This window comes from Glandiceps talaboti, chromosome 6, assembly GCF_964340395.1.
Source record: "Glandiceps talaboti chromosome 6, keGlaTala1.1, whole genome shotgun sequence".
Lineage (NCBI taxonomy): Eukaryota > Metazoa > Hemichordata > Enteropneusta > Spengelidae > Glandiceps > Glandiceps talaboti.
Window position 1 is genome coordinate 12,048,280 of NC_135554.1, and position 58,183 is coordinate 12,106,462.

At 36.9% G+C, this 58,183-nt stretch overlaps 6 protein-coding genes across 8 annotated transcripts in view; 1 reads left to right on the plus strand and 5 right to left on the minus strand.

Moving 5' to 3' along the window:
• Positions 1–6,069, plus strand: part of LOC144436847 (nucleoside hydrolase-like) — a 7,497-nt gene extending 1,428 nt beyond the window's left edge. The window contains exons 2-5 of the mRNA XM_078125708.1: positions 924–1,218; positions 1,854–1,990; positions 5,185–5,235; positions 5,791–6,069. Coding sequence (XP_077981834.1) covers positions 924–1,218; positions 1,854–1,990; positions 5,185–5,235; positions 5,791–6,069 — 762 coding nt within the window. The remainder of the gene's footprint in view (positions 1–923; positions 1,219–1,853; positions 1,991–5,184; positions 5,236–5,790) is intronic.
• An 8,042-nt stretch (positions 6,070–14,111) lies between these two features.
• Positions 14,112–23,492, minus strand: LOC144436639 (monocarboxylate transporter 12-B-like). 3 transcript variants are annotated; one of them, XM_078125472.1, is made up of 8 exons: positions 23,380–23,492; positions 22,994–23,165; positions 20,076–20,261; positions 17,585–18,189; positions 16,932–17,139; positions 16,464–16,628; positions 15,359–16,012; positions 14,112–14,309 (listed from the first exon to the last, which is right to left on the minus strand). In XM_078125472.1, exons 1-7 carry the CDS (start codon positions 23,386–23,388, stop codon positions 15,777–15,779), a joined length of 1,581 nt encoding a protein of 526 aa, XP_077981598.1. In that variant the 5' UTR covers positions 23,389–23,492; the 3' UTR covers positions 14,112–14,309; positions 15,359–15,776. The 3 variants fall into 3 exon arrangements, with proteins under 3 accessions (XP_077981598.1, XP_077981599.1, XP_077981600.1); XM_078125473.1 differs by having other exon boundaries at positions 22,994–23,159; positions 23,380–23,490; XM_078125474.1 differs by lacking the exon at positions 20,076–20,261.
• A 1,364-nt stretch (positions 23,493–24,856) lies between these two features.
• On the minus strand, positions 24,857–27,909 carry LOC144436848 (monocarboxylate transporter 14-like). Its single transcript, XM_078125709.1, has 4 exons — positions 27,400–27,909; positions 26,703–26,910; positions 25,268–25,373; positions 24,857–24,935 (listed from the first exon to the last, which is right to left on the minus strand). The coding sequence occupies exons 1-4, from the start codon at positions 27,907–27,909 to the stop codon at positions 24,857–24,859; spliced, it is 903 nt and encodes a 300-aa protein (XP_077981835.1).
• Positions 27,910–30,748: 2,839 nt separating this feature from the next.
• Positions 30,749–37,270, minus strand: LOC144436849 (monocarboxylate transporter 14-like). Its single transcript, XM_078125710.1, has 5 exons — positions 37,120–37,270; positions 32,980–33,605; positions 32,169–32,376; positions 31,316–31,480; positions 30,749–30,984 (listed from the first exon to the last, which is right to left on the minus strand). Exons 1-5 carry the CDS (start codon positions 37,268–37,270, stop codon positions 30,749–30,751), a joined length of 1,386 nt encoding a protein of 461 aa, XP_077981836.1.
• Positions 37,271–50,247: 12,977 nt separating this feature from the next.
• Positions 50,248–52,219, minus strand: LOC144436741 (monocarboxylate transporter 3-like). Its single transcript, XM_078125595.1, has 4 exons — positions 51,845–52,219; positions 51,541–51,748; positions 50,880–51,044; positions 50,248–50,579 (listed from the first exon to the last, which is right to left on the minus strand). The coding sequence occupies exons 1-4, from the start codon at positions 52,187–52,189 to the stop codon at positions 50,389–50,391; spliced, it is 909 nt and encodes a 302-aa protein (XP_077981721.1). The 5' UTR covers positions 52,190–52,219; the 3' UTR covers positions 50,248–50,388.
• LOC144436850 (monocarboxylate transporter 13-like) lies at positions 52,210–54,812 on the minus strand. The gene is made up of 4 exons (XM_078125711.1): positions 54,451–54,812; positions 53,116–53,301; positions 52,306–52,461; positions 52,210–52,235 (listed from the first exon to the last, which is right to left on the minus strand). Exons 1-4 carry the CDS (start codon positions 54,632–54,634, stop codon positions 52,210–52,212), a joined length of 552 nt encoding a protein of 183 aa, XP_077981837.1. The 5' UTR covers positions 54,635–54,812.
• Positions 54,813–58,183: the final 3,371 nt, after the last annotated feature.

Consider the following 58,183-nt stretch of genomic DNA (forward strand, 5'->3'; position numbering starts at 1 on the left):
CGTCGGACGTAAAGTTTCATTCAATCGCAGGGTCTATGATTAACTAAAGCGCAAACCAGCAAGATCACAATCTCTTGCTACATTGTGTATATTGAAATAAACACCGTACTGCGACTAGACGCAGACACGGCGGGTGCAATGTATTGACATATCTACGGTGTCCAGTGCGTGACATCACTTGGCCTCTTGATGCCACACATTGTGGCCGACTAGGACATACAAAAAAAGAGAGACGTGCTCTCACCAAGGAGTGGCTGCCATAAAAAAGAAACGTTCTCTCATCACGAAAGAGTGGCTCCCATTAACAGCGAGATGTGCTTTCACTAATGTGGGCGTTCCCAATCAAAAAGTTATGTCCCCTCTTCAACGGGCGCATGTATCATTTTGATTGGGGAACCCACTGTTTGACTGAGGACCCCTCATTTTGATACACCACGTCTTTTTTTGTCCAAGTCGGCCACATACACCTCACATATGTATTTCGTGTCTGTATGGTGGTCCTTTAGTTCGGTCAAAAATTGCAAGAAACTGTACATGTGTTCATTCCATCTTGCTATGTTATAAAATGTGGCATGTGGCATAAATATCTTATTGGTTTCTGCGTGGTTGTATGTATCAGACAGAACCAGAGAATTGTAACTTAAAATGGGCTTTATGTATTGTATGAATATAATTGACTTTTGAGATTACATTTGAAGCACCATTAGTCAAAGTAAACAACCATATCTATCATGATAGTGAACAAAAACACTTACAGTTTGCAGTCGAAAGCTCCCAGCTTATTATATTATGCTGTGTTGTATGTGTATATATATATTAAATTATAACTCAACTATATTGTTAGTTTTATCTAAAGGAGTTTGCTGATAGTTTGATGATAGTGGTAGATTGACAATGATATCGATGTTGACATTAAATTCCAGATCCCCGTATATCAAGGAGCGGAATCACCCCTTATTAGCAGAGACGACCTGAAACCAACTGATTTTCATGGCAAAGATGGTCTAGGAAATGTGCCATTCATTGAAACACCTGGCGATCAGTACGTATCAGATGGTCATGCTGTCAACAAGTTAATCGAATTGGTAAAACTACATCCAGGGGAACTGACCATCGTTGCTCTGGGACCTTTAACGAATTTGGCTTTAGCTCAAAGATTGTACCCTGATTTCAGTAAACGTGTCAAAATGATCAGTGTAATGGGAGGAAACATAGAAGGTGAGTGCATTCTTGTTGGCGCTGTATATACATGCCATACAGGATTTGTCGGATGGGTAAACCAATGAAAACGGTGGCTTGGATGTTTTATTGTACAATAAGCTTACTTATCTACGCGAGTAGTTACAAACACTCACACACACACACACACACAAACACACTCACACACACACACACACACACACACAATCATTGCGTATGTATGTATGTATGTATGTATGTATGTATGTATGTATGTATGTATGTGTGTGTGTGTGTGCGTGCGTGTATGCATGTATGTATGTATGTATGTATGTATGTATGTATGTCTAGGTAGGTAGATAGGTAGGTGGGTAGGTAGGTAGGTACAAGTACTAGTAGGGAGATGTGGCAGGTAGGTTGGTATAGGTGGGTATTTGTATATTAATATATCGTGTATCTGCGTCTCTACATATTTGTACCTTCAGTATGTGTCTGTGAGGGACAGACAGGGATGGAGAGAGAGTGGGCGACAGGCAGGGTGGAGGGAGAGAGAGAGAGAGAGAGAGAGAGAGAGAGAGAGAGAGAGAGAGAGAGAGAGAGAGAGAGAGAGAGTCTCTACATTTTTTTATTCCAAGTGACGTCATAGCTTTATTTTATTTGTGTCAACTATATAGGTGTTGGAAACATAGCAATATCAGCAGAATTTAATTTCTTTATGGATGTGGAAGCTGCTCATATAATACTGAATGATTTCCAGTGTCCGCTGTATATTTCCAGCTGGGAGCTGTGTCTTAAATCTTGTGTTGAATATGTAAGTACACTGAATGCAAGTTTTTTAAATCCATATTATTATGTGAATATATAACATTTATCTTCAGAGGTCATGGACCCAACGATGAAAAGCGACTGATTCCCACTACCCCCCTCCCCCTACACACACACACACACACATACATACATACATACATACATACATACATACATACATACATACATACATACATACATGGACTACTTGGCTAATAATGGATGTACTCTGGCTCATTCAAGTTACAAGCACAAACGCTACAAACACTACGGAAACTGTAGGTGTCAAAATGTCTACATTTCGGCCAGAAACTGGGGAACAAATGATTACATTCCGCCAGACATTGGAAATCAAAAGTCTCGGCAAAATCCGAAAATCGGCTACTCTGAAAATGCATGGAATCGGAAGTCGAACGTGTATTTAAACCAAGTCAAACCTATACATAATGCTTAAAAATGCAAGATTCAAAAGTTTTTGAGTCAGATATACATGTATTCCCTTACTATGTGAGGGGAACTGATCAGCATACCGTATGCACGTACGTATAGTAGCCCCCCTGTACTGTAAAGGTTGATACAACGGAGTATTTTAGGTATCCGTCATTACATGATTTAAGACCTGGTCGGAGGAATTGCTTTGAAAATCCAGAAAATCTGAGTAACCTCCCCGCCTGGCTTGAACATTTTCCGTACCCCCCCCCCCTCCTTGACTCAAAACATTTTCGTAATCCCTCCCCCACATACATACATACATACATACATACATACATACATACATTGTACATACATACATACATACATACATACATACATACATACATACATACATACATACATATATTGTACATACATACATACATACATACATACATACATACATACATACATACATACATACACACACACGCACACACACACACACACACACACACACACAATTGGAAATTAGGTGATATTAGTTGAATCGAAGTTTGAGGGAGCCAGGTGGGGTGGTTGCTGGAAGCCGCCACCCCCCCCACCCCCACCCCATCCTGCCCTTGGAGATTTCAGAAATCTCATGGACTAAAGAATGCTTTCTGGTGCTATTTTAACTTGTCAAGGTAGTAATAATACTACATAAAATTTGAGTTGCTCCCCCCACCTTTCACGCCTCAGATTTTTAGTAGTCCCCCTCTTTCACGCCCCAGTTTTTGCATACGTCGCAAAAAAAATGTGACGTGTATATGTCTAAAATGATGCGTCGACGCGTCACCCTTGTGTAAAGTTTGAATGAAATCAATTATTGCATGTCTGAGAAATCACGTGCGCATGGCGCACGGATACACAGACGACGACGACGACGACGACAATGATGATGATGATGATGGTGATGGTAATCATGATCACGATGATCATGATGACGTTGTTGTTGTTGTTGTTGTTGTTGTTGTTGTTGTTGTTGTTGTTGTTGCTATTGTTGTTTTCCCTAAGTGAGATGACAAACTAATTACAACTTTAATATTTGTCAACTTTATTATGGTAGGATTGGTACCTGAATTTGATAGAAACGGAAACGAAGAAAGGGCGGTTTTTGAATGATATTAGTCAGCACACCATTAATTATTATAAGTCGGAGAGGGTAAGAATCTCTATCTTATTTCACGAATTAACGATTCTGTTATTAGATAATAGAAGTATGTGTGTGTGTGTCCATCATATTTCACCTTTCCACGGTGCCAATATATCAACATGTTAAAACTGGAACTGGAACTTTTTTATGTATGTTTTGTCAGTAGGTACAATAACTTATTCTTAATTAACATCGTACACTGTGAAAAAATATTACGTCAACTGGAGGTTCACGTATTTTTTATAGCTCTATGTTTGATAAATCAAATCAAATTGATTTTTTTGGTCCGTACCCAAAAATCAGCGCCCTCAATGGTGAGCACGTTTTCAACTTGTTTTGCACTCTTACGGATAATATCAACCACTGGTTAACATGTACAATGTCTAATTTTTTGGCATTTAAACCAACTTCAGAGAATATATTGTGGTTGCCTGTCCACAAAACCATATTCCAGTTACAACTAGTATACTCTTAGCATGGTGACAGATTCAAAACCAAGCTTTCGCGCAAGATTTAAATTTGTCACTACACTTCCTATTAATAATATTGACCACTAAATAACAGCTACAATGTCTTTTTTTAAGTAATTGACCAATTTTTAGTGAATATATTATTTGGTAATTAGGCCTAATAAAAAATTGTGTGGTTTCGATAGGTAGATTTTTCTTATTTCTTCGATTTCTTTATATATTTTTCATATGCGAGTGTCAAGTTCAGGTAATCAGTTGTTTTCCAGATATGCTCTATTTGTTGATGGTTTCTTCCCATCAGATGTTCAGCCAATACAGATTGGACGAACAGTTTTATATTGTCTTTTTAAGTTGTTGTAAGTTTACTCATCCACGCTGTTTAAATTTCTTGAAGACTTCACAATTTTCGCGATTTTATTATCTTTGTCTTGAATACAAAAAGAGTTTAGGGTTGGCAGTGAAAAACTAGATGCAGTCGGTACCAAACAATTTTTTTTCTAGGCCTTAGAAGAAAAAAATGACACAGTTGCAGCTAGTGCGCGTGTTAAATAATCAATTCATATCATAACATCAGATTGGTTTGCTGTCCATAACTTGCTTTGATACACGCCACCGCCAACTTTTTACTAAGGCAATAATGTCAAAGATTATTTTCTGAGAAACAATTTTTTGTTTTGTTTTGTTACGGTACCTGTCAACAGTCGATTTTCCGGTTCCAAGATGCATTGCGCCAGAGGACTTGTTTTGTTTTGTCTTTATTACATTTGAAATAACATTTTCATCAGGAAATGATGGTAAGACATGTTCACCTCTTTGATTATGGCTGATTTTATAGAACAAAGACTGAACGCCGTCAATGCAGCGCTTGCAAACCCCTCAGCGTGTACACAATACATGGCATTGTATGGAGAGACGCGCAATGCATCTTTGAACCGGCAACATGTCTATAATATTTTATCTCATTCTAGAGTGTTAAAGAAGGTCGACTTATTCTTACGCGAGCCTATGGTAGTGCCATTTCGGATCCAAATGGTCTTTGCCCTAACGCTATAAAGCAATAGAATATGTAGAGGAATGCACACTCTGATTATATTTCAAATTGATTGTGTTTCATTCTAGCTAGGTCCTAAGTCTTTTGATCATTGCGCTATATTCCTATCAAGTTCTACAGTCAGAAAGAGTTCGATCAGTGATGGTGGAACAATTAAATATTATCCTCAACATTTTCCTTCGTTCGGCTGACAATATCAGGGACCTAAGGGACCTACTCGTCTAGCGACTCGTAATGACAAACCCTTAGGTCACCAGTATTTTCTGGCTGAATGAGGTATACATGTAAAATATAGGGATATAATACAATTATACCTCTCTTGGCATAATATATTAAATTTTTGAAACACTAATCATTAGCACCTTACTTCCATTCACGCACAAGCCATTTCTCGTGGCTCCAATTATATTCCCCGAAGAAGGCCATCTGTGTATGGCCGAAACGTCGGAAAATAAAGCTATTCTAAACCGTAGACAAACAGACTTGTTTTTTCTTTCAAACCCATTACTAATCATGAACGTTGTTTGCAACTTTCCGGCTCATTATTCGAGTACGCACAAACCAGACACGGGTTGAACGACCAGAATATATCATCCATATTTTCTGTTCAATGGCAATAACTTGGCTTGAGTATGGTATTATTGCGACATATCTTATCATTATATATTATCTAGGCACGTTGTGAAATGTCCGGTTATGACGGTTTATGGATTCTGTGCGACCCCATCGCAATGGCTGTGGCACTAGACAGTACAGTAATTAAAAGGAAGAAAGTGGCATATGCAACTGTTGAAATGCAAGGCTCTGTTACCCGTGGAATGATGGTTATTGACTGGAACAATGCACTACAGAAAAGACAACGCGTTAACTTAGTATTCGAGACTGATGTGGCGCTGTTGAAGAAAATGATGGAAGATGCATGCATGTGCGGAAAGCAAAATCCGGACAACTAGCACGGACATCATTTCGGATTCCAGGATTTGCACACTACTAGTTTTGAGGGTTACATTTTACGCATAACGGTCAAGGTCAAACCTTAGGTCAGGCTTTTATTGTGGAATCATACAGTAATATGCAAATGTGTAGTAAACAATCTAAACTGAACGAGATACAACAGAGATTTAACTTCTCAAAATTCTAGTTATGCTAATGACCATTTTGACTTAGAGAGAGAAACACAAAAGACACAACTGTAAATAAACTGTAAACCTGTCGTTGTACTGATAGCAATTTGGCATTCATAATATGTCAAACGGTCGATTTCGAGGTGACAGTGATGGGAATTTTACTTGTATTGCAAATCGTGGTGCAGTCTTGTAGATTGTATTTCGGTTTAAACTGTAATAGACTTGTACTCTTTAGTTCAACTATTTTCAGTGGGTACCGGGTGATATTCATTACTCTTATCATTTCCCATTAAGTTGCGATTTGAAGTTATCTTGTCCCGAGGTGTCTGTCAACGCCGAGAGTAATATATGCAACTTGATATTTGATCTAAGTATAAATGGAATTACGTATTTGGACTTCTGCATTTACATTTCACCAGTGTAATAGTTTTGAGTTTTGTAGGACATGATAGTATTGTGGGGTTTTTTTCTGTGTTATTTTCCCTGTCTGACTGGCAGGTGTTTGGGAAATTCAAAGACAGCAGACAAATTATTTTAATTGATTAATTGATGAAGCCTTATATGAACTAATACTTCTGGAATTATACTAAGGGAACCTTCAGTATTTACAAGGGGGAGGGCTGGAGGAATCGGGGGGGGGGGTCACATTTTGCATTACAATATTTGGGGGAGGGTCACATTTTACAATCCGTAGTGACCAAATTAAATATTTAATCATTGTTAATCTGTTTTGTGTGTTTTGAGATGTAAACGTGAGATGAGCACTCAACGAGTACTGTACATGCCAAAATACAAAAATAAAAATACACATACTGTAAGAAATTGTTTAATAACACGATGCATTTTGTTGAGTGTACCATCACCATGTCACTCACACTGTCGTTGTTAAAATATGATGATGGTGGTGGTGGTGATGGTGGTGATGATGATGATGATGATGATGATGGTGATGATGATGATGATTTAGTTTTGAACGTCATAGGGAACACGGACAGTGATACATGTACTGACGCAAGTAGTATCAGTGAGTCAGATTAGAGTGACATTGGAATGCAATTCACCAATTCCACAAAATGTTGTCCACAAACTCCTTCCTGTAGTAACATAGACATTTTCTCCGCTACTCTTGAAAAACTACCAACACACTCCTGACCAGTTGAAGGTTTCATCATTACCGTATTACAAAAAAGTCGGTTGATTGCATATTTAATATGATCTATATGTTGGTGTCAGATCACCAATTGGTTTGAAGGTACATACATGAAATTTATTTAAATGTTTCTCTCTGAATCACACAAAATACAACACCTTCGTGGTCTTTATCCCAATTATCCCATTTCCACTGTGTCACTCGTTTGATAGTTCAATAAGTTCTTCAATCAGATGTAACTGCAATTAAAATGCCTTCCGTAAGGGTTGTTGTTTCCATGCACGTATGTGCTATATCAACATATTGGATGATGACCAAAACCATTCATTCTAAAAAATGACTCAAATGAATAAAAAAAACGACATCATCATCAGGCATGTACACTTTGAATGTGGAATTTGAAGCTTACATTCATAATATATTGCCTAATTCCGAAAACTCATCAATTATGCAAACGACTTCTCAAATGTTTCACAAAGATACATTATTTAGCTATTTCGAAGATACAACCTTACCTTATGAAACTGACTAATAAATCATAATTAATTGATTGATTGATTGATTGATTGATTGATTGATTGATTGATTGATTAATTAATTAATTAATTAATCGATTGATTGATTGATTGATTGATTGATTGAGTGAGTGATTGATTGATTACGCAAATGACTGCTTACAATTAAAAACTAAATCAACAAGCTTTAACGGAAAAGTGCATTTTGTTACCGTTAATATTATGTAAAAAGAACATACGAAATTTGAAAATTGCCACAGGTGTGTCAACAGGGATGTGGTTACATTACTGTATACAAAATTATTGTGTGCACTGCTGATGCATTGGTACAGGCTTGATGCAGGCTTGACAATGGGTCTGTCTTTTCTATATGTGAACATTGCCTATATATGCGGAGTGTACACGTAGAAATATACACAGGTATGTCACAGATCTGATGTTACATGCACTTAAGACATTATTATAACCCATCTGTGAGATACAAATGACACACCCGCATACATATTTGTACCAACATGCCTCTTATTTGTATGTATATACAGTCCTGAAATCATACCGAACATTCACAGACGCATAAAGGTTTGTTTCAGTCATATAATCGCAGCAATATATAGTTAGAAAAAAATGAACACACGTATATATGCATGTGCCAAGACATCATTTTCACCTTAGTGAAGACCCAGTATTAATAACAATTATTTCACATGCTCTGCTACAGGATCTGCACATGATCTGTAACATAATCTGCACACAGTCTGTAGCCTGTGGGGGGGGGGGGGCAGGGGGGGGGAGCTGCCCCCCCCCCCTGAGATTTTAGAAGAAAAAAAAGCAAGAAAAAAAGCAACTTTTTGAATACATAGCGATGCTATTAAAATCGTTATTTACGTGACGATTCCAAGCAAGCGCGATTTAAATGGATAGTTCACTAATATAAAGTGACTGTACACTGCTGACTCCTTGCTAATATGTATCTTATATATCGCTATTGTACCCTGGCTTAACTTTGAATAAAAATGTGTCCAGTTAAAAATTGTAACTTTTTGCAGCAAATTAAAAATTCTTTGTGCGGAAAGTACAAAAGAAGTGCGCACATGCACTGTGCGGGTAACAGTAGTCTTGAAAGTCTCCTTCATTTGAAGATAGCAAGTCGCAATTATAATGTCAGCGAGTGAAACTCAAAAAAAAGACGGAAAAGGTCGTCCAACGTGAGGTCGCCTGCTATGCTGCATGCAGTGACTCTGAAGATGTGTTCGATCTCATTTACATCTTGTTCCTTATATTAAAAAGTTTCATACTGATAAAACGGTAGATCTCCTTTTGGAATATTTGGTGGCCCTGAAAAACTATTAAACTAGGTACTCAGTTTAAGATCCACTATTTGAAGATATTTCTTTCAATAATTGTGTTCGACGTTGTCTTTGGTTAAAATGTTGTTTGATATAATTATCTCATTGCACACTGACATTAGCGTTATTCCGCAATTCATTTTGAAGCAACACTTTGCTATGGAAAGAATGGCCTTGAATTTGTAAACAGAGCTGCACCTTCGACATCAAAATCCAAACTTCAATTTCAATTATAATGATAATGACATGGAGAATTCACTGAATTCACCTTGGGTTCCGACATAAATGAGCCCATAACAGTTTTGGGAGTTGGGTAAAGAAAATGGTTATTTTGTTGTGTTACTTATTTGAGAAAGCACCATCCATTTTTTTTACTTTGAATGTGACATCAACTACTTTGAAAGATACGACATTAGGCCAGAAAAAATGAAAAAGCTGTTCAACCTACCCATATATTTTTTTCTGGTGATAGGCAATATATTCTCATGCGGGCTTCGCATTTTCTTTTCAAAATTAAGGAAATTTCTTCATATTTTCTGAATAGTACATGTAACAATATACATATGAGTTTATTCCAAATAATATAATATCTTATACAGTGGTTTACTTGGCTTTGATGTTGCATACAAGCATGAATTGAGATTAAATATCCAATGTGCACTAAAAGAATTGAACAAAAGTTTACGACCATTGGGCCATCAAAAGTCTGAAAGTCTTGAAATGTTTTGCTCTTTATTCGGGAATTTTGGAACCAAATTAAACTTCAGGAGAAGTCATTTTCCATGTGCACATCCGCATGATATCTTTCTGCTTTGCCACAATTCTGGTATTTCATCATGTCTATGATTTGATAGTTTATGCTTCTAAATGGCCTCCTGCACTGTTTTTTTCTTCAATTTTTTTCACCTTTGGAGTTGTCTCCTTCCAATGCATCATTGTACCATGTGATTGTATATCGCCAAAGTAGTGTAGGTGACAGAAGGGGTGGCTAAAATAATGCTTGAGTTTCAATTGGCGGGGCTTAACATTTTTTGAGAAGAGAGGGTTAGAGGAACTACACCATTTGTTTAACCGTAAATTTTGTACATTTCCTAACTGTAGCTATGCAGACAAATTCCATGAGATAGTATCAAGATGACTGAATAAGTTCTATCCAAACTCGACCTGAAATATTTTGCTATCATTATATATGGTTTGTTTTATCCTTGTCAAGCATTGTGAAAAAATGAAATCGACCTACTTACCTAATGTGATGGGTTAGGTTACCCGTTGACAGGCATTTTTTATTTTTTGTTATTTTTGATATTTAATTGCGTATGCTAAAATATATATTATGTAAATTGCATGCACATTTATGTAAATTAGCACTTTTCTAAATTTTAAATGCAAGATTGCACCAAGACAAAGTTCTGCCCCCCCCCCCCCTTGGCAATTTGGTCAGGCTACGGCCCTGGTTACATACATGTCGTCATGTCGTGTAGTGTGCATATGGATATCTAGCTACATATATAATCAGAAATATCTCCTTACATGTATTTAGTTATTCCTGTCGCGAACAGTTCTTATTGAAGTGTCAGCTTTTGAAATTGCAGGTCCATGCATATTAGCTAGGTGACTGACCATAGTCTGGCAATAATGTTATGTGCGCATGTGCGATTTCTGTGGTCATTTCAATGACATTTGTCAATAATGCTAGACACCATGACATCGAGTGAACTCTTTTAAACAATATCGATTCTCCTCAATAACTTCATGAATAGTTGCCTACAGTGAGTGGGATTCTATCCGCTTCACATGTTTTGTCCTTCGACTTACCATAAAGGTCACACGCCACTATATATATATCCACCATTTCCTAAGCAGGGCAGTATACAATAACACAATGTAGGTTCGGTATATAATATAAGCTTACTGGCCCTGCTAGTGGGGAAAGATATGTTTGTTAGGGTTTGGCGCACAATTAATTACCTAACCTGACTATCACCTCTACATTACTTGAATGAACGTACAGTTTATGATTAATAAGATCCTTCAACTTCAAGCGATCGATGTGACACTCCAGGCGGTGGATGTGAGCTTCCAGACGGCGGGTATGGTTGGGTTTGGTCATGACGTTTGCTGGTTTTATATCCTTCTTTCTGATTGATGGACAGGCCTATTCTTATGGTGTACTCTATCCATGTATGTGTGTGTGTGTATGTATGTATGTATGTATGTATGTATGTATGTATGTATGTATGTAAGTATGTATGTATGTATTATAAAGAATGGATATAATGGAATAATGGATGGATGGATGGATGGATGTAGACAGAGACACCAATACACCAATTTCAAATGGACACAAAATACCAAAATGCCTTCTTCCTTCTCGCTACCTGCAATACAATTCTCGCTATCTGCAATACAATTCTACACATCACTCTGGAGTCAAATGGAACGAAGTCGCGCGACAACGCGTTCTTATGTCAACAACTACACTTCCGGTCGGCTATGCTAATACACAGGAATGTTTCTTTCCCATTTTCAGTTGTAGACATCTCTTGTAATTTTGCTCTGGAAAGATACTGTACATATTTAAATTTCCCATCTCTATAATTATATGAGTTTAAAACGTGCGTTTATCTTATTTGTTACAAATTAAACTGTTTGGAAGAAACATTCACGTGTATTGACATGTGTAGGTGTCGACAAATGCAAGCGCGGTCGAGAGACTGCGTTCCATTTGACTCCTTTGCGATGCATAGAATTGTATTGCAGATAGCGAGAATTGCTTAATGTCTTTGGAGCTTCCCAACCTAGTACAGGTAGGGATGAAACAGCTGATGTGAAAATTGTATTTACCACTCCGTGCAACATATGATACAATGTGTGCAAAACATAATTGATGCCAAAGATAGGTGCACATTCATGCATAGTGTGCAATACCATATTTTACTACTACATACTGATTTGAAATCGATTGTACGGTTTGAAGTCAATTTTGGCCAATCTACTTAGAAGGTGTAGGGATGGGTGGGGGTTTGAAGCCTAAGTATAATAGTGTCCAGCCAATCACAGGTGATGTGGTATATTGTGTACGAGAGAGAGAGAGCGAGAGAGAGAGAGAGAGAGAGAGAGAGAGAGAGAGAGAGAGAGAGAGAGAGAGAGATATACAGTCAGACAGACAGACAGACAGACAGACGGAGAGTGACAGACAGACAGACAGACAGCCAGACAGACAGAATGTCTGAATAATTTTATCGTTGTTTGAGCAAGGTCCGTAGTAGACGGATTGAAAGATCGCATTATTCCTTTTCAACTTACCAAGCCGAAGTAACTATATTTTACTGTCCTAACGATTCTTGGAACTATACTATATTTCATAATATGTCATGACGTTGCATACATTCCCACTGAAGACAAAATGCCCGCTACCAAAGTCAAGATGAGGTAGTGAAAGCGTATATTAGTAGTTAAGAGATTCATTAGATTGTAACATTGAAAACAGCTCTAAAACATGCAACCCGACTTAACTTGTCCAAGGCTGAGGGCGTTAGGTACTTAAATCTTTAATGGCACATGCTGGAAAACTGTCCACTATCACTCGTGGCATTGACATCTAACATTACAAGAACTCTTTTATACAGCCTTAGCTGTTCACGCGGGATTATATAATTTCGGCTACAACCTTGATCAGTCAGCATAGGATCAAACTGTTCACGTGGCGTTTGATCGCAAGCGTACAAGGTCACCAATTATACAGATGGGCTCACAGTGTCACAATCGTGGATCAAATCCTGTTTGATATATCGATAACAGTATAATAATATGAGGTTATTACCCGATATCACCTCTTCGTTCGTCGAGTGCAGTTTCCGTAACGTCACATTAGTTTACAATTGACGTGTTTTGTCCAATCAGAGAGGTATTTTCTGATGACGGTTAGGGAGCGATCAGTTTTTACGGCCGGGGGGGGGGGTTCCAGAACGAGATGGTGGAGGGTATGTTGGCGCCATATGCTTACAAATATGGGGAGGGGCATGAAAATTCCTGGTTTTTTGTTGTTGTTGTTGTTGTTGTTGTTGTTGTTGTTGTTGGTTTTTTTTTTGGGGGGGGGTGTCAATAATTGTTTTGAGAGCGCGAACAGAAGGTGTGAGTGTCTAGTTTAGGTAGTCATGTTTTTCTTCGTTTACCAAATGTGTTATTGATTTCTTCTTATGAGATGTGCAGCCTTAACAGATTGGACTTTTTCATGTCAGTTTCAACGTGCACTATTTCTGTCGAGACTTAACAAGTTTCGCTTTTTGATTATTTTTTTCTCTCGAATATCTAATTTAAAAACAATTTCATCATGCAATGAAAAATTAAGTGGGGTCGGGAACCAAACAATTTTGTGTTTAGGCCTCAAACTTGTTAATGTAATTTTTAATTGAAATCAGTCATTTGCATAATTAATTATGATTTATTAAGCAGTTTTATAAGGTTTTAGTCTTCGAAATATCTAAATGATATATATCTGAAATATTCAATAAGTCAGTTGCATAATTAATGAGTGTTGGGAATTAGGCAATATTTTATGCATGGAAACTTCAAATTCCACATTCAAAGTGCACATGTCTGATATTGCTTGATAGTGTCGGTTTCGGTTATTCATTGATTCGTTTTTATAATGAATAATTTTGGTCATATACGTGCATAAAGGATACATAATTAAACAACAACCCTTACGGAAGCATTGCGGTCAATTGAGATTGAAGGACGATGTAATGGAATTGGGATAATGACCACGAAGGAGCTTTTTTTTTATTCAGAGAGAATATTACTGAACACAAAGACACAAATCACAATATCATCACGTTATTATCGTGTTCGGTCGTTCAAGGCTGTCCCTTTTGCACCTCTTTACTATTTTCAGTCTCTTTATATTATTCATCAGTTTTTGCTGTTTTTTTTTCTTTACTTTGTAATATTCAGCTACGTGAGCCAGGAAAGCACAGGTTGCTGATGTCAGGAACATTCCGGCGATGAGATAGAAAGCAAGGTCGTAATTTCCTTTAATATCTCGTATCCATCCTGTAATAAAAAAGATAAGTTATATGCATGGTAATCGATTATCCATCGTATATCAGTGATTGTTCTGTGTGGCAGTGTAGATCTGTCGGTACACATAATTTGTGCATCACGCGACGTATTAAATACGAATTCGAATTATTGTGATTATCTGAGCATACATAAATTTCTCTACCGTGTACATATGCACCCTGCTCATTCGGCCATATTGTTTTGACAATTTTAAACGCTTGGAAATATAGTAAAACATTTTACAAAATACGAAACGCTTTCAATAAATCATCCTTAGTGTCTTTTCTACAGGTTAGAGTTGATGGATTAATTTTATAAGTTTGTACTACCAAGACGTATCGTAGTCAAGCAATTTATTACTTGGTGTTGGTGCTTTTGCCAGAAATATGAGTGAGACTATGTAATGATACAAGTTTCTGATGTCAGAAACTCACCAACAGGTGGCACAGAAAGCAATGAAGGAAGTGACATGGCTATTAAATAGAATTTATTCCCACTGTCAAAATGTTTAATACCAACTATCTGACGCATGACAATAGGGAATATTGGAATATAGCAAGCCATACATATACCAAGCACTACCACATAGACTAGCTGACCTGTCGAAAATAAAACTTTTAGAAATGTTCACTCTGTACACACACACATACACACACACACACACACACACACACACACACACACACAAGCACACACATAAATAAATAAATAAATAAATAAATAAATAAATAAATAAATAAATAAATAAATAAATAAATAAATAGATGCATGCATGCATGCATACATACATACATACATACATACATACATACATAAATACACACACATACATACATACACACATACATACATACATACATACATACATACATACATACATACATACATACATACATGCATGCATGCATGCATGCATGCAAGGAACTTTTCATGGCATCTTTACTCGTTTAGTTTAGTTGAGAGATTCTGTAGATGGTAAATTGAAACAGCTTTAGAGATGCAACCCGACTTGTCAAAGGCTTAGAGCGTTGGGTACTTACATCTTTAATGGTTCATGCTGGAAAACTGTCCATCATTAATCCTGGCTTTGACCTCTAACAGGACAACAACTCTTTTATACCTCCAGCTCACTGGGGAATATATAATTTCGGCTACAGCCTCTGTCAGCACCTGATCAAGCTATTCACATGGCAGTTGATCTCAAGCCTACTAGGTCTCCAATTATACAGCTGGGCTCATCATTGTGTCACAATAGTGGGTCAAATATTGTTTGATATATTGACAAAGGTATATGTAGTATTTACTTGTACAAGGTGATTTCTATTTTGATATTGCATTGTATGTGATATCTTGGTAGATATTTTTCAAAGGCGTGTCTGATCAGACACAATAGAAAGGCTTAGATGAGCGTATTTACAGAGAGAAGAATATTACTAAATTCGAACACGAAGACACAAATTACTCTATCATCACGTTATTATCGTGTTCGGTCGTTCCAGGCTGTCCCTCTTGCCCATCTTCACTATTTTCAGTCTCTTTATATGTAGAGTTCGTCAGTTTTTGTTGTTCTTTTTTCTTTACTTTGTACTTTTCAGCTACATGAGCCATGAAAGCACAGGTTGCTGATGACAGTAGTATTACAGCGATGAGATAGAAAGCAAGGTCGTAATTTCCTTTAATATCTCGTATCCATCCTGTAATAAAAAAGATAAGTTATATCGTATTGCAGTGGTCGTTCTGGGTGGCAGTGTAAATCTGTCGGTACACATATTTTGTGCATCACGAGAAGTAAAAACGAATTCGAATCATTTTGATTATCTGACCATACGCATACATTTCTCTACCCTGTACATATACACCACCTCAAGATAAATGCTCATTCGGCCATATTGTTTTGACAATATTAAACGCTTCCAAATATACTATAGCAACCTACAAAAAACTTCATGTTTTCAATAAATCATCTTTTTAGAGGTTAGAGGTGCCTTTTTAGAGGTTAGACGTGATGAATTAATTTTAAGTTTGTGCTACCAGGACGGTACCTGTAGTCAAGAAATGTAATATTTTATGTTGGTGCTTCTGCCAGGTATATGAATGGGAATATGTAATGATACAAGTTTGTGATGTGGCCGTTCAGAAACTCACCTACAAATGGCACAGAGAGCAATGAAGCAAGAGACATGGCTGTTAAATAGAACATATTTCCACTGTCAAAATGTTTAATACCAACTATCTGACGCATGACAATAGGGAATATTGGAATATAGCAAGCCATGCATATACCAAGCAGTACCACATAGACTAGCTGACCTGTCGAAAAAGCGATAATAAAACTTTTAGAAATGTTTATTCTGTACACACACACACACACACACACACACACACACACACATACATACAAATAAATAAATACATACATACATACATACATACCTTAATACATACATACATACATACATACATACATACATACATACATACACACGCATGCATACATACATACATACATACATACATACATACATACATACATACATACATACATACATATATTTTCTTTTGCCATAGAAGGATATAATTATTTTTGTTGATGTGTAATTGAGAGCATATCACCTATATACGTTGTAGTGTGTATGCTAATGATAGTCACAACTCCAGCCGCTGCAATGCTACCACCATACAGAATAGTTGGCTTGATCTTGTGTGCAAAACTGCCAAAAAGACCCCAGATTATCCGTCCAAGGAATTGAGTGATTCCCATTAGTGCTGGTAAGGAAGAACTACGCAAACTTGGTATGCCATAGTCTCTTCCTCTTTTTACCTATGTTTAATGAAATGAAAGATTGATGCTATTGTATTTAACTTCTTTTTCAAACTATCCTTATGAGACTGAAACTAGGTCTTTTATTACCTAGTTCTTTTGATAATTGATAACTATTTCAATTGCTGCTATATATATAGTACACATCTATTTCTATATAGTGGAACGGATGACAGGATTTATCCTTTAAATCGTGATATAAGCATGAAACCTTGCATAGATGTTTTTAGTTGGATATGATTTTAATTTCTCCAATTGGACATTTGAAAATCCAAGCTGGCAGCCATTTTTAAGATGGCCGCAAAATCTACCGCAAAAGTACATTTTTGACCTATTTGTTGACAATATAGTTTGAGCTTGCTTGCTTTATCGAGGTGGAGATATTAAAGAAACAAAAATAATATGATGGATGAAAAATTTACTATGTATTTGAATAAAAACTTACAATATGCGTTATTATTGCAAAGCTCCCACCTTCTGATCCGAATCCACACATGAGGAACAAGACAAATGCCGCATTTTTAAATAACGCGAAGTCATATGTGGCTAAACAGCTAGTCCATAGTTTCATACAAGATCCATGGCAACATTTTGCGGGACTTTTTCCAGTGTGAACATTTTCGACAACATAGTCACATTGGTTACTTTGTTCCTGAGGTGTCAATTCTTCACTATGGCAATCTTTATTGCTACAATAGTCAGAATTAGACACTGTGTCACTTTTAATATATTTTTTAACGTCATGAGCAGGTATAGGCTGTTGTCTGTGTGACTGCAATTCTGTATTTCTTCTCACGTTTTTCAAATGGTACAGTTCAATTGGCCTGTACAGTGCTCCGGCAACACATACATGAAGATTTAGAGCAGCAAGGATCATAAGTGTTCCACGCCATCCATATTCATCAAGGAGAAGTTGTATCACGAACGCCAATGTGAATTGTCCAGCTCCTGTACCTGATATAGCAAGACTAACGGCAAAGGGAAGTTTCTTGCTGAAGTATTTTCCGACTATTCCAAGTGTAGTAAGTACAGGTACCCAGAACCAGAAACCTTCAAACAATTGGGAAAGTTGATATAACCTTCGATATTAATATGCATCGATTGTAGAAATATGTATGTACATTATTGTATATGTACCACAATGTAAATTTAGGTACTTTTAATGTGAAAACCGGCATTTCCATTCGTAATTATGCAAATGAGATAAAATAGTTCCTAATGCAAAAACTTTCCTCATGCAAAGCTGGAAATTGTAATGTGTTGATATTGTTATGCTGCAATGTGCGTACGCAACACTTTTTGGATACATTTTTGACGGCGATTTGAAATCACATCTGATCAGAATTGTAATAAACATTTGAAAATGCTTGTTATACTTACATATCCATAAAAATGGATTCCTCAACCGAATAAGTCGATTTGAGAAGAAGAATATTACTGAAAATCTGAGTTATAGTCTTTGCGAGAAAATACATTTACACGTGTCTACACAACAAGTAGACTTAGTATACAGCAGTTTTGACTTTGCTTGTTCTCAGATAGTTAAGATAGTTCTTGGAGGACGCCGCGTGTTGACGAGGTTACATTGTAAAACTTGTATTCAAAGAGATATCGGGACTTTGGAGTTACTGATCCATACAATATGTGCATTTTTAAAACCTGTACAATCATTGCATTGTTGAATTCTGGTAGTATACTCACCATAGCAATCACCCTGAAACAAAACGTCACCTGGCTCGACAGACATATCACTAACATTGCTACAGTTTTTTGTCTGGCTAGACAAAATATCTCTTTGACGTTGTAAATCTATTTGTCTGGCTTTTCAGAAATCTATTTAATATTTCCACGTTGTTGTCTGCCACGACAAGAACTGAATTACAATTGATACATTTTAGTCAATTAACTGGCTCAAACATATCAAAGAACGCGCCAACCTTAGGTTTACCAGGGACATATAAATTTGGCGATGATCTCCTAAGATAATGGTAGCTCATGAAAAGAAAGTATTACGATATCGGTAAAGATGTTTGTCACGCCAGACGAATGACGAAACTCTGTTGATAAGATTTAAGGGTTTATGATTTAGTTGTATGTGTTAAATAGCACAATATGTTTCGATAATTATTTCTAAAAAAAAAAATTCCTTTGATGATATAGATCTTTTAGGTTTCAAACGAAGAAGACAACTACATTAACACTTCGAAGTAATTGTTTTAAGAAATGGATGCTAAGGAACATTTCGAACAATTTCTTGCAATCATTAGGAGGTAACACTAAACCTTGTGGAAAATAGGTCACCTCCGTTTGAAGTACAATGGCTTCCGTTATTCTACGTTTAACCAGGGCTGTTTTCTGGTTAGAACTCTTGGTATTATCACAGGACACATTGTGGCCGAAATTGTTACAGTGGTCCCCAATCCGGCTAAACTAAACTACTATAAATTTACGAGAGAGAGAGAGAGAGAGAGAGAGAGAGAGAGAGAGAGAGAGAGAGAGAGAGAGAGAGAGAGAGAGAGAGAGAGAGAGAGAGAGAGAGAGAGAGAGAGAGAGAGAGAGAGAGAGAGAGAGAGAGGGAGGGAGGGAGGGAGGGAGGGAGGGAGGGAGGGAGGGAGGGAGGGAGGGAGGGAGGGAGAGAGAGAGAGAGAGAGAGAGAGAGAGAGAGAGAGAGAGAGAGAGAGAGAGAGAGAGAGAGAGAGAGAGAGAGAGAGAGAGAGAGAGAGAGAGAGAATGTCTGAATAATTTTATCATTGTTTGAGCAAGTAGACGGATTGAAACGTTGCATTATTTCCTTTGTATCTTACCAAGCCAAAATAACTTTTTATGTCCTAACGGTTCCACGACCACTATATTCTCCATGTTAGTATGTCATCCTATTTTCGTCATATGTTAGTCACTTCGTACGTGTCTCCGGTTTTTAAAAAAAACAGACTTACTTGCGAACACCCCGTAGATAACATATACTTGAGTCATACTTGTTGCGAATGAGGTTGCATATATTCCCACTGACGACAAAATGCCCGCCACCAAGGTCACGGTGCGATAGCTATACCTCTTAATAAGTAGCAGTGAAAGTGGGTAGGCTAAAAGTCCAATACCCATGGACAAGGCACCTATCCATGCTGTAACACAAAGAAAGTCATATACATGTACACTTTGTTTTTATTGGGATATTGACCTTCTTGTCATAATTACGCCATTGACTCATTGAAACCTTTTGCCTAAACTGCTTTATGATGCATATGTCATGACTTACATGAATTCTTTATTTGAAAGAAAAAGTTATATGGAAATTGCTTAGGCGTTGCCGGTGACACTGTAAGTATCGATTCTACTTATGCTATATCCCCACCTGTAATTATGATATGTTCCGCCCAAAATGGTTCTTAAATGACTACATTCGTACGTTGTATTGTTCTGTGATGACTGTACTAATTACACCTCGCGTATACTTGCATAATACCATCGTTATTTATTGATGCAGTCGATACTAGATATGTTTAAAACAAATATATATATATATATATATATATATATATATATATATATATATATATATATATATATATATGTATATATATATATATATATATATATATATATATATATATATATATAATACAATTCATTTATCCTCAACTTATAAATATATCAAATCAAACTAAATTATGTATTAATAAGACATATTTGTTTTAATAGGCCTGGTCATGGTGCATTCGTTATTGAACACTACCTCAGACCACTAGTCTGAGACACTACCGAGTTTAATGCGTAGCTATATATTTAACCAATGATGATTCAAAGACATATCTAATTAAGTAAAATTCCTTATTTTACTTTATATTTTGACAGAACATGGGGTGGTGTACGCCTAACTCTGATTCAGAATAGAATTAGTTGCATAAATTAAAATAACATGGATCAAACGGTGGCTGTCAGTTATAGTAAGTTACAAAGAGAAACATTCTTTATGAAATAAGTATTTTTTTAACAGACATGTATTCAAGTTGTCGAGAATTTAGGCCAAGCCCCTATTTCTATTTAAGGGATCGGTCAGTTTCTTCGGCCTGGGGGGGGGGGGCGGTGGATTTGTAGGGGGTCACCCTGTTTTGAAAATTGTCGATGGGGGGATTGTGTTTTTGATTGTGATGGAAGAAAAAAATCCCTTACTACAATGGCATATAGCCTTGTCTGAAATGTGGTACATGTCAATACTTGTTCTTGTCCCTGTTTCTTACATGAATTCTTATAATTACTTATTAGTTCAAACATAACTATATATATACATGTATTACCTAGCTACCACACTAGTTACAGAGCATGTCATGTAAATGCTTGACTGTTTCACAATCAATGCTTCACTTATATTGCACTTTGGGGCAAAAGTGAACTTGAAGGTTTCGTAATGGTAATCTTCATATATAGTTTATAAAAGAAGTTAATCTAAATTGTTCTACTCGTCAGTATGAACTTGTCAGAAGAGATTAATACACTCTCTATTTTGGAAACTACATGTTATTGACACTACAATCACCACATCTCATCAGATTCCAGTTTCTATTATACACTACGTATGACCACCTAAAGGTCTCGAACATACCGGTGGCTCTACTATAATGCAATATTAATGCCCCATTACCAATGTTACGGGCCCATTGTTATGTGACATGGGAAACATATTCAAAATTTACATTTACGTTAGCTTTTCGAAGCTTGGAAATATTACCTAAACATTGCCTTAATAGGAGCAAAACACTCAGACCTGCCAGGGAGAAAAGCCCAAGGACTCCCTCACCCCCAGAGGTCACTCATGCATTCAACCAACAATCACATGCACCAACAACAACCTTTTTACTGTCATAATGGTATTAAACTTTTCTTAAATACTTTCACCCTATTCTAATTTGAGATGATATTGTTTTTTTACATGTAAAGATGTGAAATGTTTGCCAAGATAGTCTAAAATTGCCTTAAACTCCAAATCTCCCCTAGCGATGATGCTACCATTAGATGTGTTGACCTTTACTATAATGATGCCATTTTACTTTTTAAGAACATATTTGAACCCTATGTAAGTTATAGATACTTGATGGTGCTGTCTTGTAAAGCATGGATTAAGTTATTGCTTGAAAGGGTTTGAATAGCCTAAATGTTGGCTTTAAGAGTAAAAATCCTCCAGGGTTTCTAGAGGGAGACCCCTTGGACCCCCCCCCCCATGAGGTGGACATATCCCAGTCTCAAGCTCTTCCCCTCTTACTGTCTAGGTGCTGTCAAAGTATATTTCAAAAGTATTTCAACCCTATGTAGTTGCTTTTTACATGTTGGTGTTGTCTTGTAAAGCTTGGAAATTAATGTCTGAAAGGGTCTGAATAGTCTCAAATTTTTTTTTCAGAGAGTTAAAAACCTCCTTGGCTTCTATGGTTAGACCCCCCCATAAGAGATGTACATATTCCCCTCTCAAGCTTTTCCCCTACCTTTCACTGACAAGATGCTATTAAACTCCTTTTGGAATATATTTACTATGTGTAGTCAATAATTATAATGATGATAGTGCTACTTATAAAGTATTTGCAAGACAGTCAAGCAATCCACACTGAGTCACGATAAAAAATACCTGTCATGTGAATATTATGTGTGTGTGTGTGTGTGTGGGGGGGGGGGGTCATCATGTTTTAGAATTAAGTGATAGGGGGGTCAGCCTGTTTTTGGTTTTACAGATGGGGGTCAGTGACGTTTTGTCGGCCCGATTTAAGAATCCACCGCCCCTCCCCCCTCCCCCGGCTGTAGAAACTGACCGGTCCCTAACCAAAACACTTGTTTATGTAAACAGTACAGAATACGCACATAAGCTTACCTGTATCGGCTTTCGACGCTCCAAAGGCATTCAAAAATTCAACATACAGAACTCCAAAAGAATAGGCTTGTCCACCGACGAGAAAGAAAATAATAAAACCACCGAGAGCTACTACCCAACCATATCCACTATCCGGAGGGGCAAGGTTACTTGTAGTATTGTCCTTCTGCAACTTACAGATATTAAATAGTCATTATGGTGACCCAAACCTATTCCGTTATTGTCAGATTACATATGAGTGCTCACAGCACATTACACGTTTGTTTACCCTTCAGTCCTTATTTAAACTGATTCATTTGGCTATCGAGTGGGACAGTAAGAAGACCCCAAATTTGGTCAAAACATGAAACTTTTGAAAATATATGACTTTCCAAAAGCTAACTCACTATTGCCATGGTGTAACAGGCTTCGTCAAAACCACACAATTGAGCCGTGGACCAAACCGCTTGATGTCAAGTCGCACAAACGTAGAGTAATACTTATTTTCAAAATGTCGACTGATGAACGAGCAAAATTCAATGTGTTCAACAGGAAATCACACATGCGCAGACACTGAATATATAACCTTGTTCTTTATTACCATACCAGGAAAGGGTCGTTGGTATTTAGTTGGGTCAGCATGTGTACATGTGTTGTCATGCAAAGATTGTATCGCACAATGTCTACTTTGTTGATAGGAAGAAATCACGAATTGCACTGAAAGTGTCACAGATGACATATTTATATTTCAGTAAACTTAATATTTTAACAACATCGCATGTCCTAGTTTGACTGAAAGGTCAATATACTGTCTCAAGGATATCGGATTTAGACCACACAGGATTCCAAGCATACTCGAATACATGAGACGACGGTCTGCATTTCATAAATATCTAGGATTCATAGTGATCATTCATCAATGTTTTAAAATTACTTTTAAGGCATTATAACGCCCATGAAAACTCTATATGGAGTGCATTAATTATTTGGCCATTGGCCATGCGTTATGTATATTTAGACTTTAAGGACGTCAATAAAGCACACTGCATGGGGACGGACAGGCACTTCAATTTTGGCTAGAGGACTTGGCTTCGCGGGAAGTCAATGAACGAGGCACTATGCTGGGTGCTTGCCTTCGTCTCGAGTGTACATTTACACACAAACTGTGTAGTCTGAGCTAATTCCCTTTAAAGTTCAAGTGTGATCCTGGTACGTACATACAGAAGTTGAGTCAGATATGAGATATGAGAGTGATTCGGGTGTTATTACTTGGTCTATCAGCTGTGTGCGAAGATCAGTAGTAATAAAAGTAGTCGAATGTATGCAACGTGCAGGCATAACAGAAAGAAAGTCATTATGTTCGCAAGTAGTCAAAAAGAATCCCCCATTATACCTCCATGAACAAACAAACCCGTCCTTTTTAGACCGATGTCATATGAGCTTTGGCAGTTCATTACAAGTTCCTGCACCCTTCGGTCCTTTAGTTCTTTGACCTCATCGATGTTGCTGTGGGGGATGAGCGTAGCATGGCTTACAGTGTCCATTAGCCATGAAAGCAGGTTAATATTTCAATTACTTTCTCAAAGCCCAAACTCCACATCCATTGGTCACTCATGGGTTGCTACTGTGTTATCAATTTGTCAAACCACAGTTGAGGTCAAACCTCCTGATAGATGTGAAGTCGCAAGAAATTCAACTTCAAGTTGTTAATTGAAGGCACATCTCGAAGATATATCACAAATGCGCAGGCTCGAAATTATAGCATACCCTTGTTCTCATTACCATAAGAAAGGTCGTGGGAATTTTCATTTACATGTCACCATGCAAATATTACACCTCTTACTTAGGTTTACATTGGTGTATTCTGAAAGTAGGTTTTGCAGCCTATATGTTCAGATCCAACGGGTCTAACATACTATTCTGTTTTGAGAAGATACTTGTATGAATGGATAGTTTGCCAACACTACCAATACAAATATATCAATCAAAAGACAAATCAATATTTCATTTAATACACCACAGGTAAAAGGAGGAAGGGACGAACATTGTTATTTCTCCAGCAAAATTTCAATATATGAAAATCTTTGCGAAAACCGATAACTTTTCACACCCCAGTCCCCCCCCCCCCCTTTCATTTTAAGTAATTAGATTACAAGAGAAGTCTTAAATTGAAAAGAATTGAAACTGGTTTCACGTAAAAATATCTTCTCATGCCGAAATTTGTGCCCATGTCCTTAGAAACTCACAACATCTTCAATTCAGTTTGTCAGATTATTGCCCCTTTTCACGACGTACTTTTCCGCTACCGGAGTAAAAAAGGCACAGACCGCTGAAACAAAGAATGATGCTGCGATGATGTAAAAAGCAACGTCGTAATTCCCGTGAATGTCTCGCATCCACCCTGTAAAAGAAAGGACACAGTCTATTATGTACATTGTACACCATGAATTATAACAAACAAATCAGAGTTGATAAACGACAATTTATTAAATCACCCGTATATTCCATGTCTAAACAAAGTTTGCAAAGTTGACATATTTCAGTTTAAATATCTAATCATTTGTTGTTTTTGTTCATCTTACAAACTAGGACGAATAAAAACATCTACGGATCCTTATATAAAAAAAATTATGATAGGTACCGTAATAAGTATAGGCTTGTACTAATTTAGTTTAGCATTCGCTTAAAACTTAAAATCAACTAAAATATTTTTCTATTATCGTTAAATATTGTTGGGATTAATCAACATAATTCATATACAAAATAGTAAACATATATAAACTGTGATATATCTCCGTGACTACAGGAAACAGATTGAGTCGTTTCCTTGTCATTAAGATTGTGATCAAGTAATGTTCGGGATAAAAAAAATAAACTGACCTGTAAAGGGAGAGGCAAGCATTCCACCAACTTCTTGTATTTGCAAATAAAACATCAAACCTTGGTTCCATTTCACTGCACCGAGCAAACCGCGTATTACCACCGGTGCGATTGGTATAAAACAGGCCATACATACTCCGTGTAGAATAATGTAAATGAGTTGACCTATTCAAGTGAATAATAATGATATATCTTATTTTTTAACATGAATAATGGTAATGTTGTAATTGAGAGTATATGGTGTAGACTCGAGTTCGCTTGTTTGGTCTTTAATATTTCCTTTGAACAAATAGCAAGAAAAACTTGGTACTCGTTTTGTACGTTGGACTTTAACTGGTCACTGTGCTTGCCAATTTAGGCCAGTGTTTTAGAGAAGTTTTAAAATTCCTCCTACACATGATGAGGGCGGGCGTTCACAAACTGAGTTTATACGTGTTTAGGGGAGTTTATCTGCATATTTAAAAGGTACTCGCATCATTGTACTTACTGAACCACACTTAACCCTCACATGCAAATGACTGAGCTCAAGCATGATATTAAGATATAACATCCGATGACGTAATTTATTATGCGTGTCATAAAATGTTTAGGAAATTACTACTATGCAATCAACTGTTCTTACAACGCCAGAAGACATGCATCGACATGAACAAAATGCTGGAATGTGTGAAATGTTCTATTTAAGTATTTTCACTTGAGCAAAAAACTTATAACCTAAGCTTGTGTCACTTTAAGGGCAACATACGCACGACGTGGTGTACATGTTACTTATTATTACATTTCAGAAATAATATGCCAAAGTATTAGTAATCACACAGTAATATTATTGCAAATGTGAGAAAGACTTTACCTGTATAATTTGGAACGCGGATACCAATGACTGTTAGAATCCCAGCTGCTGTGATGCTACCGCCATAGAGAATAATTGGATGAGAGTTTTTAGATACCCCATCAAGGACTCCCCAAAATATCCGTCCCAGAAACTGCGTTAGTCCCATTAGTGCAGGTAAAGACGAACTGCGTAGGCTTGAAATACCATAATCTCTTCCTCTTTTCACCTGGGAAAATACATGAATGGTCACGTATAGTCATGGAAAATGACTTTTCCTTTTCGTGACATGTTTATTAATTAATAAGTTATGTATTGATAAACGCCAGTGATATTATGGCGATATAACAAACAATTAGCACATCAGATATGACATGTTATTACACATGATATATTGGTCGGAATATCTCTCTCTCTCTCTCTCTCTCTCTCTCTCTCTCTCTCTCTCTCTCTCTCTCTCTCTCTCTCTCTCTCTCTCTCTCTCTCTCTCTTGGACGTTTCTTGAGACTGCACGTGGCAGAATTGATCTGTCTTGTGATGATGAGAACAAGCTCAGTATTTTACCACAGCAATGTTGTACACGCCCGCCAAGTTGCGTGACGTAGTCCTCCTCCCCTGTTTAAGGGAAGGCCCCTCCAGCTTTACATATATGGCCTCATTCATCTTTCAAACTATAACTTGGCGGGAGCGTCACACTCTTGTTGGTAAATATCCTTACTATATGTGAAATCACTGCGTAATTTCCTGCATGTGTTCCAAATCCAGATATAAGAATTAATACAAACGCCAGATTTCTAAAGAGCGACCAATCAAAAGTTGCCTTGTAAACCATCTTAAGTTTTGCGATAGACGATCTGCATGATTCTGAGCAGATCTGTCGACTTTTCACTTCTTCGTCTTTCACACAACTCTTTTCGGTTTGCACTTGCATCGGTTCATCAGTTGAATTGTTGTCAATGTCTGTATCACAAGTTATTGACCTGTTCTCAGACTCGGTGGCATTTTCGTTGATACTCTGCATGCTGCCATTCTGAGTCTCTTCGCTGGTAGTAAATTGTGTGTTGCTCAACTCTGAACAGTTATGTTTATATTTCCCCTGTCGCTGATACATGTCAACAGGTCTGAACAGCAACCCAGCAGTGCATATATTGAGGTTTAGTGCTGAAAGAATCGTAAGTGCTCCACGCCATCCGTACTCAGATATTAGTAGTTGCATCACCAGTGACATTGCAAATTGACCAGCTCCGGTCCCTGACACGACTACACTAAGGGCGAGGGGAAATCTTTTATCGAAATACGTACCAACTATCCCCGTTGTAGAAAGTACTGGTGTCCAAATCCATAAACCTTGATAGATGGAATACAAACGTGAAAATAACGTGTAACTTATTTCTAGAGGAGCTATTTTCGAGAAAGAGGGGAGGGGGAGGGGGTTCTGGCGTCAATGCGATTACTGAGCATCATTTCCGCACTTCTAATGAAATTTCGACGGAAAACCTTCACTCCTTCAATGATAACAGCTTTTGTATTTACTATTGAGAAGTTGGTAAGTTGAAAAAAAAAAATTAATTTTGATATTGCTGGGTTTCTGATGGTATTTAAAAATGTGTTTTTACATTACATCTATCGTAGTGATATGACTGCTAAAGTTTTCAAAATAATTTAGGTCATATATGAATGTTTGATGTCACACTTGTGAACGTTCGTCTTAGGGGGAGGGGGAAGGGGGTTTCGTTTGTTGAGCTTGTGCGACATTATGCGTATGGTATCAAATAGCGCAACATATATACCTTGGTGAATTCTGGTTGTGAAGTTACATGTCGTCTACTAATTGAGGCAAAACATCATCGAAAATGACTGTCCTTTTTACGGCAATTTAAACAGATGACGTTTGCTTCGTTAGTTGAGTCTGCGGAAATATGACCTGGCTTGCGATAATGTTTTTTTTTTTTTTATATCAGTGACTCATGTATCACCAGTTCAAGGTGTCTATGTAGATTTGCATAAATTTTACATAAATTCTAGCAAATGTTTAATATGCTGTGTGACCCCTATTCTTTCAAACATGTCGTATACCATAGTCGAATATACACACTGGCATACAATACAGTTGACTGAGTGCAACAATGTTGTTTGATGCGTGTCCATTTTCTAGTGAACCGGGAAGTTATACACAATGTAGTACTTTAACCTCTGGGATGTTTTTTTTGAAGGTCAGTCAACACATGCATATCTAAATCATACTTACTCGTGAACATCCCATAAACAAAATAAACCTGACCGATGCTTGTTGTGAACGAAGTGAGAAGCATCCCAACTGAAGATATTACACCGCTTACTACCGTCACAGCACGGTATCCGTATCTGTTGTTCAGTGCCACAGAAAGTGGATAACTAAGAATCCCAGTACAGGAAAAAGAATGACCCTATCCATGCTGAAATTATAGAAATTGTAAACACTTCAAAAATTCAACGTATAAAACCCCAAAAGAATAGGCTTGTCCACCTATCAGAAAGAATGTTACAAAGCCAGCAAAGGTCACAACCCAGCCAAAAACCCCGTCTGGAGCCTCGAGGTCCGAAGGTCCTCGTCGAGGACTGTTTGAACCAGCCATGTCCTTGTAAGTGGGTCAAGGTCAAATGATAACCCACTCGTCTGTGTGTTACGGTGTCAACACGAATAGCACGTTAGCCATCGTCACATTACAGTGGTTTCAAATGAGCAGTAATGGCGCAACAATAACGACCATCAACTGCGTACTGGTATGCAGCAGGCAGGTGATATGTCCATTCATAACCGAATAAGTTACAGATGTATTGACTTGGATGCCATTCCTGAGACTGAAGGTTTGCTTGATCACAGTGACGCAAACAGTGTAACTGATAAGGTATGATCTCTATGATTCTTCTTGTTAATATCTATGACGTCACGGCAACCACAGCCCAATCACAACACGGCGTCAGTCAATAACAAATCAAAAAGATGATAACAACGAAACACTAGAATATTGCAGCTACATCACAGACACCAGATTACAGATGTCACGCGATTGTTGTGTTATTTGCTAGTTCGTCTGGTGTCACAGTTTTATTTCAAATCGGAGAAATGATCGAATTAATTCTTTTTAGTTTTTTTTACGTTAGTTATTCACATTGACAATTCTCACCGGAATTTGTTCTGTATTAAGGGTGTCCGGATAGATTCATTAACCTTTTCAGATGAGTCGATTCCCAGTTGAAAACATCAGAGATCATCAAAGTTAACTCGATTTGGTAAAATAAAATCGAACAAGACATACATAAATCATATGATACACTACAAGATATTCATACATGCGCACGTACACGTCTTGTTCTGGGCCATGAAAATGTGATATTTCATTAGTCTTTAGTTTAGTTCACTAGTAAAATTCATAAATTGATAAAAACTAGTCAGATAGTCCTTTAGTCTAGTAGTCTATTGTTTTTAAAATTATTTGATTTATAATAATAAATATTTTGAAGAAAAATAACATTTCTGGAAAAGCTGTGTTAAAACAGTTTCTACCCTCAATTATAAAAAATCATTGCATTTCAATAGACTCCAATAGATAAATACCACGGTGGTCATAATAGTATGTTAGATTCGAAACATCAGTGAGAGACGACATGGGCAATGAGGGCGCTATTTCGTTAAGCCCTACACGTCACCCACCGTACCTTTATCGTCATATTACTTGAACTTCGGGATAAACACTATGACGTTTCTATTAAATTTCGTTTATGGATAGGAGGGCGCTCAGTAAATTATTTGTATGTGAATCATTTTATGTTTGAATAAGTTCTTGAGGTTGACAGGGATTTTATTTATAAAATATGCACAAATACTCGGATACTTATCAAAATCAATTAAATGTCGAACAATCCACCATTCTCTTTTCTGTTCATGATGGGAGCTCAGGAAGGTATTTGGAACTAAACGTGGTTTAGCTATTAATGGCCCAACCGTTACTCTTCATATTATACCACAGACTAATAAACAGTTTTGTGGTCTGATAAGATAATGTCAACACTCAGTCAGTGATCAACTAAACCACAGTGCTATCGTAGACCTCCGATGTCTCCCGAAGCATTTTCTCCGACGCTTCTTTATCATTACTCTCGCTGTCATCCATGTAACGATTCTCTTCCTGTTGTTCTTTATTCTTGACTACGCATTGATTTGTTATCGGAGCTAGGAAAGCGCAGATCGCAGATACGAGATACAAAGAACCAAGGAAATAGAAAGCTCCGTTGTAGTACCCTTGTACGTCTCGCATCCATCCTGTGGAAGAAATACAAAATGACGTATATATTCAATCATGGGCACTAGTTCTCCCAACAAAATATGACATTTTTGGCATTATTCTACCATAGGTGGTCCTCACAGTATTGAATCTATTTAAAATCATACTTAAGACATTTGGATAAACCTTTTCATTATAATGTATGAGGATGGAAAATTTGTGTCAATGATCAGTCTGAACAAAACGAAAGATTGTTTATATTTAGTATACCATTAAAATGATTTACATATTCCATGGAAAAAACTTGTTATGTTTGTTTAAATTGCCGACCACTTGAATTTCTTTTGAAACTAATAGTAAAAACTTTACCTACGAATGGCGACACAATCATAGCACCTAAAGCTTGTGCTTGAAGGTAGAAGATCATACTGTGGTCCAGTTTACTTGCACCGAGTAACTGTCGCATTACAATGGGGAATGTAGGTATGAAACATGCCATGCAGACACCTAGGAGAATAACATAAGTCAGTTGACCTGGAACCAAAGTAGAATGAAAAGCTACGTTATGCTATAACGAACAAGAAAATCCGTTAGAAGTTATACAAAATAGACGCCAACGAGGCCTTTCCAAAATTTGTCATGGTGGCGCTATACTTCCTGTCTGTGTGTACCCAATCGGTGGGGATATATACATAGTATAGTTTACTTAGTTAATCATAGAGCACTGCTGCTTTCCTCGATGTGTGAACAATACGAACACATCCCTGATTTCCACTTCTACAGAATAGTAAGGGATACAATTCTAATGAAACGGTCGGTACTGAGGTGATGATACCCCCAATTTGAGCGAGGGCGCTGTATTCTCAATTTTCTATTTGCAGTCTGTAACGGGAATTTAATTATATTGCTTTATTACGTTAGGTGTATTGACGTTGTTACCCTACACACGTATTCCTAAGGACAACACTGGTAACTCTTCATTTTTATGGTGCATTGTAGGAAGTGGGGAATTGTTTCACTGATTTTGAATCAATATATGTTATAAAAAATCTGCTTGTTGTTGTAACAGCAAACAATATAGCCGTTGCTGGTTGCTTTCCTTCCTGTCATCCCAGACAATGCCATCCAGTACTTTGCAAATGAACATGCCCTGTTTGGTTTCCACATACACCATTCCTACTCAAGTTTACCTATTGCAATTGTTCCTGAAAGTAAGTCTTACCTGTATATGTTACAGTGTGTACACTGATAATAGTCACAATTCCAGCTGCTCCAATGCTACCACCGTAGAGCATAGTTGGTTTCAGTCTTTGTGAAACTCCACCTACCACTCCCCAGAATACACGTCCCAGAAATTGGGTAAGTCCCATTATAGCTGGTAAAGACGAACTACGTAAACTTGGTATACTAAGGTCCCTTCCCCTTTTCACCTGTGAATGCATAGATGATATCAATATGATGATGTAAAGAGAAGGACATGTACGGACTGCATACAAGTGGATGATCTTGTAGAGTAATATACATATGCTCCCAAGGCTTCGCGTCATAATATACATTCATATGTATGTATGTATGTATGTATGTATGTATGTATGTATGTATGTATGTACGTACGTACGTACGTACGTATGCACGTGTGTACGTATGTCTGTATGTATTATGTATGTATGTATGTACGTATATGTGTTTGTTTGTGTGTGTATGTATGTATGTATGTATGTATGTATGTATGTATGTATGTATGTATGTATGTATGTATGTATGTATGTGTGCATGTATGTGTGTGTGTGTGTCTGTCTGTCTGAATATGTATGTATGTATGTATGTATGTATGTATGGTATGTATGTATGTATGTATGTATGTATGTATACATGCACGTGTGTGCGTGCGTGCGAGTGAGTGAGTGAGTGAGTGTGCGCGTGTCCCTGTATACGTGTGTATACGCAAGTGTCTATGCATGTGTGCGTATAAATTAATTAGTTACTTTTTACACTATCTACCTATATAAATGTATAATCCAATGTAAACTTACTATATGGCTACTAATGGAGTAGTTTCCTGCTTGGGATCCGAACGCCGTCACAACAATCAAAACAAATGCTGGGATGCAAAATAATGACCAATCAAATGTGTTTTTGAAACCATTCCTTAGTTTTGACGTGTATGATGTACACCATCCACACGAAAATACGCGTGACTTCTTGCCTTCTTCGTGGCATTTCTCCAGACTGCTCTGACTTGTTTGTAGTGTTGGCGGCACTTCATGTGTATGTTGTCCTTTATTAGAATAATGTGAACATTCTCTGTCGTCTGCTGAATCTTTTAAGACACCAGTATTTTCGATATCTCGCTTATCATCTGTATGATAGTGTACCTCACCGATTCCTGTATTGTCGTCGTTTCTTGTGCGATCACGGTAGACTTCGACTGGTCTGTTAAGGGCACCAGCAACACATATATGAAGGTTGACGGCAGCGAGTATGAAAAGAGTTCCTCGCCATCCATACTTGTCAAGAAGCAGATGTATAATGAACGACAATGCGAATTGGCCAGCTCCCGTTCCTGATAAAACCAGTCCCATCGCCAATGGCAGTCTTGTTGTAAAATATTTTCCAATATTACCAAGTGTGGGCAATGAAAGGATCCAAAACCAAAAACCTATCAACAGAGACATAAAACAATATTGCAATGGATTAGATTAAAAGGTTAATTGCCTTATGCGATTGCTGCTAGAAGACAGTCACAATAATTGTACTCTTGAAAGTGGGAGTATCATGGCATAGTGATGGAGCAAATGTTGGTCTGTCCTATATATTTGTGCATTAGAAATTTCCTGACACAGACATCCAATCAGTCACCTTGATTGTGACTCGGACGTTGTAAAGGTTCTTTTTAGGTCTTCTAGACGTTTCCAGTGTTATCGATCCCATGCTTAGAGAATTTTCAGTTGAAAAGCCAACCTATGTTTAGCGATTATCCGTTTTAATACACGTATACCTCTTAATTTACTGGGAGTACAACTCCCTCCATTCTCGCACACCAGAGCTGTTATTTCTTCCGCTACACTTCGAAACGGCCAGCTATGAACGGTGCCGTAAAACAGGCCGTGGTTTTGCGACGATGTTCCCCCATTAAGTCGTCCGAATAAATGACAATATTTATAGATTTTCAACGTTACAATGTAGAGTACAGTATATGTAGAGGTACCCTTCATAATTATGTTTATATGTTATATAATTTCAAATCACACCGGTTAGTGCACTGTACTATAAAGTTGCGTCTTGATTCTACATTTATTGAGATCATATTGCAGCGAAACAAATCACTTACTCGTGAAAACTCCATAGGTACAGTACACCTGCTCAATGCTTGTCACGAACGAGGTAATTAGTATCCCAATCGAAGAGAAGACACCACCCATCATGATGACCGCGCGATGACCGTATGTATTTATAAGAGCCATGGATATTGGAAAACTTATTACACCAGTCCCTAGAAACAACGACCCTATCAATGCTGTAATGAAATTTATTGGAAAATATTAATATATATAGAGAGGAGTAGAGTAGAGTTGTGTACAATGGAGTGGAGTGGAGTTGAGTAGAGTTGTGTACTATGGAGTGGAGAGGAGTAGAGTTGAGTAGAGTAGCGTTGTTTAAATGAAATGGAGAGGAGTAGAGTAGAGTTGTGTACAATGGAGTGGAGAGGAGTTGAGTAGAGTAGAGTAGAGTTGAGTTGAGTTGAGTTGTGTACAATGGAATGGAGAGGAGTAGAGTTGAGTAGAGTAGAGTGGGGTAATGTAGAGTTGAGTGGAATGGAGTTTTGTTTAGTTAAAGTTAAATTATTTATTCAAAAATAATGATGATAATAATAACAATGTTTTGTTTAAACCATTACACAATACATGACTCAACGTACGGCCCAAGTAAAAAAAAAGTGCATCTTGAATTGGTTTAGCTTCGTTTGGGTGTTTGTATTCGTTTAGTAAATTTACTTTACTTTAGTTTACTTACCTTACTTTATACTTTAGTTTACTTTATACTTTATACTTTACACTTTACTTTACTTTACTTTACTTTACTTTACTTTACTTTACTTTATACTTTACTTTATACTTTAGTTTACTTTATACTTTATACTTTATACTTTACACTTTACTTTACTTTATACTTTACTTTACTTTACTTTACTTTACTTTACTTTATACTTTACTTTACTTTACTTTATACTTTACTTTACTTTATACTTTACTTTACTTTACTTTACTTTATACTTTACTTTACTTTATACTTTACTTTATACTTTACTTTTACTTTATTTTACTTTACTTTACTTTATACTTTACTTTACTTTACTTTACTTTATACTTTACTTTATACTTTACTTTACTTTATACTTTACTTTAGTTTACTTTACTTTATAATTTACTTTACTTTACTTTACACTTTACTTTACTTTACTATACTTTACTTTACTTTACTTTACTTTATACTTTAGTTTACTTTACTTTATACTTTACTTTACTTTACTTTATACTTTACTTTACTTTACTCCACTTTATACTTTACTTTACTATACTTTACTTTACTTTATACTTTACTTTACTTTATACTTTACACTTTACTTTACTTTACTTTACTTTACTTTACTATACTTTACTTTACTTTACTTTACTTTACTATACTTTACTTTATACTTTACTTTACACTTTACTTTACTTTACTTTACTTTACTTTACTTTACTTTACTTTACTTTATACTTTACTTTTACTTTATTTTACTTTACTTTACTTTATACTTTACTTTACTTTATACTTTACTTTACTTTACTTTACTTTATACTTTACTTTACTTTACTTTACTTTACACTTTACTTTACTTTACTATAGTTTACTTTACTTTATACTTTACATTTTACTTTACTTTACTTTACTTTATACTTTACTTTACTTTACTTTACTATACTTTACTTTATATTTTACTTTACTTTACTTTACTTTACTTTACTTTACTTTACTTTACTTTATACTTTACTTTACTTTACTTTATACTTTACTTTACTTTATACTTTACTTTACTTTACTTTACTTTACTTTACTTTACTTTACTTTACTTTACTTTACTTACATTAAATTACTTTACCTTATTTTACATTACTTAAGTTCATTTTTTTAGTTTTATTTGATAAACCGATAACTTCCATGGTTACATTTCTACTTGCGCGTGCATGTGTATATGAGTGCTGGCTGATATAACCAATGTAGGAGGTTGGTCTTTTAAAGCTGAGATGCAGATTACAACTGTGATCTTCTACGTCATGCCCTTCAAACATTATACCGACACAAACAAGTCAATATCACCGTCATAGAGCGAAACTAGAAACGGTGTTTATTCATGTGCCGAGTAGATAGACTTTGGATTGTACAGATAGGAACATAGACAATACTGACAATAATACTAACTGTGGACCAAGGACACGCCATTACATAACCAGGTTTTTTTTGTCTATCAAGAATTCCGATTGTTAGTTTGAACATATACATGGTTTGAACTGTCGAGTATACCCACCAAAGCTCATATAATGTCAACAGTACATGAACATTGGAAAATCTATACCTGATACTAGTCTACGCAATAGTACTACCTACAATGTACATAGAAGTGATCTACAAAGTTTGAGTTTCACGTTTACTCACCCTCACCACAACCTATTGTGTTGTTGACAATGATATATCATTGAAAACATATCTACAAATTACGTCATCAATGACTGCCCAATTTTACAGTGTATACCTTATCGAGTGAACAAGTGAGTATCAACCATTCGCTTAAGCCTTAAGGGGTCTTTGGGACGTTATTTTGATTGTCTACGGTGGCGCTAGCTTGGTTTATATATTATTTTACATAAAATTGGTCTCTGCATCGTTTTTTTCTAGCCACAATGTAAAGTCATTCAGATAACAGATCCATACGCAGTATTACACTATAAAACATACATGCTTTTGGAGAACCTTTGTTTAAACCTAACCATATCGGTATATACGTACAAAAAAAAACAAGTGTCAACTGTCATGGGATATTTGACATACATACACACGTACACGTCGTCTTGTGGTGAGACCTTTACACTAAACGCACCCAGATTCATAATCTATATAATAGTGCATCTTACCTGTACTTGATTTAGAAGCACCAAACTCGTTCAGGAATTCAACATATAGAATACCAAACGACAGAACCTGTCCGCCCAGTAGAAAGTAGATAATAAAGCCACCTAAAGCGACTATCCAACCATATCCTCCATTAGGAGGATTTAACGCCATAGTTGTCCGCTGTATGGTTTTCGAGATAGCCACTGGCGTCAGTATTAACAATGGCGGTCTCACAATATTACCTAGTTTACCATGTACAAGTTAGTTCGACATGAACGTAGTTTGCAAACATGTCTCCGGAGTAAACTTTGCCATAACATCCTGCTTGACGTCACCACTCTTGTATAATATTTGAATCGACCACAGGACAACTCGTCCAGGATGACACAGGCTCGTTCTCGTTCACCAGCACGTACGTACATACAAATTTACTGGACTGCCGGTGACAGAAGTTCAAATACATGTCAGAGTTCATAAGACGCAACACACGTGAGTGCGATACGGTAACACTAAATCACATTCAGATACACATAAAGACATTGCATACCGGCCAACAAAGAAATGAATATTCAATGAATATTTGTTTTAGAGAAAACGTTAACATTGTGCGTGGCTCCGTAAATCATGTCTTCTCACACTATACTTATGAATGACATGACGTGTCAAAACTCCGTCATTAACTTTTCTGACAGTTACATACCGTATGGAGCCGATCTACACAAATTAGCCACATGGGCTGACATGGAACACGCAGTATCAAAGTGACACCAAGATTACAAACAATATTAGAGGGGTGTATATAGACATCGCCAATCTGTACATTACAGGGAGGGACAGGGCCTTCACCCGCAAACTTGGAGGAAAAGTGTATCACCTTTGTTTTCGCATCATACATACATACATACATACATACATACATACATACATACACACATATACACATACATACATACATACATACATACATACATACATACATACATACATACATACATACACACATGCACACACACACACATACATAAATAAATACATACATACATACATACATACATACATACATACATACATACATACATACATACATACATGGAAATGCATATGGAACTTAAAAATCAGTCCGTATAAATAGATGTAAAATCCGACGTTTCGAATAAATATTCTTTTTCAAAGGAAATATCGGCGAGATACAGACACCTGAACATATCTGAATATAATGGAACAGAACGACAACCGCGCGTGATATATAAACGGATACGTGTGGAAAGTTCTAATATTCGCACGCACCAAACAGAACCCAATGGAACACGCCTGAAATTAAAAGAAAACTGATTAGATTGGGAATGACGAGAATAATCTATTAATTCCAAGGGGTTCCAGGTTCCGAGACGGAAAATGATTTCTTCTTCCTTTAATACTTTTTCTGACATGTAATGCAATATACTACATTAGTACTAATACAAGTAAATCTACTGGAAACAGGCACACTGTTCTTAGGGCCAAAAACATGATTAGTATTAATAATGAAACGACATGTACCACATCGAGTATGATCGCATGGAAATGAACAAGCATTAACTTCCAATTCATGTTGTTCTGTATGGACCACCATATCTCTAATGGTACTTCAGGAAACAATGAATTGGTAACACTATTAGAACGTAAGATATTAAAATGCTTGTATATAATGTTTTTAACTCTAGTGGAAAAGGGATGGTATGTAAGAGCTAGTATGGGACGATCGTTGTTACTCTTCTGATCATGTGATTTGAGACAAGCTTCCCTAGACAAAGATGATACTTTATGTAAAGCCGCATTGGTAACAGACGTAGGACAACCACGTTGTTGGAAGTACGTGCAAAATTCAGCAGACCTTTCTCTGAAATCCAAATCACCACTACAAATACGACGTAAACGAAGTAATTATGAATAGGGAATGGAATCTTTACACCTATTAGGATGTGATGAACCATACTGCAAATATGAATGTGCATCAGTAGGTTTAGTATAAATAGATGTAGCTATATCATCACCATCAATCCTAAGGAAGATGTCAAGGAAATTGATAGTTCAGAAATATCATAAGTATACTGAATAGCAGGATTAAAATTACATATGTAGTTAATAAACTGCATAAATAAGGTCCTCAAGTTTGAGTGACGCTTCACCAACGCCGTCATCAATAAATCGTTTATATAGATTAGGTAAGATCCCTTGATACGAGCTGAAAATAAGGTGTTCTTGATAAGACATAAATAAACAAGCAAAACTAGGTCCAAGACAACTTTCCATAGCAACACCGCGTTTCTACACAAATTACCTGTCATTAAAGGTAAAATAATTACAGGTAAGAACAAGTTCAGCCAATCTCAGAAGTACGTGGGTATATAGGAGGGTCAAGTACAGGTCTTAAATTAAGATAGTGTTCGATGGCAACTAAACCTTCATTGTGTGGTATGGAAGTATACAAGGACTTTGCGTCCATAGAAAAAAGGTATCGTGGCTTACCTTGTTGGAATTGGAAGCCATTAAGTAATTTAAGAGCATGGTTCGAATCTTTAATGTAGGTAGGCTGAGATGCCATAATGGGTCGTAAAAGGGCATCTAAATAACGCGCGATGTGTTCCGTAGGGCAGTTACAAGCTGAGACGATGGGCCTACCAGGAATATTAACCTTATGTATCTTGGGTAGTAAATAAAACACGGCTGTCCTTGGTCGACGGACTATAAGGTTGCGTGCTTCTTTAGGTAATTCGCCAGCGGATATAAAAGCGTTAACAGTATCCATAATTTCTCGTTGCACGTCTTCTGTAGTATCACCTTCCAATTCCTGGTAAAAATCCGTGTTTAAAAGTTGTCTCTCTGCCTCAGCTACAAACAGATCTTTATACCAAACAACTACCGCTCCGCCTTTATCAGCAGGCTTAATAACAATATCATTGCGCTTTCTAAGGGATGAAATAGCATCGCGTTCTTCCGTAGTGATGTTACTGAAAGGGAACTTGTTATTAAATTTAATAGTATAAACCTCACGCCTGCAAACATTGATGTAATGGTCAAGAGTACTTTTGCGACCAGCTTGAGGTGTCAATGTGACTTAACAGCCTGAGGGAGGGCGCCAAACTGGCAATCGTTGGTTATTGGTTTTATTAACATGAGCTTCACCCTGGGTATCATTATTATCATCAGCCAAGTACTCTTTCAAGCGACGTCGACGGAAAAAACTTTCGACATCACGTTTCACATAGAACTCGTTGACATGAGATTTTATAATAGGAATGTATGTAAGCCCCTACTAAGAACATCCCGTTCTGAATCTGATATATTAAGGTCTTCTGGGATGGTGACGACAAGCCGTTTAGATGTGTTAAGAAGGGGCTGTCGGTCACTATGAGGTTGATAAAACTCACATCGATCTTCATGATGTCGGGCTTTGGTAAGGGCATCCAGCTTTCCTTCCTTGCAAGCTAATAAGTTAGTGTGTAATTCACGGTTGAGTTCATGGACCGTTGTCTTAATGGTGTTAATTTGTCCATGGCTACAGATGTCTTTAAGTTGTGAACGTGACTTCATAAGTTGTTGATCAAAATAACCACGTTGTCGTAAGTGGTCCTTGATGGTAGTCCTCAGGAGGCGATCAGGCTAAAAACGTAAACATGTACTACGAAGGTCAATTCAAGCCAAATAATTAAGGTAAGATAGCAATACATGATTAGCCGACATCTACATCGGATTTTAATCAGACTTATTTAACATCATGTTCTAATCAAGGTCATTACTGAAGCTAGCATTAGCACGTACAAGTACATGGCTGGTAAATATGTTTACCATAGACATCCAACAGAATGCATCACACTTTGAACTTGTGTGTTACAACTCTATGATTAATAGCAACTTGATTTTACAGATCACCTGAGACACGTGTGACTTTAGACATTTGTAATATTTAGCTTACCATGACAGGGTAGCTATCGTATAAGGCCATGTTTTTGTTATTTATGCGTACGCCCTTAAATACATTATCGCATACATCTATAAGTGTAAACATGTCTTCTAACACTATACCTCTGAATGACATGACGTGTCAGAACTCATTGACTTTTCTGACGATTACATTCCTTAGTTTAAACATGTGTTGCTTGAGTAATTGTCACTGTTTTTGTCAAAAATATATTCTGGCCATTGCAATACGGTTCTTTAAATAAACCTGTGAAATAATGTAAACCATTTTCAGGCGATTCAGAATTTTTGCCTTTTCAAACTCCCTCAATGTTCCTTGTGTCTGTTGATTCAACCTGTGTTTTGATAAGTTTGTTGAATTTACTAAATTATTTTCAAGTTTAAAAAAAAAAAGATCTCAAATATCGTTAGGATGTCAAAATGTTAACTTGATCATGACAAGTATAACATAAACTGGGAAAATAAATGCGTCTTATTAATTTGTTACTACGGCCTTTGTTTGTTTGTTTAATCAATTGATTGAATGAATGAATGATTGATTTATCTATTAATAGATCCATTGATTGATTTACCGACTGACTGATTGATTGATTGATTGATTGATTGATTGATTGGTTAATTGACATTGATTGATTGATTGATTGTTTGGTTGTTTGTTTGTTTGTTTGCATAATTGGGCAACCAACAAACTGATAATTCATTTCATGATGACGTGATGACGCGACGGCTAGGAGGACAATGTTGGTGGTGGTGGTGGTGATGATGATCTTGAACCATTATAAGTAATTCTAACAAATATATGACAAATAATGCTCTTTCGGTACTGCACCACTCGAAAATAACGTTATGCTACTTTTTATAACATGGAAATGTTCTGTAGTGATAACGTCTTCTTGTGATCCTTACGCAACAATTCGAGTAATAAGGCTTATTGTCATTTTCCATTTCTCCAGGAAACTTCATTGACTATTTCCTCCTGTTTCATCTTTCGTATCGTTGGTACATTTCTCTTCGCTTCTCTCTTTTTCCTTTTGACAATGTATTTATCTGCTACTGGAGCAAGAAAAGCACAGATTGCTGACACGATGTATAGCATACCGATAAGGTAGTAAGCACCATCGTAATCCCCCTCAATGTCCCGCATCCATCCTGTTATTAGAATGATATAAAATAGTCATCACTTTGGTAGATCAAGTGAATGACAAGGTTACATACATACATACATACATACATACATACATACATACACACACACACACACACACACACACATACATACATACACACACATACATACATACACACACACGTGATCGAGCGCGCGCACACACGCTCATTTTCTTATTATGTTAGATGAACTTTGTTTTAAATGTCCCCTGCCCTTTACATTGTATTAACATCAAACCTACCTGCAACGGGTGAAGCAAGCGTAGCACCAATTGTCTGTGCTTGTAAATAAAACATCATAGCATGGTCAACTTTACTAGTATCAAGTAACTGATGTAGGACCACTGGGAATACTGGTATAAAACAGGCCATGGATACACCAAGTAGAATAACAAAGACAAGTTGACCTATAAAACATTTACAAGTAGAGTGAAACATAATTTGTAAAGAAACAAACCCAATTACTCATATATGCTGAAGTTTGGTAACCCTCCAACATATATGGGCTACCACTCTAGAGGCCAATGTATTCTTTGAATGCTATAAAGTTTTTTCTAGTCATGTCGCATTTCTAATTTCGAATAAGCTTACACTGGTTGTATGGGTTTACACTGAATCAAGTCGGGCATCATCTGTGTGCTGATAATTGAGACTGACTGATGGTTTAACATTTATCTGTTCGCAATATTTCTAACTGATTGATAATGTCCATGACTACATAGTCGTTAGCCAGACATATTGAATGGTGCATCTTGGGAAATGTAGTTTTATCGTACAATGAATGAATCAGTGGTTAAACCTTGTTTATAACCATAAATAATCTGGTCGCGGTTATCAATACCAATGCAGAAGATCAATGTTTCTAAACACTCGAGATTTCGTATTGTCAAATAATCCCACAGTCCTTTGCAATTTGCACCTGGGCAAGTTCGGATCGTAATATATTCAGGCTATCGTGTCAATGATTAAATTTAATATTTACCTGTATATGTTGAAGTGTGTATGCTAATAATACTTGCAGTTCCTGCTACTGCTATGCTAACACCATACAGCATGGCAGGTTTCAATTTCTTTGAAACTCCACCAAGTATTCCCCAGAATATCCGTCCCAGGAATTGAGTCATTCCCATTAGCGCCGGTAACGAAGAACTACGTAAGCTTGGTATGCCATAGTCTCGCCCTCGTTTCACCTGTGTAAGTAGTAATAGAACGCATTAATCAATAGATTGTATTTCGCCTATCGATACGTATTACACAGATACTCGTGGCGGAACAACTTACTATATGAGAAATTGCTGCGTAGTTTCCTGCTTGGCTTCCTAATCCAGACACAATGATCAGAACAAAGGCCATGTTCGCGAATAATGACCAGTCGAAGGCACCTTTGAAGTTCATTTTACAATTGGCGAAACACCCGGGAGCTTCGAATTCACAGCCCTTCTCTCTCTCCTTCACATTGTCTATAACCTCAAACTGTAGGTTTGATTCATATTGTAAAACACTTGTTCGATTTCGTTCCACTTCGTTGCCTAGTTGCGGGGAATACCTTCCGCCGATTTCAGGTACATTTTCAATGTCTTCATTATTTGAAGTACTGTATCCCTTCTCACACACACATGCCTGCTCACACTTTTATTTCCCTTCTGTTTTATGCAATGATACACTTCAATCGGTCTGTAAAGGGCACCAGCTACACATATGTTAAGGTTCAACGCCGAAAGGATGAGAAGTGTTCCCCGCCAACCATACTCGTCTACAAGCACTTGCGCTGTAAATGACACTACAAACTGTCCAGCCCCTGTCCCCGATAAGGCAAAACCTAGAGCCAAAGGAAGTCTGTTGGTGAAGTACCGTCGTGCTGGTAGTAGAAGTGACCAGTGCCATAATCCTAAGTGAATAAAAAGAAGAGTTTTTTCATATCTCAAAAACAAATGCACTGTACTGTATCTGACTATCTGTGAATAAACTCATAAAAAAAAAATACTAAAATAAATTAAATTAAATTCATTTACTAAGAATCAGATAATTACATTTTGAAAACATTGATGAGGCTTGTAACCAAGATGTGGAAAGTACAATGAAAGGATCTGAACTTCAATCTGTGATTGACGGTGTACTGCATTTTAAGAAAAAAAATCAGAAACGCCAAGTTCGCACACGCACGCGCTCACGCACACACAGACATGCACAGACTGGCTGGCAGACAAACAAACAAACAAACATACATACATACATACATACATACATACATACATACATACACGCACGCACGCAGACACATTAAAACTTACATACATACATACATACATACATACATACATACATACATACATACATACAGACAGACAGACAGACATACAGACAGACAGACAGACAGACAGACAGACAAACAGACAGGCGCGCACACACATATTCGAGCACAGTTTGCAGTACTAACAAAGCCCCCATATTGGCTGTCAGAAGTGATGAAGAGTAAAGTACGACAAATAAAAAAGTACATTTTAAGTTTTCGAGTCATAGTCTTCAAAATCGTAATATTGCGGTTACTTCTATGGAAATCACTTACCGGTAAAAATTCCGTAAATGAAATAAATCTGACCAATACTGGTCGCGAACGAGGTGGCTAATAAGCCAATCGAGGAGAGAATTCCACCAATCATGGCCACTGTACGATATCCATATTTATTGATTAATGCCATGGACAGTGGAAAACTTATAATTCCAGTACAATAGTTTAGGGAGCCTATCCATGCTATAATAACAAACAAAACAAAATGTATACGTTATACGTTAATACACTGTATGTTATTCACGCTGACAACTATTAAAATTGTACGTATTGTAATGCTAAATGATGAATAAAGTTAGGAGATATTCCAATGATAATAATAATAATAATAATAATAATAATAATAATAATAATAATAATAATAATAATAATAATAATAATAATAATAGTAGTTGTAGTAGTAGTAGTAGTAGTAGTAGTAGTAGTAGTAGTAGTAGTAGTAGTAGTAGTAGTAGTATTGCTTTATTCACGTATATAGAACGCGTGAGATAACGTTCAACACAGAAAAGTTGGTTTTCATGTATGGATAATGCAAGTTTGCGACCGAAGAAATGACCAACTTCATAGCTGCATAAAAGGAAGTTCTGCCCTCAAATTCGAAGAGGAGTTAGCATGCAACTGGTGGCAGACTGTGCCTTTGATTACGGAGTCATCACATATCAAATGGTAACAGGACAAATGCCCCCCTGGACAAACGCCCCGTAGGACAAATGCCCCCCTCCCCCGGACAAATGCCCGGGAACAAATGCCTACTTTAGGACTATGGCACACTATTTGACCAAGAAAGGCATGTGTTTATATTTTATATTAGACCAGGATCAGCGAAATTGTTGCCGATTTCGAGATTCGTCATGTGCCGGACTTTTTGCGGGGAATAGCCCACAACCTCCGGTTTTGAATATTATAGTAATGTTTAGTATTTATGCAATCAGATGCCGGAGTCCTATTAAGTGTCTTATTTAAAAATCAAATCCCGTGTTTATCGCACTTTGTTTTTTGTATTTTTCTGTGTTGCCGTCACAATTTCAGTCTTTGTTTAGCATGCCCCAGATACAATGTGTATGTGTATATAACAGTGACTGTGTGCGAGTTAAGTCATTTTTAACATAAAGTACACAACCCGAAATCACGCATTTCTTGGTCGAATTAAACATCTTCCCGGCCAGCTTCGGTCCATTCATGAATAATACAATTGAAGCTATAAAAAGTGTATTTTAAGTAAGCCTCCCCAAAATTCACTTTTCCTTGTCAAATTAGTGGCTTTATAAGCTTTATATCCCCATATTTGGTCGAATTCAACATCTTCTGTCTATTCATCCGTTATACAATAAAAGTGATAAAACCATATTTTAAGTGTACTCCCCAAAATCTGGATTTTTTGGATCCGATTCTCTATTCGTAGGCAATGGCAATCCTGCCGGGGGCGTTTCTCCAGGGGAATTTGTCCTACGGGGGCGTTTGTCCAGGTGGCATTTGTTCGGGGCCGTTTGTCCTAGAACCATATCAAATACGCCCTGGCTAAATGACTATGCGACCTTATTTGTGATGGCGTGCCCCCTTTCAAGTTTCATTGATTGAGTAGATTGTTTGTTAAAATACGTAGGACGTTAAATAAGATCTCAGGATTCATCAGCAAATATTAGCCATCGGCACCGTCGGTTCGTGCTTGTCATATTGAGTATTCTGTGACGATGAAATTTCATTGAATAGGAAAAAAGTTAAAACCCTTCAACAAACGAAAGGCCTTGAATATTATATACGGATGACGCTAACAGCCCTGCTTGCTTGACATTTAGTCATTTATCAAACTGTCATCTTGTACATGTATACTCAGTTACACTTAATGGTCGCTGTCCTTCGCGTGACCTACCTGTACTGGCTTTAGACGCACCAAACGCATTGAGGAATTCGACATACAAAACACCAAATGAATAAGCCTGTCCACCAATCAAAAAGAATATGATGAAAGTGCCAAATGCAACAGCCCAGCCGAATCCACCATCTGGAGGTTTACACTCGTCTGTGTCTGTCCTTATTCGTTTTGAATCGGCCATTTTGTCCTTTATAGCTAAAGTTCAGAGCTGAAAGTTCATATATTTTAGAACAATGTGTTTACAATTATACAGGCGATAACATTAACCCATGCATGCAGTATGTACCTCTCAAAGTTGAAGTGCAATGAGCGGTCACCTCGAATGACCTTCTTGATGCAGACTGTCCACGAATTGGTATTATCGTAGGGACATCATACCGAGACACATCACACTATGTAGTGTGTACTCTACCGAGTATCAGCTGTTCCACTAGCCTAAGCTGTGCATGTTTCACCGGTGTTTTTGAAGGGTTAAAATCAAAGCTGGAATAAGACATTGCATGTTGTTAAATGTTCACAAGTTGAAAACAAGTACTGTATATATTTGTCTGCACATGCGCAAATTAGAATATCGAGTACAGTTCCGGTAGAAAGAAGGATCATGCTATGAGTCATTGACTAATATAAGGCTGGAGTCAGAATTTACTTTGATCAAACAAGAATCGCAGGTCCCCCACCCCCATCGCGTTCTCAAAAAAACGCCCCCCCAAAAAAAAAAAAAAAAAAAATGAACCCAAGAATTTTCGTAGCCCCCTCCCGGCTACCCATATATTTAAATGTGTAATGATACAGTACCCCCCTCCACCGCTCCACTCCAGAGTTGTACAGGTACACTACATTAAAGTAACAGTGGAAATGTTCAACTTCAGGATCTATACACAACAATGCTAGATTTCTTTACAAATATATGTGGGTTTGCGAAAAGGGTCTCACATTGGGCTGTACTTTGAGATACTTAGACAGTAGGGGTTTATCTTTCAATCTTGATTATGGGCAGAAACAGCACCCCCGTGATAGCTAGCGGGAAGGGTGTAGAAGGGGGCCCCCTCCCACAGTAATGCACTTTAAAAGAGTAAGGTCATGCATAAGGCCATTTATTGGCATAACATTTCAAACCATACACATTATCAAATGCCATACAGTACTTGAAAATTGAGAGAGAGAGAGAGAGAGAGAGAGAGAGAGAGAGAGAGAGAGAGAGAGAGAGAGAGAGAGAGAGAGAGAGAGAGAGAGAGAGATACAGTTAGAGACAGACAGAGGCAGACAGACAGACAGACAGTCAGACAGACAGACAGACAGACAGACAGACAGACAGAGTCAGAGACTAGAGAGAGGGATACAGACAGACAAGAAGGCATACACAAATACATTCGTATGGCCCAACCCATCACTAAATATAGGCTTCAGAAGGTATTGCGGCAAAGCCACAATAATTTTTTTTAAATTACTCGGTAAGTGACCACTTCAGAGGTTTAATTTAATTCAAATAATGAGCAAAATATTTAGGGGCCCCCTTTCAGACCATCAGAATTTTCATGCCCTTCCCCCTTTGAACCCTCATTTTTTACCTATGGCCACTCCCCCCCCCCCCCCCCCGCTGCCGTAAATTCTGACTCCAGCCTAATAAAGTTTATCAGCTTGGTAGATCAAATGATTCCAATGGTTCTAACACACAAACAGTTCAAAGTTGTTTAAGCATTGAGCTTTTGATTCATCTTTGTCGACGATCCTCACCAGAATAACAAATTCCATAGTTAGAGCTGACCACTAGGTGGCGGTATGGTCAGTCGATTGTAAATGTTATTCAGACGCTTGACAAAGTCATAGACCCTACTCGTGTAGGGTCTATGGACAGATCCACATCGCAAAATTACACGCATAATTGCACATAATGGCTCGCCTATTGTCTACATAGGGGTGGTCAAAAGCTATAGTGATCCGAGTCAAAAGTAAACACTTTAAGTAAGGCCATATTTTAAACAATGGAAATTCGGGGTGGGTTATATTTTAGAGTAAGGTAATTGAGAGGATCACTTTTTTAGCACAACTGCTTAGGAGGAGGGTCACATTTTATGTCACAGACCTGGCCTGGAAACCCCCTCCTGTAATTATTGAAGGCTCTTTAACGTTAACTACACGAGAAGCTATTGAACTAAATATCTATAGTATGTTTAATATCAAAATGTTCGATCTCGTGTATGATTATTTAAATACAACGTAACGTTAATGGCTTGGTAATGACCTTGGAGAGGCCACGCACACATTGTAGGTTGATTGAGCTATGGGAAACATAGGAAACCATATTTCTTAGGGTGAGTTCCTTGCAACACTTAAAACATTTCTCTCTTAATGACCACGTCATACAATTATGGCATTGTCAATTTGTTACTGTATTTTACCTGGTCAAACTTTCTCACGTGGTGTTCGCTATTTCACAATTAGTTTAGCACACACACATGTATACTAACACACATACGCATGCATGCATGCATGCACGCACGCACACACAAACAGCCATACATGCAACCATACATACAACCATACATACAACCATACATACATACATACATACATACATACAACCATACATACATACATACATACATACATACATACATACATACATACAGACATACATACATACAACCATACATACATACATACATACATACATACATACATACATACATACATACATACATACATACACAATTAGGTTATGAGGCGGTTATATTTGTTTGCATATTTTTATATAACTCTAGATGTGGTCATCTGATATACACGTGGTCACTGAAACCTTATTTAACATCTTGTTCTAATAAAGGTCATTACTGAAGCTGGCATTAGCACGTACAAGTACATGGCTGATAAACATGTTTACCATAGACATCCAACAGAATGCATCACACTTTGAACTTGTTTGCTACAACTCTATGATTAATAGCAACTTGATTTTACAGATCAGCTGAGACAAGTGTGACGTTAGGCATTTGTAATATTTAGCTTACCATGACAGGGTAGCTATCGTATAAGGCCATGTTTTTGTTATTTATGCGTACGCCATTAAATACATTATCGCATACATCTATAAGTGTAAACATGTCTTCTAACACTATACCTCTGAATGACATGACGTGTCAGAACTCATTGACTTTTCTGACGGTTACATTCCTTAGTTTAGACATGTGTTGCTTGAGTAATTGTCACTGTTTTTGTAAAAAATATATTCTGGCCATTGCAATGCGGTTCTTTAAATAAACCTGTGAAATAATGTAAACCATTTTCAGGTGATTCAGAATTTTTGCCTTTTCAAACTCCCTCAATGTTCCTTGTGTATGTTGATTCAACCTGTGTTTTGATAAATTTGTTGAATTTACTAAATGATTTTCAAGTTTAAAAAAAACAAGATCTCACATATCGTTAGGATTTCAAAATGTTAACTTGATCATGACAAGTAAAACATAAACTGGGAAAATAAATGTGTCTGATTAATTTGTTACTACGGCCTTTGTTTGTTTGTTTGTTTAATCAATTAATTAATCAATCAATCAATCAATCAATTGAATGAATGAATGGATGGATGAATGAATGAATGAATGAAAATAACATTATGCTACTTTTTATATAAAAATGTTCTGTAGTCATATCGTCTTCTTGTGATCCTTACACAACAATTCGAGCAATAACGTTTACTGTCATTTTCCATTTCTCCAGGAAACTTCATTGACTATTTCCTTCTGTTTCATCTTTCGTATCGTTGGAACATTTCTCTTCGCTTCTCTCTTTTTTCCTATTGACAATGTATTTATCTGCTACTGGAGCAAGAAAAGCACAGATTGCTGACACGATGTACAGCATACCGATAAGGTAGTAAGCACCATCGTAATCCCCCTCAATGTCCCGCATCCATCCTGTTATTAGAATGATAGAAAATAGTCATCACTTTGGTAGATCAAGTGAATGACAAGGTTACATACATACATACATACATACATACATACATACATACATACATACACACACACATACATACATACATACATACATACATACATACATACATACATACATACATACACACACACATACATACATACATACATACATACATACATACATACATACATACATACATACATACAGACAGACTCATACACAAGCACAATCGACAGCACGCACTGCCCTTTACATTGTATTAACATCAAACCTACCTGCAACGGGTGAAGCAAGCGTAGCACCTATTGATTGTGCTTGTAAATAAAACATCATAGCATGGTCAACTTTACTAGTATCAAGTAACTGATGTAGGACCACTGGGAATACTGGTATAAAACAGGCCATGGATACACCAAGTAGAATAACAAAGACAAGTTGACCTGTAAAACATTTACAAGTAGAGTAAAACATAATTTGTAAAGAAACAAACCCAATTACTCATATATGTTGGAGTTTAATATCTCTCCAACATATATGGGGTACCACACTAGCGACCAAAATATTCTTAGAATGGTATAAAGTTTTTCTAGTGATGTTTTAACTTTTAATAACAACATTAATTGATGAGGATATTCTTTGGCAGGAGAAGAAGTCGTTAGCCAGACATACTGAATGCTGCATCATCGGAAATATAGTTTTGTCGTACAATGAATGAATCGGTGGTTAAACCTTGTTTGCAACCACAAATAATCTGGTCGTGGTTATCAATACGAACGCAGAAGAATAATCTTTCTAAACACCCGATGGACAATCTTTCTAAACACCCGAGATTGCGTATTACCAAATAATCCCACAATCCTTTGCAATTTGCACCTGGGCAAGTTCAGTTTGTAATACAAACAGGCTATCGTGTCAATGATTAAATTTAATGTTTACCTGTATATGTTGAAGTGTGTATGCTAATAATACTTGCAGTTCCTGCTACTGCTATGCTAACACCATACAGCATGGCAGGTTTCAATTTCTTTGAAACTCCACCAAGTATTCCCCAGAATATCCGTCCCAGGAATTGAGTCATTCCCATTAGCGCAGGTAACGAAGAACTACGTAAGCTTGGTATGCCATAGTCTCGCCCTCGTTTCACCTGTGTAAGTAGCAATAGAACGCATCGTATTAATAGAGTGTCTGGATTATTACGTATTACACAGATAGTCATATTGGGAATGGGTTATCAACTTACAATGTGAGAAATTGCTGCATAGTTTCCTGCCTGGGTTCCAAATCCAGATACAATGATCAGAACAAAGGCCATGTTCGTGAATAATGACCAGTCAAAGGCACCTTTTAAGTTCGTTTTACAATTGGCGAAACACCCGGGAGCTTCACTACCTTTCGCTCTCTCCTTCACATTGTCTATAACCTCAGCCTGTAGGTTTGATTCACGCTGATCGAACAGTGACATATATGTTGGATTTAGTTCTACTTCGCTGTCTAGTTGCGGGGAATACCTTCCGTTTTCAGGTACATTTTCAATGTCTTCATTATTTGAAGTACTGATTCCCTTCTCATACACCTGTGTGTTCATACTTTTATTTTTCTTCTGTTTTATGCAATGGTACACTTCAATCGGTCTGTAAAGGGCACCGGCTACACATATGTTAAGGTTCAGCGCCGAAAGGATGAGAAGTGTTCCCCGCCAACCATACTCGTCTACAAGCACTTGAGCTGTAAATGACACTACAAACTGTCCAGCTCCGGTCCCTGATAAGGCAAAACCTAAAGCCAACGGAAGTCTGTTGGTGAAGTAGCGTCGTATAATTGCTAATGCTGGTAGTAGAAGAAACCAGTGCCATAATCCTAAGTGAATAAACACAACAGTTTTGTCATATCTGAAAAACAAATGCACTGTACTGTATCTGACTATCTGTGTATACAATCATAAAAAGTACTAATCAACTAAAATTCGTTTACTTAGAATCAGATAATTATATTTTGAAAACACTGATGAGGCTTGTAGCAAAGACGAGGAAAGTACAAAGAAAGGACCTGAACTTCAATCTGTGATTGTGTACTGCATTTATATAAAAGTAAACACACACACACACACACACACACACAGACGGACACAGACAGACACATACATACAGATACACACAGACAGACATACATACATACATACATACATACATACATACATACATACATACATATACATACAGACAGACAGACACATACACGCACAAACATACGCAGGTACGCAGAGACAGACAATCAGATAGACATACACGCAGACAGACAGACAGACACACACACACAGACATATACATACACACACACACAGACACATATATATTAAAGTACAGTTTGAAGTATTAACAAAGCTCCCATACTGACTGTCTGAAGTGATGAATTGTAAAGAATGACAAACCAAAAAAGTCCATTTTTAATTTTCTGAACAATTCATAGACTTCAAAATCGTCATACCTGTTTACTAATATGGAAAATACTTACCAGTAAAAATTCCGTAAATGAAATAAATCTGACCAATACTGGTCGCGAACGAGGTGGCAAATAAGCCAATCGAGGAGAGAATTCCACCAATCATGGCCACTGTACGATATCCATATTTGTTGATTAATGCCATGGACAGTGGAAAACTTACAATCCCAGGGCTAAAGTATAGAGCACCTATCCATGCTGTGTAACAACAAGCAATACAAAATGTATATGTTTAATATGAATACACACTGTATATTAGTCATGATGACAGCAATTACAATTTTACGTATTGTAATATTTAATGCTGAATAAAATTAGGAGCTATTCCAATAATAATATTTGCTTTAATCACGTATATAGAAAGCGTGAGATGACGTTCAACACAGAAAAGTAGGTTTTCACGTATGGATAATGCAAGTTTACTAACGAAGACTGAGTGACCAGTTTCATATCTGCATATCAGGGAGCTCCACAATTACAGCTGGTGTAGGCTTGGTGTTTATTAAGTCCTGGGACATTACAGCCAAAATGATGTAGGTTTGGTGTTTATTAAGTCATGGGACATTACGTTTTTGACACAAAGCACAGACAAGTAACAAACTTCTTACTTGTCTGAATACAAAGATAGGCATATTTCGACTCTAGACTAACAACAACACAATAAACACAGCATGATCCATGATTGCCCAATCACATTCAACATTGCTATTCTTTCTCAGTGCAGTAAAAACAGGCCTCTAAAGAAAAAAATTGAGATGGACTTGATTATTTTAATGGTTGCAATTGTTTATTTTCTAACTGATAATCGACATTTCAACTTGACGACTTCTACATCCCCACTGTGCATGTCACATATGTAATTGTTTATTTTGCCTTAGAAATTGTCGGAGGGTGTGTAATAAATGTCATGTTGCATGAGTAATGCCCCAAACCAAGATCATTTTAGCTGTAAATTCGACAAGGCGTTGCAACTTGCAAGTGATGGCAGGCTGTAACTCTGATTATGGAGTCATCATATATCAAATACGTTCAGGCTAGCTAAATGACTATGTGACCTACTTTGTGATGGCGTGCCCCCTTTCAAGTTCCATTGATTGAGTAGATTGTTTGTTAAAATACGTACGACGTTATTTAAACAGGGCCTCAGGATTAATCAGCAAATACTAGCCACCGTCGATTCGTGCTTGCCATATTGAGTATTCTGTGATGCTGAAATTTCATTTGAACAACGTGAAAAAAAATCAAAATGCGTTCTATTGAGCCGCAACTTGGCACCCTTAAATTAACGGATGATGCTAACGGCCCTGCTTGTTTTACGACATTTACCAAACTCTTCACGTGACCTACCTGTACTGGCTTTAGACGCACCAAACGCATCGAGGAACTCGACATACAAAACACCAAATGAATAAGCCTGTCCACCAATCACAACGAATACGATGAAACTGCCAAGCGCAACAACCCAGCCGAATCCACCATCTGGAGGTTTACACTCGTCTGTGACTGTCCTTATTCGTTTGGAATCGGCCATTTGGTCCTTTATAGCTAAAGTTCAGAGCTGAAAGTTCATATATTTTAGAACAATGTTTTGACAATTCTACAGGCGATAACATTAACCCATGTATGCAGAATGTACCTCTCAAAGTAGAAGTACAATGAACGGTGACCTCGAATGACCTTGATGCAGACTGTCGACGGGTATTACCATAATCACATCGTACTGAAACACATCACACTATGCTGTGTGTGCACTAAACTGCTGTTGTAGCAGCTGTTCCACTTGCCGAAACTGTTCATGTTCCACCGGTGTTTCGAAGGGTCAAAATCAAACCCGGCATAAAACATTGTATGGTTTTAAACGTCCACATGTTGAAAACAAGGATAACCTGTCTGCACATGCGCAAATTAGGAAACCGTGCACAGTTCCGGTACGATAGAACTAGAAGGGTCATGCTATGAGCATTTGACTACGAAAGTTCACCCGCTTGGTAGATCCAATGATTCACAAAGGTTATAACACACAAACAGTTAAAAGGTGTTTTAATTAAGCATAATGTTGTCTTGATTGGTCGACCACCCTCATCAGAATAACAAATTCCATAGTTTATGGCTGACCACTAGGTGGCGGTATGATCCGTCGATTGTAGATGTTATTGTGTGGTACGTACAATTAAGTCGTATGTAATATTTAATATGAACTCTTAGATGTTTACAGGAACATGTAAGTTATAAAGGCAATTTTATAAACGACGGAAACCTTCAGTAATCATAAGAATGGGGGGGGGGGGGCACTTCAAGTAGTACAAATCAGTTCTCAGGGGAAGGCCATATTTTAGGCAATGGAAATAAGGGGAGGGTCATATTTTAAAGAAAGGAAGTTGAGAGAGGGTCACTTTTTAGCACAACGGACTAAGGGAGGGTCACATTTTATGTCACAGACCGGGCTTGATACCCACCTTGTAATTACTGAAGGCGCCCTAACGTTAAATAAACGAAATGCTATTTAACTAAATGTATATTTAAGGTATATCTCTAATCAGAATGTTCGTTCGTGTATAATATGACTATTTAAATATAGCGTAACGTTAACGGCGTGGTAATGACCTTGGAGAGGTCACTCACTCACTGATTGACATTGTAGGTTGATTGGTGAGTCATAAGAAATGTTGAAAATAATATTTCTCAGGGTGAATTCTTGGCAACTCATACAACATTTCTCTCTCAATGACTTCAATTATGAAATTGTCAATTTGTTAGTGTCTTAACACCTGGTCAAATTAAACTTTCTCACGTGGTACTCGACATTTCACAATTAGTCTAGCATACACAGATACACACACTCGCGCTTGCTTGCACTCACTTTGTATTAAGGCCAATATTCATGTCCACTCTTTCCTGGTGAACTACATGATAATTTGCTTTGAAATAATACATATATGTATATATAGTTGATGCATGACCAAATTTACATTACATATTTGTTTACATATAATGTTTTTCATTACACACACACTAGTGTAACAAAAATACTATTTGTTGCATTCATCAAGTTATTTCTTCAAGGGTCACATTATAACAAAATGCACATTTCTATAAATTGCCAACATGTGATATCATCATATCTGTAGAACTGAAGAAAATGACTAACTTACATTGCCATGTCAACATGATACATTTTTGTAATACTGCTTGCAACGTGTACACTATATATATGATCCTCGAACAAACTGTCATCATATACCCGTATGAACTGATAACCCTGGAAGTACGATAGCTCACTGTATATCTAAAGACGTAATCTTGATAGCCTGCAATATGATCTTAAACCTTACACAGAGAAAATGTGCTGGCAGTTCGCCTTTAATAATAGAGTCTAGTATAATGAAGCATGGAGAAATTAAGTATATTTATAGTTGACCTGGTAGCATACGCAACCACTCTGCACGTATGCCGTGGTCACCCTTTCTACATTGTATTCTATACTAAGAACATAAGTCTACTGTGGAAGCACATTGTGTATGGATACAGAATATATTGTAAGACTTTTGATGTATTTAATTTAATCTTGATGGTGGCGACTTTGGCCGTCTATAAAGCGAGAATTTTGGAAAGAAGAGATATTGAACAAATAATAAGAGAAGAAATATTTTATATTATAATAAGAACAAAATGTTGAAAGAGTTTGCTAATGTTTTGTGAGCTACGTTTACACAATGTATATATTCTTTCAAAGGGATATAAGTAAAAGATGACTTTTGAAAAAAAAATATCAGCATCTCAATTTATAGTAAATAATTATAATAAATCAAAATATAATTGCCAGTTGTTGGTGGTTTAAATTTTATCCAACTGTGTGGCTAATTTCATTAAATAACATGCATGGTCATCCTTTTAACAGCGCAGTATACTGTGGTACTTTCAAACTGTAGTATGTAATTTGTCATTTACATTGGCCAGGTGAAGGTGTAAATAAAGCCAGATTAAGCTATAACAAAAACAAAACGTAAGTCTACAAAGCCAAGTCTAAAATCGATGACTACTATTGTTTACTATATTAGTTATTACTAACATCTGTAAAAATTTACTTGCTCACGTCAGCCTTTGTTAACGTTAATTCTCCAGGTACCGGTACATAATTTATCATTTTGTCCACAAACTCTTTCCATTTTTAAGTCAGGGACCGAGATCCTCTAACGTTAGGGGAATAAATCAGACTACATACAATGTTCATGGTCAACTTAGAAACGTTTTAGAAGTAGCCACTGAGCAAATCAAATTTTCTAAGCTCCATGTCTATGCGTAGTTCTCTCCTGCGTGTTCTCTTCTAAAGTGATTCCATACTTTATTCCAACTTTAAATTCTTAGTAACCTAAATTATACAATGCTCAAATGATTTGACGATAAAATCGTCAACACATTAAATTAAGAAACTAAAGATTGTTTTTGCCCGCCTTAATTCAATGCAAATAATATTAAAAAATAAGCTAAACTATTTGATCGAATCATTGTTCTTCCAGCTGACCTGTGATTAATGATTAATTGACAATACAATGATCTTTTTAACCTCTATAGGAATACTATTCGCGAAATGTAAGTATGAATTCAGGACAACTAAGAGGTCTCTACGACTTCGCGTTACACATCAGAACTTTGCTCAAAACCTGAATCTAAATTATCATGAGACATAAAATTGTGGAAAATTACAATTATCGGAAGGTTGTGTTCTGTTATCCGTCGTATTATTATTTTTTTATTTTTTATTTTTTACGGCTTGGGATAAGCCTTGGAAGAGAAAACAAATGTCATGAATTTGTAATTACTACATGTGTTTCGGTTCAGACATGACACTGTTCATACATGTCGCCAAACACCTAGTTAGAGAAATGATATCTTTTATAGCGATGGCTGACATGGGTGTCAAGAAAATATGTACATTAATATCGTATGTCTGGAGATGTCATTCAAGTTAAAGTTTAGTGTTCTGTGTTTTATTTCTATGATGCTCATAATTATGCATGACGTAATTTGCTATCTTAGGAAGCTTATCTCCTATGCGTGACCTAATGTAACGCCCATAGCC

Coding starts and splice junctions, on each gene's coding strand:
- LOC144436639 (XM_078125472.1), bottom strand. Junction 20,262..22,993: donor AGCGTCGAAAGCCGATACAG/GTAAGCTTATGT, acceptor TTTGTGTTACAG/CATGGATAGGTGCCTTGTCC. Junction 16,629..16,931: donor ACACACTACAACGTATATAG/GTGATATGCTCT, acceptor CTTTTTCGACAG/GTCAGCTAGTCTATGTGGTA.
- LOC144436848 (XM_078125709.1), bottom strand. CDS start 27,909: ATGTCACTGGTGATGCAACTACTAATATCTGAGTACGGATGGCGTGGA. Junction 25,374..26,702: donor CCGCGTTCCAAATTATACAG/GTAAAGTCTTTC, acceptor TTTCTTTTACAG/GGTGGATGCGAGACATTCAC. Junction 24,936..25,267: donor TTTACTCCGGTAGCGGAAAA/GTACGTCGTGAA, acceptor TTGTATTGGTAG/TGTTGGCAAACTATCCATTC.
- LOC144436849 (XM_078125710.1), bottom strand. CDS start 37,270: ATGGCGTTAAATCCTCCTAATGGAGGATATGGTTGGATAGTCGCTTTA. Junction 33,606..37,119: donor TGCTTCTAAATCAAGTACAG/GTAAGATGCACT, acceptor CTCTGTTGATAG/GTTTTTGGTTTTGGATCCTT. Junction 31,481..32,168: donor ACACACTGTAACATATACAG/GTAAGACTTACT, acceptor CTTTGGTTCCAG/GTCAACTGACTTATGTTATT.
- LOC144436741 (XM_078125595.1), bottom strand. CDS start 52,189: ATGAACACACAGGTGTATGAGAAGGGAATCAGTACTTCAAATAATGAA. Junction 51,749..51,844: donor ATGCAGCAATTTCTCACATT/GTAAGTTGATAA, acceptor CTACTTACACAG/GTGAAACGAGGGCGAGACTA. Junction 50,580..50,879: donor GCTTGCTTCACCCGTTGCAG/GTAGGTTTGATG, acceptor TTCTAATAACAG/GATGGATGCGGGACATTGAG.
- LOC144436850 (XM_078125711.1), bottom strand. CDS start 54,634: ATGGCCGATTCCAAACGAATAAGGACAGTCACAGACGAGTGTAAACCT. Junction 53,302..54,450: donor TGCGTCTAAAGCCAGTACAG/GTAGGTCACGTG, acceptor GTTGTTACACAG/CATGGATAGGTGCTCTATAC. Junction 52,462..53,115: donor CATTTACGGAATTTTTACTG/GTAAGTATTTTC, acceptor TTATTCACTTAG/GATTATGGCACTGGTTTCTT.